Here is a 60,948-nt window from a genome sequence, read left to right on the forward strand (position 1 = left end):
CTACGCACCAGCCCAGGACCACTATGGAGACTGCATACAAGGTTTGATCTTTTTCGTTACCGACTCGTAGCGCAGCGGGAAGTAGAGTCGATGACGATCGGCGGTGCAGATCCCCGCAGCTAGGATTTACAACCTCCCAACCGCGAGGATGTATACCCTCATCTGCTCCTCAGACAGCCCTCCGAGAGGCGGTCGAACAGCCCCCCGGACGGTGTCGCGGACAGCCCTTCGGGAGGACCTTCGAAACTCAAACGGTCACTCGGACAGCCCTTCGGGAGGACCTTCAAAACTCGGACGGTCACACGGACAGCCCTTCGGGAGGCACTCACGAACTAAGACCGAAACTACGATCTCTCTACAGAGTTGCACACATACGGTGTCATCTATCCGGCAGGGCTTCGCCGTCCAGAACTAGTTCCCACCGGAACCCAGACAGCCTTTCGGCTCTACGAAACTATTTCGCTGGGAGGGAGAGAGAAGCCAGATCATGCATGCCACTTGTATGTGAGAAGGGATGATCCTTTAGGCAGCCCCCTCCACCCCTATTTATAGGCCAAGCCCAAGGGTGGCTTCTCCAAGAAGCCAAGGGGGGAAATACCAAAAAGGCCCTCAAGGTGGCTTCTCCAAGAAGCCAAGCAAAAAGCACTTTCACTATTCATGACGACATTTTTCAGCGTCCGTTCGAACTGAAAATATTTATGTGGGCTCAGAACATTTCCAGTACCCACTAAAATAATTTTCAACGCGTTCCGAAACAATTTCGGTTTAGTGATTTTCAACTGCGAAAAGCAAACAAGAATGCGTTTTCACTATTCATGAAGACAATTTTTCGCGTCCACTAAATCCAAAAATATTTCTGTGGGTCTTAGAATAATTCCAGTACCCACTAAAATGATTTTGGATTCGTTCTGAAACCATTTCAGATTAGTGAATTTCATCTGTGAAAAACAGCCAAAGCGGTACCGGCAGCTCCGAAACATTTTCGGTTTTTATTTCTAAAAATTTCAAAAAGTTTCCAGAATGATTCTGGCACCCTCCAAGAATTATCAGGCATGTGCCGAAACCATTTTGACTTAATGGCATACCCCGAAACAACTTTTTCGGTTTCACCGAAACTCATCCGGTGACCTCTCTCTACGGTACGATTCCGCTGTCCGAAACCTTTTCGGTGATTTTCTCTCAGACTCCCTGTCTAGTATTCAGCAGATAGATGACCCTTAAGCGTGTGACCCTATAGGTTCGGTGAAGTATAGACATGACCTGGAACCCCTTCCGATCAATGATCAACATCGGAGCCGTGGACACCCATATTGATCCCTATACCCACACGAATGAATATTCGAGTGAACCTCCAGTTGAGGTGAGCTATTCCTGTTGCTTCACGATATATCACAAACACCTGAGGTGAGATTTATTGCATCCCCGTGGGCCAACACTTTGTCCACTATGCAAGTTACCTCGTTACCGGTTTTATTTCTTTTCTCGTTTCGTGTTCCGGCATCCCCGTGATCAAATCACAAAGTGTCTGGCCAGACGATGATGGACACCGTAACACCGAGTGGGCCCAAGTATATCTCTCCATCGTCGGAGGAGCAAATCCCAATCTCGAGCTATCAAGTTACTTAACATACTTTCCCATGAACCCGTAAGCCGCCGTAATAGCCATCCAGTTACGGATGACGTTTAACAAACCCCAAAGTTCATGAAGCAAGCATGAAGAAACTCGATACTCTCATGGTCTAAGGAATTATGCAAACATTAACTATCTCTGTGTTATAAACCATTAACTTGTGACGAATGTATCTCATAGCATAACATCAATTCGGGTCGATTCAACACAAATGTCCTTCCTGACATTGTGCCCTCAAAATTGCTTGGCATAGACATGCCCATGATTGGGAAAACATAATCATCATGCAACACTTGAGCTAGTCTTAGAGGCACGACTAGGAATACATTTCACCGTTTATTATTCCACACGTGCATATGGGTTCTCCCCAAAGCCTTTATGGATATACGGGCTCGGGAACCACAGCAGTTATAGTATGGAACATAAACATAATTATGAACAGGGAGATAATCAATAACATTTATTATTGCCTCTAGGGCATATCTCCTACAGTCTGAGTGTGTGAAAAAATACTAAACTAATCCAAGGGCTGAAAATTGATCATCTGTTTCAGATTGAAGTTTTCTTTCTTGGGGCTTCGGTGTGCGGTACAAAACTGAATTTTGGAAATCTACAGAATGAACAAGCTAAGGGCTGCAAATGCCCGCAAGGCTTCAAGGGTGACGGCATAATGGCTCAGTGTTATTTAAGGGTTGGTTTGTGAGGAATTATCATGGTCTCATCATTTAGGGTTTGTCGACACCGAGGCATCCTAAAAGCTAAGCTTTTATCATTTAGGGTGTGTCGACGCCGAGGCACCCTAAAAGCCTAAGCTTTCATCATTTAGGTTTTTATCGACACCGAGGCACCCTAAAAGCCAAGGTTTTATCATTTAGGGTTTGTCGACGCTGAGGCACCCTAAATGCTAAGTTAAGTTTTCATCATTTAGGGTTTATCGATGCCGAGGCACCCTAGGTTGACTGATATATATGGGTATCTTCTAATAATATACCCTATCAAGTATGGCACAATAGTTAAAAAAAATAGCCAACAGTGACATGCAAGTGCTGACAGAAAAGGGAAGGAGAATTCTAAGTTGGGACTAATCACTTGGCTCTATTGCCACCTATGGCAGTTGCATATTAGTTGTGCAAAAAAATTTAAGAGCAGGCAGTAATGAATAATATTTAATGTGATACCTCAAAAAGCTAATCTAGTATCTCCATTTAACAATTTTCAACTAGAAAGTGCACAAAGTGCAACAAACAGATTATTTCAACCCCACAGCCAATAATGATAACATTCTTTTCCTGAACTATAAATGACTCATGGTTTCGTCTGTCCACACATGAATTCAGCATATGTGTTTAATGCAGCAAGAATAAAGGGACACCACATGTCAAAAATCTCGCATCCAAAATTTCACAATTGAGCCTAACGTGACAGTGCATATATAACCAGGCTTATGGTGCATTCTACTTTCTACCTGTCCAAACTGTATTTGTCAGACTTAACTAAGTTAACTGTTATCTGCACACCCTAATCTTTTTATCTGATTAACACAAAATAGACATCTCAACACTTCATTTGCAAATATAACACCATGAGACACTTCAACTAGGTACTTCTCGAAGGACAAACACCAAGAGACAGTAAACATATCAGCCGTTGATAGAAGATTCAGAACTAGTCCTTAGCTTGAGTTTCTGAACTAGTACTGGTAAACCTAGAATAATGGCTCAAATGCTGAACTGTTTGAGCTTATGAACTAGTACTGGCAAACCAAGAATAATGGCTCAAATGCTAAACCTAGAATAGATTATACCATTAGTAATAACTATGCATTGCTCATGTTGTAAAAAGGCACAGAAAGAGAGCAACTCACATTAGTAATAACTATGACTTGATATCACACTTCTATATGTATAACACAAGAGGCAGTTGATCCTACTTAATTAAGTACTAAGATACCCCGGCCCATGCATTAGTCGCAAGTACCCCATATGTCCTATTTTTAGCAAAGTCATGCTAAAATTCACGAAAAATTTCAGTATGACCTTTGCTGAAATAGGACATATGGAGTACCCGAATTTGCCGGAACGGAAGTTAATCGACATTCCGACAAACTCAAGGGCCTCTCGGGGTACCTGCAAAATCATCACGACACGACGGTCGGAGACAAAACCCAGCAAACAAGCAAAGTTACTGACGTGTTTACACTAGTAGTGGGAAAATCTCATGGTAAGACCGGACTGGCAGTACAACGTGAAGGCCGACACATTTTCAACTCACCGTGCAGTACAATATAAATGCAATAGTCATGAAATTTGAAACTATTCAAACCAGAACCTTGTGGTAGGGAACCAGCTTGCAATCATACAAGAAATGTAGTAGCAAAGAGGACCATTTGGACATGTCCTTTTCAAACCCTCACAAAGATCAAATACACCTCAAAAGTTATTGACAAATAAAACTCAAAAACCACAGAAATTGTTTTCTATAAAAGATGATCATCATCTTTACAAGTCTTTCTCAATGTGATCAATTGATGGATCAACACGTAAAACATGTCCAATAAGAGCATATAATTCAACAACTCCACTGAAAATGAGAGCTGGAAGATGCAGGGAGCACAAACAGCTCAGAAAAATCAACCTCATAAATGCCATAAAAGTAGTCTTGCAAACAATTCATATAAGAAAGCATTTCTCTTTTTTTAGGGAAGAAAGCATTTCTCTTTAATAATGAAATAAACCATTAGATATGTTCAGAAATAAATGTTCCCCAGAAACACTGATTTGATATATAACTGAGCAACACAGATCAACACTGAAAATCAATTGAGGCTGCTACAGCCTACAGGTGACCCAATATTCATATGTCCTTGAGAAACATGAAGATCATGCTAAAGCAAAGTGTCCAAGCCAACAACTCCAACTAGTAAAAGTTCACAAACACCTTTATCAACAATTGAGTTAGGTGGGTGATATTGTTCTTGCAACTTGTTAGCACTGTTCAAGCAAGCATCAAAAAGAACATGTCTACAACTATCAGACCATCACAAGTATCAACAGAACATGTCTACAACTATGTAACAAATCATGTCTAGTTGATCTGATGTAACAAATCTGACCATCACAAAAATCAAAAGAACATCTCTACACCATCATTCAGGCCATCACAAGCATAACAGAGCAATGGTGTTTTCTTCAGTTACCTTTGATCTGGCTGCTCGGAATCCACTGACCTTTAGATCCGCTGACCAATCCACTAACCTGCTGTTCATCAAAAGGAAAAATAAATGAGCATACGTGGTGAGTAGAAGGGATTGGGGATTTAGGGTTTCTGTATGGGGTTAGGGATTGGGATAGGGAAGATGGCTATGGGGGGCTACAGGAAGAAGCGGCCAGGCGGAGGCTCTAGCCCCGTATCATCCGGCGATGGAGGGGAGGGGGGCCGCGCTGATGGCAAAAGCGGGCGGCCATGGGCGGCGGACGGCGGGACAAGCGGGGAGGTGGGCCGGCAGGGTGATGCGAGGCAGCAGGACTAGGCCGCATGCGGATGCGGGGGAGGAGTGGATCTGTCGGCCGGAGAGAATGGAGAAGAAGGACAAGGACGAGGGTGACGACCTGACCTGGGTTGGAGGAGGCCGGGCGGAGGATGGTAGGGCGCGTCGCGTCCGCGCTCGCTGGTCGTCGCTCGTCGGAGGGAGGAGAGAACGGGCGTGGTGGGGCCGCGAGGAACCAGGTGGACGCGGGCCTCCTCCTCCTAGTGCTCTGGCGGCGACTCCGGCGGCGGAGCGGGCGCGGGGGTCGTCGGGTGCGGGGGGTCGTCGGCGGCGGTGGAGAGCGGGCGCGGGGGGTCTGCTCGGCGGCGGTGGAGAGCGAGAGCAGGCGAGGGGTATCTGGCGAGGGAGGGGATCGATCTGGCGAGGGAGGGTTAGCGAGGGGGGAAGGTTAGCAATGGCGCACCTCCTAGTGGTGCGCCATAAGTACTTTGATAGCAATGGCGCACCTTCCCCAGGTGCGCCATTACTAACCCTTTTTTTGGATTTTTAGTTGAATCCAATATTTTTTTAGAAAATGACGATCAAATTTGAAAACATTTATGAATGTGAAAAAATATCAACAAATTTGTTATTTGAAAATATTTATGAATATGAAAAAATATCATCAAATTTGTTATTTGAAAATACCATCAAATTTGTTATTTGAAAATATTTGAAAAAATATCATAAAAATTTGTATACCAATGGCGCACCTCCTAGGGGTGCGCCATAAGTACTTTGATAGCAATAGCGCACCTACCCCTGGTGCGCCATTACTAACCTTTTTTGGATTTTTAGTTGCATCTAATATATTTTTTTAAATGACGAACAAATTTGAAAACTTTTATGAATGTGAAAAAATATCATCAAATTTGTTATTTGAAAATATTTATGAATATGAACAAATATCATCAATTTTTTTTTGGATTTTTAGTTGCATTCATTTGTGAATTGGTAAAACATTTATGAATATGAAAAAATATCATCAAATTTGAAAAAATATTCATGAATTCAAAAAGTGCCCATGAAATTTAAAAATATTCATGAGTTCAAAAAATAACTAACTTTTTTTTGGATTTTTAGTTGCATCTAATATTTTTTTTAGAAAATGACGATCAAATTTGAAAACATTTATGAATGTGCAAAAATATCATCAAATTTGTTATTTGAAAATATTTATGAATATGAAAATATATCATCAAATTTGTTATTTGAAAATATCATCAATTTTTTTGGATTTTTAGTTGCATTCATTTGTGAATTGGTAAAACATTTATGAATATGAAAAATATCATCAAATTTGAAAAATATTCATGAATTCAAAAAGTGCCCATGGAATTTAAAAATATTCATGAGTTCAAAAAAATTAACAAATTCAATACTTTTTGTGAGTTAGAAATTCAATATGAGAATACACATAAATAAATAGTCATGAGGACTAGAACAGAAGAAATATCATTTTAATATGTTGAAATACAATCGAGAAATGGAGACTACAATTTAAATACAATCGATCTTAGCTAGCTATATTTTCACAATCTTCTTGCCCTTCTTTTTCGCAAATGGAGTTCTTCTGTTGAACGGACGTCCTTTAGGTAGGGTGGTCCTGCTTCTTCTTGTGGTGTATGGCACTTCATCGTCGTCATGTTCCATCTTCGGGTCGCCGTACTTGTCGAAGTCTTGCTCATTGGCGACTCCATCCATTCCGATGATCTTCCTTTTGCCTCTCCTCACGACAACACGACTGGGCTTTGACGGGTCGGTAATGAAGAAGCATTGGTCCACTTGGGAAGCCAGTACCCATCGCTCATTTTTGGCGGTGACGTTTGCGCCCGCGGACTTGGATTTGGCTTCGGGTATAATCATGGTGGTGAAATACCGGTCTTTTTTTAGGACGCTCTTGGCTCATCTGACACGGAACATCGGGACCTTCTCTCCAGCGTAGCTCAGCTCCCAGATCTCCTCGATCCTTCCGTAGTATCTATCCTTGTCGTTACCGGTGTAGGATTCCATCGTTACCCCGGAGTTCTGATAACCATCGCTCTTCATGTCCTTGTCCTCGGCGTAGAATGTGTAGCCGTTGATATCATACGACTCATAGGTCATCAGGTTGTGCTCGGCGCCCTATGACAAGGCGAATATGAATTTTTCTTCCGCGGAAGAATCCTCATGTAAAGGGTACGACAGAAGCTTCTCCTTGAACCAACGCGTGAAACATGAGTTGTGCTCTTTGATTATATCTCCGTCCGTCCTCTGTTGGCCTCGGTCATTGTACGTCTTCTCAATAAAGGTTTTGTGCTCTACCACCCAAGGATAGACCACGTCTATGTGTTGTAGCGCGACTAGGTTTGCTCTTTCAAAGTCGGCGAGTCGACCCTCGAAGTCGACATGCATTTCGCGGTGACCCCATCCAGCGAGCCTGCCGAGGTGCCTGTTGACGGGCAGACCAACGGGGTTCTCGATGCCTAGATAATTCGTGCAGTAGGAGATGCACTCTTCGATCAGAAAGCCCCTGGCTATGCTTCCCTCTAGACGTGACATGTTGCGAACGTATCCTTTGATGACACCATTCATCCTTTCGAACGGCATCATGCTGTGCAGGTACGTCGGCCCAAGTTGGATGATATCCTCCACAATATGGACCAGCAGATGCACCATAACATCGAAGAATGCGGGCGGGAAGTACATCTCAAGCTCGCATAGTATCACCACGATCTCTTCCTGTAGCCTTCTGAGTTGCCTCACGCCAACCGACTTCCGAGAGATGACGTAAAAAAAGTTGCATAGGCCAAATAGCGTTTCACGGACGTGCGCGTCCATGATCCCACTGATTGCAACTGGAAGTATCTGCGTCATCAGCACGTGACAGTCGTGAGACTTCATCCCGCTGAACTTCTGCTTCACTGAGTCTAGGTATCTTCTTATCTTCCCCGCGTAACCGTAAGGAGGTTTTACTCCTACGAGGCAGGTGAAAAATTGCTCGATCTCCTCCTGACTTAAAGTGAAGCACGCGGGAGGGTAGTCATTTCCGGTCTTCTTGGCCTTTTTGCCTTTGCGACGACTTTCCGTGTCCTGCTTCGCCTCATCATCATCATCATCATTAGCATGAAGCTCCTCCCTGATGCCCATTGATTTCAAGTCTGCCCTTGCTTTCGGCCCATCTTTGGTCCTCTCTGGCATGTTGAGCAGGGTACCAAGCAGACTCTCGCACACGTTCTTCGTGATATGCATGACATCAAGGCTGTGAGGCACACGGAGGATCTTCCAGTATGGCAAGTCCCAGAAAACAGACCTCGTTTTCCATACCTTCAGCAGCGGCTCTGGCGCCTTTCGCTTATTTCCCGGCTCTAGCGCCTTTTGCTTCTTTCCCGGCAGTGGGCAATCTTTCCAATTTTTCAAAAGCCCATCTATTTCCTCGCCGCTCCTCGTACGCAGGCGTCTTCGAGGTTCAGTTTCACCATCGAACAGATCCTTGCGTTTTCTCCATGAGTCATCGTCGCGAAGACACCTGCGATGTCCCATGAACACGGTTTTCGAAGACCCGGGATCTCTATCTAGCTGGCGATACGTTGTGTCAACCATACACCTGACGCATCCAGAAAATCCGTGGACCACCTGCCCCGCGACATATCCGTAACCTAGATAGTCGTGCACCGTCGTGAGCAGTGCGGCTCTCATAGGGAAATATTCTTTCTCTGCGGCATCCCACGTATTGGCTGGCGTTTTCCACAGCGTGTCTAGCTCCTCTTTCAGCAGCCCCAGATACAGATTGATGTCGTTCCCTGGTTGTTTTGGCCCTTCAATTAGCATACTCATGTGAATGCACTTCCTCTTCATGCACAACCAGGGGGAAGGTTGTACATCCACACAAACACAGGCCAGGTGCTATGTGTGCTTCTCTGGCTGCCAAACGGATTGACTCCATCGGTGCTCGCGCCCAGCATGATGTTCCTTGGATCGTCCCCAAATTCTGGGTGTCCGAAGTTCAACGCTTGCCACTGGCTCGCATCCTTAGGGTGACTCAGCATCTTGTCTTTTTTATTTATCTCCGGATCATTTCCGTCATCTTCTCGCTTCTTCTTCTCCCTATCCGCGTGATGATACGTCTCCAACGTATCTATAATTTATGAGGTATTCATGCTATTATATTATCCATCTTAGATGTTTAGTGGGCTTTACTAAGCACTTTTATATGATTTTTGGGACTAACCTATTAACCGAGAGCGCAGTGCCAGTTTCTGTTTATCTCCTTGTTTCAGTGTTTCGCAGAAAGGAATATCAAACGGAGTCCAAACGGAATGAAACCTTCGGGAAAGTTATTTTTGGAACGGAAGCAATCCGGGAGACTTGGAGTGCACGTCAGGGGATCAACGAGGAAGGCACGAGGCAGGGGGCGCGCCCTCCACCCTCATGGGCCCCTCGTGGCTCCCCTGACGTATTTCTTCCTCCTATATATACCAATATACCCTAAAACCATCGGGGAATAGAATAGATCGGGAATTCCGCCGCCGCAAGCCTCTGTAGCCACCAAAAACCAATCGGGACCCTGTTCCGGCACCCTGCCGGAGGGGGGATCCCTCACCGGTGGCCATCTTCATCATCCCGGCGCTCTCCATGACGAGGAGGGAGTAGTTCACCCTCGGGGCTGAGGGTATGTACCAGTAGCTATGTGTTTGATCTCTCTCTCGTGTTCTTGATTTGGCACGATCTTGATGTATCGCGAGCTTTGCTATTATAGTTGGATCTTATGATGTTTCTCCCCCTCTACTCTCTTGTAATGGATTGAGTTTTCCCTTTGAAGTTATCTTATCGGATTGAGTCTTTAAGGATTTGATAACACTTGATGTATGTCTTGCCGTGCGTATCTGTGGTGACAATGGGATATCACGTTATTCCCTTGATGTATGTTTTGGTGATCAACTTGCGGGTTCCGCCCATGAACCTATGCATAGGGGTTGGCACACGTTTTCGTCTTGACTCTTCGGTAGAAACTTTGGGGCACTCTTTGAGGTTCTATGTGTTGGTTGAATAGATGGATCTGAGATTGTGTGATGCATATCGTATAATCATACCCACGGATACTTGAGGTGGCATTGGAGTATCTAGGTGACATTAGGGTTTTGGTTGATGTGTGTCTTAAGGTGTTATTTTACTACGAACTCTAGGGCTGTTTGTGACACTTATAGGAATAGCCCAATGGATTGATCGGAAAGAATAACTTTGAGGTGGTTTCGTACCCTACCATAATCTCTTCATTTGTTCTCCGCTATTAGTGACTTTGGAGTGACTCTTTGTTGCATGTTGAGGGATAGTTAAATGATCCAATTATGTTATTATTGTTGAGAGAACTTGCACTAGTGAAAGTATGAACCCTAGGCCTTGTTTCCTAGCATTGCAATACCGTTTACGCTCACTTTTATCATTAGTTACCTTGCTGTTTTTATATTTTCAGATTACAAATACTCATATCTACCATCCATATTGCACTTGTATCACCATCTCTTCACCGAACTAGTGCACCTATACAATTTACCATTGTATTGGGTGTGTTGGGGACACAAGAGACTCTTTGTTATTTGGTTGCAGGGTTGCTTGAGAGAGACCATCTTCATCCTACGCCTCCCACGGATTGATAAACCTTAGGTCATCCACTTAAGGGAAATTTGCTACTGTCCTACAAACCTCTGCACTTGGAGGCCCAACAACGTCTACAAGAAGAAGGTTGTGTAGTAGACATCACGTGCCAACGTAGGAGCTTTGCTAGCTTAGGGTCCGTGAAATATCGCTGCAGACGAGGAGTGATCGGAAAGTACCACACCACTTTTCGAGGAGCTTTCTTCCTCTTCTTGTATCGAGTGATGCCGCACACTGGACATATGGTAAACTCCGCGTGCTCGTCCCGATAAATGATGCAATTGTTCATGCACACATGGTATTTCACGTGCGGTAAATCCAGAGGACACACGTTTTTATTCACCTCCTCAAAACTGGTCGGGCACTTGTTCCCCTTGGGAAGACGTTCGTGCCAGAATTACATGTTCTCATCGAAGCATGCGTCGGTCATTCTGTGTTTTACCTTCATCTCCAGAGCCATGAGCATTACTTTCAAGCGGGTATCCTCGGGCCTGCATCCTTCATACAATGGAGTAACCGCGTCTATCTCCAGTTGATCCAGCTTGGCTTTCTCTCGGGCGGCAGCTCTTGCGTTATCCGTCTGCTTGAAAAGCAGCTCTTGAATATGAGGGTCCTGCACCCAGCCCATCGATTGTCCATCGTCGTCTGCTCCGGCATCTTCATCTTCATGATCATGCCCTTCGTATGCTCCAGCATCTTCCTCATCATCATGTCCGGCATCTTCTACATGATGACTGTGTACTGCATCTACTTCGTGATCATGTCCTGGATATTCTTCGTCTTCTCGCGCGCCCTCGCCGCGGTTGTCTTGCTGCCCTTCCTCATTTCTTGCCCGGCCCCCATGGACGACTTCATAATCATCTTCATCACCTTGCCACCGATAGCCATCCATGAAACCACGCAAGAGCAGGTGGTCCCACACCTGTACGGAATCCGGGTCCATAAGGCTCTTCAGCTTGCATCTTTGACATGGACATCTTATCTCCGTCTCGTTCTTTTGAAGCATCTCGGCCTTCGTGGAGCTCAAAAACCTATTCACGATGCCTTCGGTCATCGTGCGGACCATGGTCGCCTGCGGGGTAGAGCAAAACGATATTTTAGAACCAAAAAAATTGTTGGCATGACTTTGCCTAAAAATAGGACCAAAAAGAATGCATAGTGCCAAATTCTCGCCGAAACGGAAATGAATCAACATTCCGGCAAAATATTGACAACTATCGCATTTCAAATACCGGTACCTGCAAACACAAACATATGCAACACCACAAACATACGTAGATCTAGGCCATAAAAAGTGCATGTGCACGTTGTTGAAGGGAGAAAAAAGTAGATCTACAACATAAAGAAAGCTTTCCCCTTACTTACCTATCAAAAAAAGGTAATTTAACCACTTAATTTGGGTGAATCTATGGTGCAAATGAGGTGAGGAGGAGGAGGCAGCCGAGACAAGCTTGGAGGAGGAGGTGGAGAGAATGAAGTGGGGAAAGTGAGTGTGGTAGGTGGCTGTCCAAAATATCTAGCTGCTCTCAGGTTACCAATGGCACACCACCTAAAAATGCGCCATTAGTGACCCTGGTTACTAATGGCGCACCTGTTACGTGGTGCGCCATTACTAGTTTTGCAAAAAAATAAAAAAATAATTGTTAGTAGTGGCGCACCGTGGTTGTGGTGCGCCATTACTAGTTTGAACTAGTAATGGCGCACTATACACTGGTGCGCCATTACTAGTTTTGAAAAAAAAAGTAAAGAAAAAATTTGTTAGTAGTGGCGCACAGAGCGTGTGGTGCGCCATTACTAGTTAAAACTAGTAATGGCGCACTATGCCCTGGTGCGCCATTACTAGTTTTGAAGAAAAAAATTGTTAGTAGTGGCGCACCGTGGGAGTGGTGCGCCATTAGTGATATGGACACTAATGGCGCACCTACACATGGTGCGCCACTGCTATATAGCAGTGGCATATGTAGTGCGCCATTAATGTCCATATTAGCTATAGCCTTTTCCTGGTAGTGCAAGCATGACACTGCCACTTTTTTCTTGCATTCTTTTTTCTACCTTTTTTCTTTATCACACAATGCCCCAACACAACAGGGTAACATTTCTCATGCTATCTATCTGAAGGAGGGTGGATGAGCTTACTACATACATGGACCTCGTATATGTACATCTGGGCAAAGGAAATACAAACCACAAAGCACATTCCAGACAACCTAACAAGTGACAGTAGCCAGCACATGGTGGAACAATGAGCGTGTATAAAACTGGCATTGGAATAAACACCACCCAAGCTTACTTACAATCAACACATAACAACTGACAACATTCATAATCATACCACACCAAACACCACCACACACACAAACGCACAAATCATCACCATCACCATTTTTGCCAATAATTTCATAATGTAACAAACAACACACAGAAACAATGAGGCTCATGAGCTCATGCATGTTGATTAGTTGAATGCCCACTCTATGATTTATTTCTCATTTTCTCGAGAACTCTGGGCAAAGATGATCAAACCAAATCAGATCAAATTGGAGGCCACACCAAGGCGATGCATATGTAGAGAACACCCCAAACCAACCAAGCATGAAGCAGGGCAAGCAGCGGACACACGGTGGGAGAAGCCTTTGTTATGCAAGTCTACATAAGTTGACCGCACACTTTGCTTTATTCCTTAATTGCCTGAGAGCTTGAGCAAGGATGATGAAACCCAACCAAATCAAACTAGAAGTCACATCACCAATCAAGGTAATGCAGATGTAGAGAGAACACCAAAAACAAATCAAGCGAGAAACAGGGAGAGTAATGCACACAGTCACACAACAGGAAAGCTTTAGTTATGTAGGAGGTAGCACTGCATACTTGATGATTATGCATATTGTGTTGAAAGAATCTCAAGATCAATCCACTGAAGAGATGGATTACCTGCAACATATAAACCAACACTGGTGCAGACGAGTAACCAGCATACTATGTTGATCTTTTATGCCAAAAACAGAGTGGTAACAAAGTTCAACACAAAGAGCTTATTAGCACAATGTACATACTGAGGAACATATGCATAGATGAGATGGGACTAGATGTAAACCTCACCTTAGTACGGTGCCTCTAGGCAGATGGGCCTTGTAGTACAATGAGTGGCTTGGCTTGTAGAGGGACAGATGGTGGTTCTCCTCCAACCCGCTTCACTCCAGGTTGTCCCACCATTCCTTCTAGCAACCACCTTGGATGACTTGGTGTTGCGTCCGATGACAGGAAGATGCCTCAGGCACCAGCAGCCCGTGATCTTGATGGTATCGAGTCTAGGGGCATATATCATGTCCCCACAAATACACTACAACATGGGGAGCTAATACAGGTGGATGCGCCTTAGCTTTGGAAAATCTGTAATTTTATCCTGCTCTTGAATCTCGGGGCCCAAAGAGAATACCTCCCCGAGGTCACCAAAGTACACTATCGTGAGCGTCTGCTGTCCACACAGTGTGTCTCTCCCCCATATGGATAAGGGGAGCACATGTACGAGCAGGGGACAGTGGTCTAGGTGCAAGAAACGGAAGTTTTCAACTGGTTTGTCCCAAATGTAGCATTCAAATAGGATATGGGCAGAATGTGTCCATGCAATAAAAGATGTTCACGTCACGGCTCTCGAGAAGACTGCAGACTCTATGTAACTTGGGACACCTCTCCACCCGGCACCAAAATAGACTATTCCATCCTGATTACAAAACCTCTGCCAACCAAGTATAATTCTCCTACTTTCATAATCAGACTCATTTTAATGAGTCACTCATTCTCATTTTAAGGAGTGAAACATATGAGTTCTTAATATAGTCGGCCTCAACATTGGCATATCCATCGTGTATTTTCAAAAAGTATCCATGCATCTCAACATGTTAAAACAGTATGGCCTTAACATTTTGAAAAGCATGAACATGAAAATAAATCATCATATGTATTAAAACAACATTCATCACATATTAAAAAATTGTAGTGTTTTATAAAAAAAGTTCCATCCTGCATTAAAAGGATCATCATGTTTTCAGAAAGGTTCATCGCACATTTAAAGTTGTTTGTCACATTTTCCGAAAATGTTCTATCTATATTAAATTAATGTACGCTGTATATTAAAAGATTGTTCATCATATATTTAAGAAATGTTAGTCGTGTATTAAAAAAGTGTTCATCGTATATAAAAGTTCTTCATCATTGTTTAAAAAAAGTTTCATCAGGTACTAAAATGTGTGTATTACAAGGTTCTTGGTGATTTTAAAATAATAGTGTGTACTGATAAATGTTCGTCACATATTAAAAGCGGCCCGTCATGTTATAGAAAAGGTACATCATGTATTATAAAATGTTCATTTCTTATTAAAAGCTGTTCACCGAGTTTACTGCAAAGGCCCATTAGGCCATTATCTATTCATTAAATATCCATCGCCTATTGAAGAATTGTTCATTATATATTCAATAAATATTTGTCGGGTATTTCAAAATGTCCATTGCATAATTATTTATCATCTACTTTAAAAATGGTTACATAATAAAATAAGTGTCCATGCATTTAAGTATGTTCATGTAAATTATTAAATGTTATCACGTACTTTTATCAAATATTTATGTTTTTGAGAAGTGATCATTCATTTAAAAAAACGTTGGTGTATTTTTCAAATAGATAATCAGAAATAAACAAAAAGAAGAAGAAAAGAAAATGTAAAAGGGGTTCCCATTTTTTAATCCTTTCACGTGTATATTGAAGGGTTTTATAAGGAGGCGCATGCAAAATTCCACTAATAACATTCCATGTCTGAACCTCGATGCTGCATTGCCTGGGGACGTACATGGAACCAGCGAACAAGAATACTACAAGCAAAGACTCAGCAAAAGGCTTCTAGATTGGAGTGAGCTGTATTTATACTCAGGTAAGAAAGAAATTATGATAAAGTCTGTCGTGCAGGCAATACCCACATATGTCATGGGTGTTTACATATTACCAGCATCTGTTTGTGATGACTTACACTGGTAGAAAAAAGCCCTTTAGTCCCGGTTCGCAACAGCCTTTAGTCCCGGCTGTGCAACCGGGACTAAATATGCGCGACTAAAGACCCCCCCCTTAGTCGCGCCTCTTACGGACCGCGACTAAAGGCTTTAGTCCCGGTTCTTGTGGCTGACCGGGACTAAAGGCCCGTCCACGTGGGCGCCAGTGGTCCGTCGGGGCGGAGGACCTTTAGTCCCGGTTCTCGTGGCCAACCGGGACTAAAGGCATCCTCCGCAGGTTTAGGGTTTTAGCCCCCCTAAACCTGGTTTCTGTTTAGTTTGGAGTGTTTTATTTCTTTTATATTTTATTTTGTGTTTTATTTTAATTTTGATAAAGTTTCAGTACACATATTCTACGCTACTATATACATGCATATGAAATTTCAAACAAGAAGAATTCAAGAGGAATATATAATATATATTCAATCTCGGGTGACCATATACAACTTCGAACAAGTTTCCATACACAATTAGGATGGATGACCATATACAACTTCGAACAAGTTTCAATCTCGGGTATGCATATAAATTTCTTCGTCCTCGGTATAGTGTTCTCCTTTAGGATTGATGACTTCCCTCATGAAAAATCCAGCTAATTCTTCTTGAATTGGTCGGAAGCGAGCTTCTGGACTAAGCCTCCTCCGCAAGTTATCCGTCGCGTTCCGCACGCTATCCGATGCCTTCCGCTCAGAGGTGTGTCTCCGGATGTTCTCACAAACATAGTATCCACATAGATTGGTCCCCGGTGGCTGCTTATCCACATTAACTAACCTTCTGAAATCTAGCTCATGTTTGAATTCACCGACAATTTCTTCTGAGAACCGTCTCCAAACCCTACAGGGCAAAGAAAATTAAATGAACAAGGGAGTTATTAGTTACTTGATATTAGGAAATGAACGAAAGAGACCGATCGATATAGAGCTCAAATGATTGAAAATAATTACTTTTGCAGCATTTTTCTCATGTCGGCCCAACGCTTTGGATCCGAATCCATAGAGTCCATGATTAGAACTCTGGAGGTGTGAAGTTCAATATTTAGCAGAATCCAGTGGAACCTGCGGACACGTTACATGCACAGTCATGCATAACTCATCGATTAGACATACCATGCATGGAGTAAACAAAAGAGAATGGGCACAAGAGAGAAACACTCACCCAAAATGGTAAGGAAATAGAATATGACATTTGAGTTGATGCTTTCTAAGAAACTTGTACAAGTCTTTCTCCACGTCTTCGGGGTGATGTTGTAACACATGTCCATTAACGATATGTGGGTCAATGAACCCAACATCATGGATGTTTCTTATTTTGCATTCCCAAATCTTCAATCTGCATAATAGCGTACGCAACAATATAGTTAGGACAATATATATATATATATAGTGCAGGCAATGAAGAACGAGATGAGGTAGAAATAAATCACTTACAGAACGTCGCAACTCAGCATAGATTTGTCGAGGTCGCGCAGATTGAACAGCTGGAACAATTCACTCATATGAACTTGTACAGAGTACCGTTTGGTGTGATGCTCATCTGTAACATCCGCATAAACATATTCTTTGTCGTCCCATGTTATGAATTGCTTGTACCAACGTAGCAGATTTCGCATTTGTGGTGGTAGACTCTTTTCCCGCGCAGGCTCGACGAGAGGCCCATTTCGCACATATTGTAATGCTATCTCACATACTGGCGCATCCTCAAGGCCTAAGAAGGCACGAAGAGTCAAACCCATCTCGGACGCTTGTTTCATGGCACTCGCTACAGTCAATCCAAGTGCTGCCGCAGCTGCTATTATCTCGGGGTCCTCTTCCGGACCGGCTTTCACTATGAGCGGGGGGATCGATTGTTTCTTCTGCATCCCGAGCTGGTCAACTTGTTTCCCGCTTTTTTTACTTTCTTCTTTCTCCTCCTTCAATATTTTTGCTTGCCTACGAAGTTCATGTCCATAGTCGTCAGGCATATTCAGCTCGGCTTGGGACGGTGTCGTCAAAAAATCCTTAGCCCACTTCTTTTGCTTCTCAGTGAATACTTGCTTGGGCTCAGGCTCTTTTATCGCCTTCATATCCGCCTTCCATTTCTCATAATCAGCAGACGCGGCCAATTTGGTTTCAGCTTCACTAAGTTCCCCAGGCCTTGGGAGGAGAGGCTTCAGTGATGGCTCCGGTACCCTTGTGGTCTTAGGTACATAAGGGTCCGGGTTAATAGTCCAGGAGCGGGTTTCCTTGCTGTCCGCCTGCTTCTGCTTCTTCGCCGGAGGTGGATTGGGGGGCGTCGTACCCGCCGGAGGAGGATTGGGGGGCGTCGTACCCACCGGAGGTTGTGGATCGGGGGACGGCGTCGAATGGTGTGAAGGAGGTGTAGGTGAACCACCACGACCACCACCACCGCCACCACCACCACCACCACCATCGGAGGGGGTGGACTTGCTAGCCTTGGCGCCTCGCCTGGAAACACTATGTACTTCTTTTTCCATAGAATGAACTGGCGCTTGACATCTCCAAGTCTTCTCTCCCCTTCCGGTGTAGGTTTGTCAATCTCTAGGTCCTCAAACCCTTGGACTATGTCTTCCACCGTGACACAAGCATAGCCATATGCAATGGGATTGTTGTGGTGGAGTGCTCCAGGTGTACAGGGTAAAGCACTGCCTCTAGCTACCTTCGTGGAAACGTTCCCCACGGGATAATGCAGATCACATTCTTTCATCTCCTTTACATCATCCACGGGGTAGTGAGGCTCCGGTGCACGAATCTCGATCATCGGTGCACTAGCACCAGGCGGGGCATCCGTGGAAGCCACGCTGCTTCTCCGCTACTGGCTTCCGCGATCCGCTTCATGATCTTCATGCGGCCCTGCAGCCGATTTTTCTTTCACTAGTTCATGCACGGTCTGCTTCAACTCATGGAGTTCCGATGCAAACTTTGTCATAAGATCTGCATCCCGGTCCGTCTTTCTCTTACGGCTTCTGTAACAGTACGGGTCATTGTCCTGGGAAAACCCTACTTTCCACGGAACTTTGCCTTTGCCTCGTACACGTCCTCCGTGTTCATCATTCCCGAGGGCTGTTGTCAGTGCGTCTTTCTCTCTGTTGAACTTGATCAAGCCCTCTTGAGCTTGGGTCATTGCGTCAATAAGGGCTTGGGTGGGAGCAAACTGTCTCTGCCGGTGAACACACACCCCTGTCTCCGGGTCTAGTGATCCCCCATGCCCGTACCACCAGCTTTTGGCCCTTGGGTCCCATCCCTCTGTACCTAGAGGGATTCCTCGCACCCTCAGGTCCTCCTCCATCTTCTGCCACCTAGGCTCCGAAAGGCGGTATCCTCCTGGCCCCATAATATGATGGAACTTTTTCTTACTCGCATTATCCTTATTTTTTTCGATATTTCCTTGAAATGCTCCGATTGCTTTTGCCTCACAAATTCTGGCCAATCATCTTTCAGTTTCTCATGTTGTCCATTGAAATCCGGAGTCTTGCCCTTGTTGACATAGTCACGGGTTAAATTTTTCTTGAAGTTCCGGAATGCTTCGCCCATCTTCTGAAGAGCGAACTCTTTAACTAGCCTCCTCCTCTGGCGTCCACCCGGAACCTCGTTACCGAATTCATCGACTTTGTTGTATTCCGGAGGTAGAATGAAATGTTCCATAAGCTTTCTCCAGCAATCCTTTTTCGTTCTCTTGTCGACAAAACTGAAACCAAGACGTGCCTTCTTTGGCTCCTTCCATTCCTGGACGGTGATCGGGACGTTGTCTCTAACAACGACTCCGCATTGGTTGATAAACTTTGAGGTGTGCTGTAGGGGCTTGCCGGTTTCACTGACAAACTCAATGGCATATGTTTCTCCTGTTTTCATCGCCTTGGATTTGCCACGCTTTGTCGTACTCGATCCGGAGGGCTAAAAAAAAGAAAGAGAGTCGCGCGCGTTAATACATATGTATTCACATTTCAGTAAGTTTGTATCACGAGAGGCTCAATGTATATATATACCTCGCCGGAGGTGGTTGCTACTTGCAATTCGAGATCGTCGGTTGTTGACGGTTGACCTCCGTCGACAATGTCCGTTCCTTCACCTTCTTGATCATCGACAATCTCTGTTCCACCGTCAAGGTTCAGAAAAGAAGAGACTACATCCTCTTGTTGCTCATATTCTGAGCCCGGCACATAAGGAATCTCGTTGTTGATGATGCCCATTAAATAACGTTCAGCCTCCGGATCCCTAAGCGGCTCGGCTCTATCGTCCGCCATATGTCACTCCTGCATGTAGTAAAAATTCTTTAAGTATAAAGGAATTAAAAAATAAGATTAAGGGGACATAGAGGAGGAGGAATTAAAAAATAAGATTCTTTAAGTAAAAATTCTTTTTTTCTTCTTCTTCCTTTCTTCTTCCTCTTTCTTCTTTCTTTCTTCTTCTTCCTTTTTCTTTTTTCTTTCTTTCTTCTTCTTCCTTTCTTCTTCCTTTCTTCTTCTTTTTTTCTTCTTCCTTTTTCTTTCTTCTTTCTTTTGGTTTTCATTTGGTTTTCATTTTTTTCTTCTTCCTTTTTCTTTCTTCTTTTTTTCTTCTTCCTTTTTCTTTCTTCTTTCTTTCTTCTTTCTTTTTTTCTTCTTCCTTTTTTTCTTCTTCCTTTTTCTTCTTTCTTTCTTCTTTCTTTTTTTCTTCTTCCTTTTTTTTTCTTCCTCCTTTGTTTTTCTTCTTTCTTTTTTTCTTCTTCCTTTGTTTTTCTCCTTCCTTTGTTTTTCTTCTTCCTTTTTTTTCTTCCTCCTTTGTTTTTCTTCTTTCTTTTTTTCTTCTTCCTTTTTTTTCTTCTTTCTTTTTTTCTTCTTCCTTTGTTTTTCTTCTTCCTTTTTTTTCTTCCTCCTTTGTTTTTCTTCTTTCTTTTTTTTCTTCTTCCTTTTTTTTCTTCTTTCTTTTTTTCTTCTTCCTTTGTTTTTCTTCTGTTTTTTCTTCCTTTTTCCCTTTTTCCTTTTTTCTTCTGTTTTTTCTTCTGTTTTTTTCTTGTGTTTTCTTTTGTTTTCTTTTTTCTTTCTTCTTCCTTTTTCTTTAGTTTTCTTTTTTTTCTTCCTTTTTCCTTTTTTCTTCCTTTTTCTTGTTTTTCTTTTGTTTTTCTTTTGTTTTCTTCTTCCTTCTTTCTTCTTCTTCCTTTTTCCTTTTTCCTTCTTCTTCTTCTTCCTTTTTCTTCTTCCTTCTTCTTCTTCTACCGGCGCGCGGAGGACGGCAGGCAGGGGCAGCGGGCGGCGGGCGGCAGGGCGTCGGGCGGCGGGCGGCAGGGCGGCGGGCGGCGGGCAAGGGCAGGGCACGGGCGGCGGCGGCGCTCACTGGGGACGGCGGCGGCGGCGCGCAGGGCTTCAGCGTCGGCATCGGCGTCGGGGCAGGGCTTCGAAGTCGGCGTCGGCGTCGGGGCAGGGCTTCGGCGTCGATCGGCGTCGGGGCAGGTCTTCGGCGTCGAGAGAGGAAGAATGGGAAGTGGCGGAAACTGCTAAGTGCAGTATTTATAGACGCACCTTTAGTCCCGGTTGGGGAGGCGGACCGCGACTAAAGGGTACCTTTAGTCGCGGTCCGCCTCCCCAACCGGGACTAAAGGGTCTTGGCGCCGCTTTCGTTCCCTCGCAGAAAGACCCTTTAGTCGCGGTCCACCTCCCCAACCGGGACTAAAGGCATTGTGCTGGAACTGGCGCGGTGCGGTGGGATGTTTAGTCCCACCTCGCTAGCCGAGAGGCTTCGACAGTGGTTTATAAGCGCGGCTGCGCTCACCACTTCGAGCTCCTCTCAAATGCAGGCTTACGGGCCTATTCTGTCACTATGTGCTTGTGGGCCTACTGGGCCTTCTGCGGGCCTGAATCCTGGCCCATTAATGGGTTTCTAGTCGTATTCAAGCCGTGGTGGCCCAGTAGGAGGCATATTTTTTATTTTTTGCCTGTTTTTTGTTTTCTTTTTTGCTTTATTTATTTTGTTTTGTTTCTACTTACAACAAAAAACTTATTTATTTTATTTTATTTTGTTTCTAATTACTTATTTATTTTACTTTATGATAATTATTTTTGCTATTAAAGTTTCTAACAAAAAAAGTTCTTTATGAAAATTCTTTTAGCTTTCAATGATTTTGAACAGAAAATACTTCGATAATTTTAGTTGAATCAATTTTATTTATGTTATTAAAATTTATTTTATTTTGTTTGTACTTATATATTTTATTAAAGTTTATATTATTTTGTTTCTAATTCATTTTAAAATCTTAAAAATACAATTATATATCAAAAAAATCAGAAAATAAAACTAATTCATTTTAAATTCTTAAAAATACAAATAATATATCAAAAAAATCAGAAAAATAAAACTAATTCATTTTAAAATCTTAAAAATACAATTATATATCAAAAAATCAGAAAAATAAAACTAATTCATTTTAAAATCCCTTAAAGGTTTGACAAAAGGTTTGATACATCATTCAGTTCATCGACCAAATACAAAGTTTGGTACAATAAATTATTACACATCAATTCTTCCCTTGTGTCCCTGCTTGCTTACGATTGTGCCGTATCCATGGAGCATCCTCATCATTTAACTTAATGCTTGGGTCAGTGTTCACTTTGAAGGGCGGAATTTCACCAAACATATTATAATCTTCTGACATGTCTGTCTTGTCCTCCACTCCCACGATGTTTCTTTTCCCTGAAAGAACAATGTGGCGCTTTGGATCATCGCATGATGTACTGATCGTTTTCTTATCTTTCCGTTTCCTCGGTTTGCTACTCATGTCCTTCAAATAAAAAACCTGAGCGACATCTTTGGCAAGGACGAATGGTTCGTCAAGGTAACCAAGATTGTTGAAATCCACCATTGTCATTCCGTATTGCTCGTCCACCTTTACCCCACCTCCTGTTAGCTTGAACCATTTGCACCGGAACAAAGGGACCTTAAAGGAGGGTCCATAGTCAAGTTCCCATATCTCCTCTATGTAACCATAATATGTGACCTTTCGCCCATTCTCGGTTGCTGCATCAAAGCGGACACCACTGTTTTGGTTGGTGCTCTTTTTATCTTGGGCGATGGTGTAAAATGTATTCCCATTTATCTCGTACCCTTGGAAAATCGTTATAGTCGAAGATGGTTTCTTGGCCAACATGTACAGCTGATCTCCAACATCATTGCCATTCATTACATGTTTTCGCAACCAACTGCCGAAAGTCTCCATGTGTGCCTTTCTAATCCAGGATTCAGGCTTCCCCGGGTTGTCCGAGCGTAAAATATTCTTGTGTTGCTCGAAGTACGGAGCCACAAAGCTGGAATTTTGCAGAACTGTGTGGTGTGCTTCAGTCATAGAATGACCGTCCATACATATCGTGGATTTCCTTCCGATCTTGCCTTTTCCACTTAGTCTCCCCTCGTGCCGCGATTGAGGAATACCAATCGGCTTAAGGTCAGGAACATAGTCAATACAGAACTCAATTACCTCCTCATTTCCATAGCCCTTGACGATGCTTCCTTCTGGCCTAGCACGGTTACGAACATATTTCTTTAATACTCCCATGAACCTCTCAAAGGGGAACATATTGTGTAGAAATACAGGACCGAGAATAGAAATCTCTTCGACTAGGTGGAGCAGGAGGTGCGTCATAATATCGAAGAAGGATGGTGGGAACACCAACTCGAAACTGACAAGGCATTGGACCACATCGTTCTGTAACCGTGGTAGATCTTCTGGATTGATTACCTTCTGAGAGATTGCATTGAGGAATGCACATAGCTTCACAATGGCTACTCGAACATTTTCCGGTAGGAGCCCCCTCAAAGCAATCGGAAGCAATTGTGTCATAATCACGTGGCAGTCGTGAGACTTCTGGTTTTGGAACTTTTTCTCCGCCATGTTTATTATTCCCTTTATATTCGACGAGAAGCCAGACGGGACCTTCATACTGCTCAGGCATTCAAAAAAAATGACCTTCTCTTCTTTGGTAAGAGCGTAGCTGGCACGACCTTGAAACCATTCCGGATGCCGGTCATCTGGGTCTTTCAAAAGTTGCTGGTCCTGCCGTGCTTCCTTTGTATCATTTGTCTTCCCATACACGCCCAAGAAGCTTAGAAGGTTCACGCAAATATTCTTCGTAACATGCATCACGTCGATTGCAGAGCGGACATCTAGGACTTTCCAATATTCTAGCTCCCAAAATATAGATTTCTTCTTCCACATGGGTGCGTGCCCGTCAACTCCCCGCGGAACTGATTGTCCTCCAGGACCCTTTCCAAAGATGACTTTCAAATCCTTGACCATATCAAATATCTCAGCACCAGTACGTTCCGCAGGCTTCGGCCGGTGATCTGCCTTGCCGTTGAAATGCTTGCCTTTCTTTCTTACGTTATGATTTCGGGGAAGAAATCGACGATGACCCAGGTACACGTTCTTCTTACAATTAACCAAACGTACACTTTCAGTCTCATGTAAGCAGTGCGTGCATGCATTGTATCCCTTATTTGTCTGTCCCGAAAGGTTACTGAGAGCAGGCCAATCGTTGATGGTTACAAAAAGCAACGCTCGTAGGTCAAATTCCTCTCCTTTGTGCTCATCCCAGACACGTACACCAGGTCTGGCCCACAACTGTAAAAGTTCATCAACTAATGGCCTTAGGTACACATCGATGTCGTTCCCGGGTTGCTTTGGACCTTGGATGAGCACTGGCATCATAATGAACTTCCGCTTCATGCACAACCAAGGAGGAAGGTTGTAGATGCATAGAGTCACGGGCCAGGTGCTATGGCTGGAGCTCTGCTCGCCAAAAGGATTCATGCCATCAGTACTTAGACCAAATCTTATGTTCCTTGCGTCAGCTGCAAAATCTTTGAACACTCTGTCAATCTTTCTCCATTGCGTTCCATCAGCGGGGTGTCTCAACTCCCCGTCGGACTTACGGTCCTCTTTCTGCCATCGCAACGACTTGTCATGCTTTTTGTTCATGAACAGACGTTTCAACCGTGGTATTATAGGAGCATACCACATCACCTTGGCGGGAACCCTCTTCCTGGGTTTCTCGCCCTCAACATCGTCACCAGGGTCATCGCCTCTGATCTTATAATGCAATGCAGTGCATACAGGGCATTCATTCAAATTCTCGTATTCACCGCGGTAGAGGATGCAGTCGTTAATGCATGCATGTATCTTCAGAACCTCTAAACCTAGAGGGCAGACAACCTTCTTTGCTTCGTACGTACTGGCGGGCAACTCGTTATTCTTCGGAAACATATTCTTCAACATTTTCAGCAAATTTTCAAATGATGAGTCACCTACACCTTCCTGTGCCTTCCATTTTAGCAAATCCAGTGTGCAGCCCAGCTTTTTCAGACTATTATCGCATCCTGGATACAACGACTTTTTGTGATCCTCTAACATGCGATCCAAATTCTCCCTATCCTTGTCAATTTCGCAGCGTATCCGTGCATCAGCAATGGTCCGACCAAGATCATCAGCGGGCTCATCATGTGCCTCTTCTTCACCTTCACCTAACCCTTCCCCACCTTCAGCATCATCCTCCATGAAAGTATCACCGAAATGATCATGATAGTTGTCATCGATATCATCCCCTTCTTCATCTTCTTCCATTCTAACCCCTCTTTCTCCATGCTTGGTCCAACAATTATAGCTTGGCATGAAACCGTGCCGAAGCAGGTGCATGTGAATGTCTCTTGAGGAGGAGTAACCCTTCTGATTCTTACAGACAGCACATGGACAGATAATAAAACCTTGCTGCTTGTTCGCATTTGCCACTACGAGGAAATCTTTCAAACCCGTAGTGAACTCGCCGGAGACTCGGGGACCGTACATCCATTGCCGATTCATCTGCATTATTATTATATAAAGTATATAATTAACCATCATGCATTTGTTAAACTAACTAGCTAGAAATAATACAAATTAAACAATGAACTACACACATGCATATTTTATCAATGACACATGAAAGGTTCAAGTTGCAAACCGCGATCGCGGAGGAAAAATAAATGAGAAAGCTCAAGTGTGGCTCGGACACTTCATATCATGTTTGTTTCAGGCTCTCGGGCATTTCATCGAACACCTTGTGTGCATAGGAGGAACCAAAAGCAAACCCACCACCCCCTTCTGAAAATTGTGAAGTGAGCTGAGTGAAGTGAAGTGAGCTGAGTCCTATATATAGGGATGGGCCTTTAGTCCCGGTTGGCCTGGCCAACCGCGACTAAAGGCCTTCGGGGACCTTTAGTCCCGGTTGGCCAGGCCAACCGGGACTAAAGCCCCTCCCGTCCGCCAGCTGGATGGGCCTTTAGTCGCGGTTGGCCTGGCCAACCGCGACTAAAGGCCTTCGGGGACCTTTAGTCCCGGTTGTCCAGGCCAACCGGGACTAAAGCCCCCCCCCCCCCCCGTCCGCCAGCTGTCGACCGAGCGCGCTGGGCCCAGATAGTTGGTCGCGGGTCTCCTCCCGAACCGCGACTAAAGACCCCTTTTGTCGCGGTTCGATTGTTTTGGGGACTAATGGGGGCGTATGGAAGCCTCTTTTTCTACTAGTGTTAACACATATGATGAGACATTATTGGTGGGGTCTGGAGAGTGGGAAGAAAAAGATGGCTTGGCTCAGTTGGGAAAAGAAGTAGTTACCCAAAGCAATGGGTGACATGGGGTTTAGTGACATGAGAGCTTTTCGCCAGGCCCTGTTAGCTAAATAGGCCTGACGTATGTTGGATACCCTTGATAGCCTTTGTGCCCGACTACTGACAGCAAAGTATTACCCAAACGGGAATTTGTTGTACACTGTATTTCCAACTAGCTGCACACTATATGGAAAGTGATTGTGCATGGGCTTGATCTTCTAAAACAAGGAATTATATGGCGGGTCGGAGATGGCTCCTTAATTTGGCGGCATCCATGGATACCGTATGATCATAATCTCCGGCCTGCCACGCCGAAGCAGAATTGCAGATATAACTGGGTTGCGGATTTTTTCTGGATGAGCATGGAGCTTGGAACGTGCAGAGGCTGAGAGAGCACTTTGGGAGTTGGATTTTCATGAAACTATAAAAGTTTGAACTTCTCCTAGAAGGGGACATGATTTTATTGCATGGTTCCCAGGAAAGAATGGGATATTCTCAGTAAGCAGTGCGTATCGGTTAGCAACTATGGAACAAAAATGACGGTCGCGAGGGGTTCTTCGAACTCACACCCGACCGGAGAAAGATTGTGTTAGAGTTGTGTCGAATATTATTGTACAAAGTTAGGTTACAGTTGGACTTGGAGTCGTAATGTAGACAAGATACGGAGTCGTGTCCAAGTAGGACACTTGTATCCTAGGCTCTCATATATATCGGGGGTAGACACACAATGTAACCTATGCCAACATAATAGCACAGGCACGCGAGGGGAACGGCAGCGTGTGCCGGCGCCCGAGCGGCCGGGGTGCGGTATTGTAGCGGTGTCATGGGAAGGAATGCATGTAGTCAGGCCCCGGGGATGTAGCCATGATGATGAACCTCGTTAACAAATCTCGGTGTTGTGCTTGTGTGATTGCTTAGTCTTCGGTAGATCGACGAAGCACCTCGGATTTATTCCAACAGACCGGTATGACAGTGTATTTGGGAATCGCAAGTTCTTCTAAAGATGCGTATTTTGGATTTGAAGGTGGCCTCTGGTGCGTTGACAACAAACATGTGCAAAAAGTTCAGACATATATTTCAAAAAGAGAGACATGACCGTTAAGTAGAGAGAGAGAGAGAGCGCGCGCGCGCGCGCGCAATGAAAACTGGTCACATGCGATCATGTGTGCCTCCTTTGGGATGCATGCATCAGGTCTGGTTGCTACCTGATCGGGAGTCTCTAGTTTGATACGGGTTCAGACTGGCTGCTGAATGTACTGGCCAACTCTCGAGAGGATATGCGGGATCGCGTCATCATGTTGATTTGGAGGATATGGTCATTGCAGTCAACGTTAGCACATGGGAAGGATGTTCCATCTCCTACTGCCCCGGCAGATTATCTCCAAAGTTATTTGAGGTCACTTGATTTATCTATAGGAGGTACAGTAGAGAAGATATCATTAAGGGGAAGATGCCGATGAAGGAGGACACTAGTAGAAAAAGGGTCATCTGTCCCGGTTGGTAAGGGCCTTTTGTCCCGGTTGTTGAACCGGGACTAAAGGGTCGTTACTAATGCCCTAGCCCTTTAGTCCCGGTTCTTACACGAACCGGGACAGATGCGCCTCCACGTGGCCGGTGCGGCGAGCCCAGGCAGGAGGGCCTTTGGTCCCGGTTGGTGGCACTAACCGGGACCAATAGGCATCCACGCGTCAGCATTTCAGGGGCTGGGGTTTTTGTTTTTTTTTTTTGAAATGGGGGGGGTGTTTGGGGGTTTGGGGGGTTAATTTAGGTGTTTCATATATTGTGTTAGCTAACTAATTAATAGAGAGAAGTGTCCTCTCTTATCTCTGTGCTTGGTCGACGCTACGTACTATATACGTATAGAGAGGACTAGACACGCTATCTAGTAAGCAAATGAAGGAAACAGAAGATCGTCATGAACATATGCATACAGAGAGAAGTGATATCGACCACCTCTCCTTCTCCGAGAGATTGGTCGAACAACAAGTTCTCGTATATCTATCCGACACTACCGGCTACATATATACAATAATTATCTCTTACAATATAATCTCCTAATTATATATGAACACAGGGTCCACATAGTATTCTTCGTTTTCAGCGATCACGTGGTCAAAGAAGAATGCCGCCAATTCCTCTTGAATTGCTCGCATACGATCTGGTGGTAGGAGTTCATCCCGCATCCGAAAGATCTAATTTGAAGAAGGGGGTCAATACATATATATATGAATAAATGAAACTCAACACAAATGATGGTAATAAAATAAAATTGTGAATATTATTGCTTACGCACTTCATATTGTTCGTCAGAGTAGCCCCGCTCACAGGTCGTGTGGCGGATGGACTCGCAAACATAGTATCCACAGAAATCATTCCCTTGTTCCTGCCGCAACCACTTTACAAGAAATAGAGGTCAATCAAACTGATAAGCAAGCATGCTAAATGGTATTGATGAAACTAGCGCTTGAATCACTAGGAGATACGCGGAACATGTTATAGTACTTACTTTCGGGTGTCTAAATTGCAGCTTCTTCGGCAGTCCCGGAGCTTTTTTGGTGAATTTTCTCCAAACCCTGCCAGACAAAGAAAACAATTACTTGATATTAGGAAATGAACAAAGTTGCTGATATGGTGGATAATGATCGATTTAACTTACTTCTCGAGCATTTGAGTCATGTCCGCATAGTCCTGGGGATCTTTTCGTCTCGAGTCTAAGACGGTTACTAGTCCCTGCTCAAGCTTAATCTCTAGAAGAATATAGTGGAAGCTGCGCACACATGCATAAGTCATCAATTACATTACTATAACCTGGACTAATAAGGGAAACCGAATATGCACAAGACAGTAACACTCACTTGAAGTTGTAAGGAAAGAGTATTATATCTTTGTTTTCATTTATTACCAACGATCATAGCAAGTTGTTCGGTATTTTCGGCATGATATTTAACCTCAGTTGCATCTATGAGATTTGTGTTAATGAACCCAATATCACTGTTGTCATTCCGTACTGTGGGTCTACCTGTACCCCGCCTCCTGACAGATTGACCCATTTGCACTTAAACAAAGGGACCTTAAAATCATGTCCGTAGTCAAGTTCCCATATGTCCACTATGTAACCATAATATGTGTCATTTCCCCTCTCGGTTGCTGCATCAAAGCGGACACTGCTGTTTTGGTTGGTGCTCTTTTGATCTTGGGCGATCGTGTAAAATGTATTCCCATTTATCTCGTATCCTTTGTAAGTCAATACAGTCAAAGATGGTCCCCTGGACAACGAGTACAGCTCATCACAAATAGTGTTGTCACCTCTGAGACGTGTTTCCAACCAACTGCTGAAAGTCCTGATGTCTTCACATGTAATCCAGTCGTCGCACTGCTCCGGGTGTTTGGAGCGCAGACTGTTCTTGTGTTCATCGACATACGGGGTCACCAAGGTAGAGTTCTGTAGAACTGTGTAGTGTGCTTGAGACCAAGAATATCCGTCCCTCCATATTATTGAGTCCCCTCCAAGCGTGCCTTTTCCAGTCAGTCCCCCCTCATACCACGATTTAGGGAGACCTATCTTCTTAAGGCCAGGAATGAAGTCAACACAAAACCCAATGACATCCTCTGTTTGATGGCCCATGGAAATGCTTCCTTCTGGCCTAGCGCGGTTACGGACATATTTCTTTAGGACTCCCATGAACCTCTCAAAGGGGAACATATTGTATAGAAATACGGGCCCCAGAATGACAATCTCGTCGACTAGATGAACTAGGACGTGCGTCATGATATTGAAGAAGGATGGTGGGAACACCAGCTCAAAACTGACAAGACATTGCACCAAATCACTCCTTAGCCTTGGTATGATTTCTGGATCGATCACCTTCTGAGAGATTGCATTGAGGAATGCACATAGCTTCACAATGGCTAATCAGACGTTTTCCGGTAGAAGCCCCCTCAATGCAACCGGAAGCAGTTGCGTCATAATCACGTGGCAGTCATGAGACTTTAGGTTCTGGAACTTTTTCTTTGGCATATTTATTATTCGCTTTATATTCGACGAGAAGCCAGTCGGGACCTTCATACTGAGCAGGCATTCAAAGAAGATTTCTTTCTCTTCTTTCGTAAGAGCGTAGCTGGCAGGACCTTTATACTGCTTCGGAGGCATGCCATCTTTTTCGTGCAAACGTTGCAGGTCCTCCCGTGCCTCAGGTGTATCTTTTGTCTTCCCATACATGCCCAAGAAGCCTAGCAGGTTCACGCAAAGGTTCTTCGTCACATGCATCACGTCGATTGAAGAGCGGACCTCTAGGTCTTTCCAGTAGGGTAGGTCCCAAAATATAGATTTTTTCTTCCACATGGGTGCGTGTCCCTCAGCGTCATTCGGAACAGCTAGTCCGTCGGGACCCTTTCCAAAGATTACGTGTAAATCATTGACCATAGCAAGTACGTGATCACCGGTACGCATGGCGGGCTTCTTCCGGTGATCTGCCTCGCCTTTGAAATGCTTGCCTTTCTTTCGACATTGATGGTTGGTCGGAAGAAATCAACGATGGTCCAGATACACATTCTTCCTGTATTTGTCCAGGTATATGCTTTCAGTGTCATCTAAACAGTGTGTGCATGCGTGGTATCCCTTGTTTGTCTATCCTGAAAGGTTACTGAGAGCGGGCTAATCGTTGATGGTTACAAACAGCAACGCGTGCAGGTTAAATTCCTCATGTTTGTGCTCATCCCACGTACGTACACCGTTTCCATTCCACAGCTATAAAAGTTCTTCAACTAATGGCCTTAGGTACACATCAATGTCGTTGCCGGGTTGCTTAGGGCCTTGGATGAGAACTGGCATCATAATGAACTTCCGCTTCATGCACATCCAAGGAGGAAGGTTATACATACATAGAGTCACGGGCCAGGTGCTGTGATTGCTGCTCTGCTCCCCGAAAGGATTAATGCCATCCGCGACCAAACCATACGTTCCTTGGGTCACCTGCAAACTCAGCCCAGTACTTTCTCTTGATTTTTCTCCACTGCGACCCGTCAGCGAGTGCTCTCAACTTCCCGTCTTTCTTATGGTCCTCACTGTGCCATCGCATCAACTTGGCATGCTCTTCGTTTCTGAACAGACGTTTCAACCGTGGTATTATAGGAGCATACCACATCACCTTCGCAGGAACCCTCTTCCTGGGGGGCTCGCCGTCAACATCACCAGGGTCATCTCGTCTGATCTTATACCGCAATGCACCGCATACCGGGCATGCGTTCAGATCCTTGTACGCACCGCGGTAGAGGATGCAGTCATTAGGGCTTGCATGTATCTTCTGCACCTCCAATCCTAGAGGGCATACGACCTTCTTTGCTGCGTATGTACTGTCGGGCAATTCATTATCCTTTGGAAGCTTCTTCTTCAATATTTTCAGTAGCTTCTCAAATCCTTTGTCAGGCACAGCATTCTTTGCCTTCCACTTCAGCAATTCCACTACGGTACCGAGCTTTGTGTTGCCATCTTCGCAATTGAGGTACAACCCTTTTTGTGATCCTCTAACATGAGATCGAACTTCAGCTTCTCCTTTTGACTTTCGCATTGCGTCCTTGCATCGACAATGACCCGGCGGAGATCATCATCATCGGGCACATCGCCTGGTTCCTCTTGATCTTCAGCAGCTTCCCCCGTTGCAGCATCATTGGGCACATCGTCTGGTTCCTCTTGATCTTCAGCAGCTTCCCCCGTTGCAGCATCACCGTATTCAGGGGGCACATAGTTGTCACCGTCCTCTTCTTCTTCGCCGTCTTCCATCATAACCCCTATTTCTCCGTGCCTCGTCCAAACATTATAGTGTGGCATGAAATCCTTGTAAAGCAGGTGGGTGTGAAGGATTTTCCGGTCAGAGTAAGACTTCGTATTCCCACATTTAGGGCATGGACAACACATAAAACCATTCTGCTTGTTTGCCTCAGCCACTTCGAGAAAATCATGCACGCCCTTAATGTACTCGGAGGTGTGTCTGTCACTGTACGCCCATTGCCGGTTCATCTGCGTGCATTATATATAATTAAGTGTGTCAAAAATCATTACAGAACATCATGAATAGATAATTAAGTGACCAAATTATTAGAAGTTCATCATCACATTAAAACCAAAGTACATACATAGTTCTCATCTAACAACATATAGCTCTCCAGAGCATCTAATTAATTAAACCATACATCTAAAGTAAGAATTTTTTTCTTTCAGAAAGAAGATAAGAACAAGAGGCTCACCACGGTGGTGCCGGCAACGAGATCGGCGCGGGCGATCGACGGCGGTGAAGACGGGAATGGGACGTGACGGGCCGCTAAACCTAGACAAATCTCGAGGAAAATGGAGCTTTGAGGTCGAGCTTCGAGAGGAGAAAGCTTAACTAGTGTGGCTTGGGCATTTCATCGAACACCTCATGTGCATAGGAGGTGAGCTAGAGCACCACAAAGCCCTCCCCTCGCCGGCCAGAGAAAAACAGAGCACTGGAGTGCCCTGCTCGCGGGCGAGGGGTATATATAGGCACCCCATTGGTCCCGGTTCGTGGCATGAACCGGGACTAAAGGGCAGCATGTGGTCCCGGTTCAAGTCACCAACCGGGACCAATGGTGGTGGGCCAGGAGCGAGGCCCATTGGTCCCGGTTCGTCCCACCAACCGGGACCAAAGGGGCCAGACGAACCGGGACCAATGCCCCCACGAGGCCCGGCAGGCCCCTGGCCTCACGAACCGGGACCAGTGCCCCCATGGGTCCCGGTTCTGGACTGAACCGGGACTAATGGGCTGACCCGGCCTGAACCAAAGCCCTCTTTTCTACTAGTGGGAAGGTCTAGTCATATATGAGAGTGTGGTAACCTTGGCTTTCCCATGGCCACCACCACCGGCGATTAGGGCCACCTTATCCGTGGATGGGGCATTCTCCACGGCGGATGGAACAATGGAGGCCGGCATGGTTCTGAGGAGGCATGATGGAAGCATCATTTTTGCTGCATACCTTTTCACTTGAAGCAGAAATGCATGCAATCATGTAAGGTATGGCATTGGCGGTCCAACGCTGCAATGATCCTATTATAGTCCAACCGGACTCTTCAGACTCTTGGGAGGCATTGACGGCGATGACCGGGGACAATTTAACCCGGTCGACATATGGGCATTTGGTGACTGATATGAAGCATCTTACGGTAGGTCAAAAGTTTATTCCCACGAAAATTAAGCGTGGGCAAAATATGGTAGCAGGTGGGTTGGCTTTATATAGTCGCATTGAGAGTCACTACCGGAATTGCACCCTATGCCGACGGCCGCCCTGATTGGCCATCGGGACAGGCCTATGCCGACGGCCCCCGTCGGCATAGGGCCGTCGGCAACATATCCGTCGGCGTAGCCCGGGAGGCCGTCGGCATAGGCCCTATCCCGACGGTGTCCATACATCTATGCCGACGGCCCTGGCCGTCGGCAACGTTACCGCCTAACGGCGGCCGCCGTCAAGTGCTGACCAACAGCTGCTCGCCACATGGCGCATCTATGCCGACGGCTAGGCCGTCGGCTTAGTTTGAAACTATGCCGACGGCTAGACTGTCGGCAGAGATGCGCCACGTGGCGAGCAGGCGTTACTCCTGGAAGCAGGGCTATGCCGACAGCCTAGCCGTCGGCTTAGTTTGAAACTACGCCGACAGCTAGGCCGTCGGCATAGCCCTGCCACGTGTCAGTATTTGGGCACTCCTGGGGCGGGGCTATGCCGACGGCCTAGCTGTCGGCCTAGTTTGAAACTACGCTGACGGCTAGGCTGTCGGCATAGCTGCCACGTGTCAGCAACTGGGCACTCGCGCCAGCTCTATGCCGACGGCCTAGCCGTCAGCATAGTTTGCATTTGATTTTTTTTCTTTTTTCTGTTTCTTTTCAGATCAATTCAATTCAAATATGCAACAGATATATATGATGGAAATGCACATATATAACACATAGGTATCATCCGGCACCGTCACAACAATATATGCATAAGCATCATCACAAAGGACCATCAAAAGTAACCGAAAGGATCATCATCACCACACACAAGTCATCTAAAGGATCATCATCACCACATACAAGTCACCTAAAGAAACATAAGCATAAGCACACAAGTAACGAAAGGCTTAAGCGCCAGGACGTCGAGCACCGCGGAGGTCGTCACCGCCAAGACCGCCGAAGCCCAGGTCGTCACTGCTAGCGGCAGCGCTACCGCCAAGACCGCCTCCACCTCCGCCTCCGCCTCCGTGGATCGGAGTGGTCGGGCTCCGTGACTCGGGAGTGCTGCGAAGACCACAGCCAACGGTTGATCCACCGGTTCCCTGGATGTTGAAAAGACATATTAACGGGATATATGACTGTGTTGAAAGGCATGATATGCTTTGTGTGAATAAATTGGGGATGAACTAACCGGCGAGGGGCCAGCGTTCTGTGCCACAAACTCCTCAAAGGTCAGCAGCCTTGGTTGTGCTGGAGGACCTTGTACTGGTTGCAATTGAGGACACCTGACGGCCGCCATTTCCTGAAAAGCGTGCTGCATCTGGCGATCCCTATGCTCATGGTATGCTAAAGGCTCTCGTGCCACGCCATGGTCTCCTGGCGTGTGTACTCCAGGTAGGCCTACTGTATGACATGATGGAACTCATAAAACTACTAAATGCGGAAAATAAAGTGAGCAATGAAGATAAGAGAGAAAATACTTACAGATTGTCACTCCTGAAAGAGGGACTGTGACTGTGCACTGGTCATTGGCGTGCTCGTGTGCTGGCTCAGGCTCGGGTCGATCCGACGGAGCTGTGTGTAGGAGATAGTACGAGTGATCACAGCATCGAGAACCGCCTCCCGACCGTGCTCCTTGGGCCCCATGCCCACCACCACCCTATCGTCCAGATCCGCCGCAATGGGGTCAGGTGTGTCAGGATGTAACCTCAGATACCCATCGGAGTAGGCCTTCTTCCTCTGTGCGGTCTTCTCGTCGCAGTACTTGGGCTCGCCAGGCTTGGAGTCCTTCCGCGTATGGGCGATCTCCCACGCCTCCATGTGTGAGAGCGGCCGCTTCAGTTTCTCCTCCTGCACCACCAAACAGAGGTTAGTCATACATAAGAAAGTGACGGTAAATAGAAGAAGAAGAATGTTTAATGGGGTTAGTCATACATTAAGTGTCTTGTGGAGAAAGTGGTTTCGGTTTCCCTGAGCATGTACTCCCTCCTTCCCTCGATTAGCCTTGTTTCTATTTCTCGTAGCCGCCCAGGCTCCAGCCTCATCACACCAAAGATCCACCAATGCCGCCCAGGACTCGTATTTTCCATAACACCAATGAAAGCATGATGGCATGTCAACACGGAACGGTGAAATGTACCACAATCATCGGAATGAAAAATCTTTTATACTTATCGCCAAGTAGTCAGGCCTCTCCAAGGTAATGCCCATCCTCCGCGCTTCTTCCTTGGTCATCTTCACACCAAAAGCGTCGTGATAGTATGTCGAGATGGCCACATAGCGCACCTCGTACCACATCTGGCGGGCCTTCTTCTTACATTGGCGCAGCACGATCTGGTCGGCTCTGGCCCTGTGCTCCGGAAGAACTCGATAGAATTTCTACAATCATGCATGAAACAAGAATGGAAGAAGCCATGAGTTAAATCATTCATGAAACTAGAATGGACTTGTGCTTCTGAAGAGAACTCACCCAGAAAGTAGTGATCACGACATTGGCATGGGTCCCATGGTCCGCGTGGAGGGCCGCTTCCTAGTGGTCCCAGCTCGTGGCCAAAACCCGATGGTCCGGGTGCCTCACTGGATCCGGGCAATACAACCCTGGCCAGTGTAACTTCAGCAAGACGGTGACGAGGCCGTTGGGAATACGGACCCCTTTAGAATATATCCAGTTGCTGCAAAAGAATGAACAATTAGCATGTGACAAGCAAAATAAATAACAACCGAAATGAACATGTGACAAGCAAAATAATGAAATTATTATAAAGTGCCACTTACTCTTTCCCCGTGGGCTCAATGAGCCACTTCTGCTCCTCAGTAGCAAGAATCTGCTTTGGTAGCTTTGCGTTAACACGCAGCCACCCCTTGTTGCCAACCCCCTCCCCGCCACCACCATCATCCCCGCCACCACCCTCCTCCTCGCCTGCCTCCCCCTCCCCAACCTCCTCCTCCTCGCCTGCCTCCTCCTCCTCCTCCTCCTCCTCCTCCTCGCCAAAGGGTACCTCACTAGAGGAGGGCCTCGAAGACAACACCCCTAAGTCGGTGAGGGTGCGCTCTTTCTGGCCGCGACCCCCTGTAGTGGCTCTCCCCCCACCACCTCGCCCTCTAGGGGCTCTCCCCCCGCCCCCTCCTCCTCTAGGGGCACCTCTCCCTCGACCTCCCTGTGAGGAGTCATTGTCAAGTAGCCGGGGGAAGGATTACATGCTCGACCACTCCGACTAGGCAGGCCGACGACCTTGCGTAGGAAACCCACGCCGTCGGCCTTCCCCTTGCCCATGTTCCACGAACCTGCATTGAAAAAAGAATAAGCAATTAGTAAATTACTGAAATGAAGGAAAAGGCATAATAATAAGGAATAATAAACACATTAATAAAAATGCATATGCAAAAAAAATACTTGAAACGTACATCTGCTAGAACCCATACGAATCATCACTGTTGTAATCTCTTTCTCGATCGGTCTCATCATCACTATCAATCATATCATCTTCGTTGTCTGACGGAGGTGGAGGCTCTTCCTCGTCGTCGGCGTCTTCGTTTAACTTTTCTAGCATAAGTATGTCATTTTCATTGACAATGGTCTCACCATCATTCTGTGCATCGTCGTCCTTTGGATCCACATCATCATCACCCTTCCGTAGTAGTCTACTGAATTTTGACCGGGGGTGTACACTCCGGTATTTATAGTTTTGGGATCGGGCCGGCTGTTCTGGTGCTCCTCTGTATGGAAGCGATACCCATTCATATCATACTTTTTACATGTCATGACGGCAGGGTGAAAACCCATGGAAACCCATCTCAATTCGTCATCCATAGATATGTTCAGATCTTTTCCCTACAAGTATAATTGAAATTGCTGCGTGCATTAGTTTGGTTAACTAATAAATGTTGAATTAGGTATTTAATTGGGGAGTGTGGAAAATTACTTTCTCCATGAAGCAAGCAATAAAAATTTTACGTCCAGGGTTTCCATGACGGAGAAGAGTAAGTGCCTCCGCCTCAGTAGGAGGATTCATTCCGGTCCATTCCTCTTGAACGAAATCACTACAAAAAGAAAAGCGGTACGTTAGACGAGGGCCGTCGGCAACGCAAGTTTTGCTGTTAGTGAGTACTACTATATGGCTAGGTAGAGGTTCACCGTGTGTGAAGGAACTTGTGCCTCTTCGATTGTAATCCTATTCACGTAGAATAAAACTCTATTATTCTCGCAAAAAAATTCCAGAGAACAAAACGAAAGTTGAAACGTGCAAACACGAAAGAAAAAGAAAAAGGAGGGTATCCGAGATGGCCATTATGTCCGGGCTTTGAAAATTGGGCTGGCCCGCACGCACGACAGATGAGTTGCGATTCTCTTGACGCGACCGAGCCAGTTGCCTGCCTGCGGAGGGTTTTCATATGGATTTCCGATCGAGACGTCGCCTCAGGCGCTCGCCGCCGCGTGGTCCGGGCGGAGATGACCTCATCAGCGCACTCCCCGACGACATGCTCCTCCAGATCCTCTTGTGCCTGCGGTGCACCCGCGCCGCCGCGCGCACCGGCGTCCTCTCGCGCCGGTGGCGCGGCCTCTGGGCCCGCCTCCCCGGTCTCACCTTCCGCGACGTCCCGGCCGCCGTGGTCAAAGCGGCGCTCGGCTGCGTCCCTCGCCGTACATCCATGTCCCTTCTCGACGTCCGTCTCACGAGGAGTGTGTCCTAGGCGTCGTGCAAGCTCGACGACGCCCACACCAAGATGCTGCTGATGCGCGCCGCCGAGCGGCTCTCATCCGAGGAGCTGGTCTTCATCCTTCCGCGGGAAATCGTGTTCAAGCCAGGCCCTCCCGTCAGCATCGTCATGCCTTGCTTTCGCCGAGCCACCTCCATTGAGTTGGACACGCCCGCGGTTGCGCCTGCTCAGGGTCACCTTCCGTGAGGTCGAGGCCGTATCGCTCCAAGCCGCGCTTGCCACACTCGAGTCCGCTGTGGCGCTCGGCCTCACGGTGTCCCTTCTTGGCCTCGAATGCGACCAAATTAATAATTGGAGGCGCAGTGTTAGTGGCGTTAGCGTTGCCTCCCTTCTCTGCGCCGCAGCGAGGCTCTCTCCGCAGGAACTCATCTTCACTAACAACTCCTTCAAACACATTTTTGCGAACCTGCCCTCATTCCACTGTGCCACGTCGGCAGAGATGGAGTTGCGCACCTTCCGTTTCACACAACTACCGGCCAGAGAATTCTCAGCTCTCGAGAGGTTGTGCCTCAGGGGATGCACCATCATAAACCTTGTCACAATTCTCGCCCTCTGTCCGCGCCTGCGCGTGCTCAAGGTGATGGCAGATAGGTCCGCGCGTGATGTTAAAATCAACTCGGAGTCACTGCAGGAGCTTGATCTTAGTGTCTACGGAGTAGTCAAATGTCAAGGCCTCCAAATCATGACGCCGCTACTTAAGCAACTGAAGCTCAAAGTTTGTTCCAACCCAGACCTTAGGGTGTCCATCTCAACAACCCCAATGGTGGAGAAGGTCTCATGGTTGCTTACATATAACACTGAGTCGTCGCTTATTTTTGGTTTTTGGTCGCTTCAGAGCATGAGATTAGAGACGATAGGGAGCTATAAATACAATGATGGGGTGAGCAGCAACCAAGAGGAAGATGCATGTTTGCGCCCCCCAGGCTGCAATGTCCTTTCTTTGTACATATCTGCTTATCTCTATGTATGTCTCTTGTCGACCAACTCTTTAAAAGATTTCCTTGCTAAACTAATTCTGAAGGCTCCATGCTATACATCAAGCTAAATAATTATGTTGTTTTGTAGAATCGTTTGGGTGCAGCAATGGACTTTGCGCCGGAGATGGAGAAACTTCCAGTTGCCAACTTTACTGTGTTGGAGCTACATCTCAACGCAATGGGACATGTTTTAGGAGGACTTCTCCGGCATCTCCTTATGATGCATCAAATCCAGACTGCTACACAAAGGCTTAAGGTTTTCCTATGGGACTGGTCCAGGGTAATTCTCCATGCTGCTTATATATGTTACTCATAAGTAACTTCTTCAAAATACAATGTAATGTTTTACATGTTTCAGGCAAATTGTCTTGAAAACTGTCCTTGTGACGAGCCCAAGAACTGGAGGAGCCAAAGTATCTCCTTGACTCGTCTCGAAGAAGTGGAAATCAACAACTTCAGAGGAAGGGGCCGTGAGATGGATCTCGTGACAGTGGCATTGAGATGGGCACCAAGGCTTAAAACAATGACCATCAAGCTAGCTGATGAGACAGGCATCGAACGTTGCGCCACAAATATCTACAACATTTGTTTGGCGTATCCTTCTGTTAATTGCTCTGTTTATTGCCACTCCGGTCGGCTAGTTTAGCGTGCGTGCAGACAATTGCCGTGCTCCTAGATGCAAGGAGGTCGTGAGTCGTGACGGAGTGGTTATGGGCATGATTAGAATCATGTGGGCTTTGTTTGCTTTCAAGATTGAGACAGACTTAAGTGCAACAATAATCTTTTCCATGAGGCGATCCAAGCTGTATACTACGGACTCGTCTCATGTTTAATATTTCGAACGTGTAATATTCCAATGAATGTTTTCTGTATGGGAGGTGCTACTACTTGTGATTACCTCTATATATACTCGGTCTTTCCCCATGCTTAATGCTTTGGACATCTTTGTTTCGAAATTTATATAGTTTTTTTGGTGCCTTTCATATTTTGTAAATCTGGAGCGTGGTCGTGATGTACTGTCGAAGTGTTGACACACCAAGTACCAGTTCCGCTCTTACTTTGTTTGCTAATTAAATACGGAGTAGAAGGAAGATTGGCCGCTATGATCTTCATGTTTCTTTTACCGTTGAGGAATTTGTTTCAAGGTCATGCATCCAAGTACACGAGGAGTATAGACAAGTGGGCAACCGTACCACCACAAAACAAATGCACAACCTTGAACCGTTTTGTTGGGAAACGGTTTTAAGCTTGGCTAGTTGAGCATGCATAGTATAGTCCTAGAAGGGTTGGGCGCACTTTGCTGCGCCGTTAGTGTTGTTGAGATTCTTTAAAAAAAATACTCATTTAAAAAAATAAGGTGTATTACTTTTTTGAAAAGTCCAACCACTTTGAGTTTGATCAAATTTATGAAAAAATATATCAAAATTTGTAATATCAAATTGGTGTTATTAGATTCATCATGAAATGAATTTTCATAATTTTTTGGCCTAATATTATGGATGTCGATATTTTTGGCTCTAGACTTGGTCAAAGTTATAGAAATTTGACTTTCCAAAGAACTAATACCCCTTGTATTTTGGAACCGATGAAAAGTTTAGTTCGACGGATGAGGGAGACGAAGGAGTGTGTTTTATGTTTGTTGATAATGCGGTTATTTAATGGGTTTTTCATAGTATGATTTTGTGTTTTGCGCTAATCAAATCATACTTTTGTTGGTAAACTTCTGCATCGGTGGCTACATGTACTATATTGGTGCTATAGTATCATCACATGGTGGGGCTTCTTTTTTCTAGGTGGTAAGAGGGTGCACAGGGTTGATATGTTTTTCTAGCCGGTTGGTGTTGATTGATTTCAAAAATCGTTGGCCCGATCAAAATCGTAAACCAAATTCAAAATTGAATATCTCAATCAAATAAAAGAGCTTCAAAATTAGAGAATATGGTGAATTAAAATAATAAATGGGATAGCTCCTTGAGAAATTGTTGACCCGGTCAAAATCGAGTGAGCCAATCCTAATTGGACACATCAATTGATTGTGAGGCCTTTTACCCTTAGCGAGCTTAGTGATATAGTAGATGTAAAAAGGATACACACACACGCGCGATACAAATTACATTAAGTAATGAAACTACAAAAGTTTACTACAATTGATGTGTAGAAGAGGGAACTAATGGTTATTGGTACGGTTTTTTTTTTTGAATTTTGTTATTGGTACGTGTAAAATACCCCAGCTCGCATGATGAATTGGTTAGATTCGCCGATTTCTAGCCGCTGGATTAATTCCATTTCGGGCTTAAGATTTACCATCAGTTCTTCAACAATCTTCAGATTCCAGTAAAAAAACAATCTTTAGATTAGCTCTCGGCCAGTCGCCTTTGTTCCTGACTTCGTATATGCACTGAAATACAAGAAGGGGAGATACATAAAGCTAGCAGAAGAGCAGACAGGCAGATCGAGCGCAGGTGTGAGGCGAGACAGTCGGCATAATATAGATAGTCTTTAGCTCAGCAGAAACCAAATAGGTTATTCAGAAGTCACTAGAAGATGGGTGGATTGGAGAGCAAAAAATATAGATCACTCAATCGATTGCTCAAGTTTCAAAAGAAGAAATCGGTCTTATGCTTGTAGCTGGGATAGCTATAGGAATTAAAGATGGAGACAAAATATTGCAAGGCAACAGGATCATGATGCTAATTGAGCAATGTTTAGAGTCTTTCGAGCCAGCCGAATCGAGGAAACTTTCGAATGGAGCATCCGGATGCGAGTTTGCACAAAGACGCAGTGAAAAAAACACCAAGAAATGAAATTGTATGCAATTAATTATAGTGAGGGGCAGTCTGTATTAGGGTTGGTGCCCCAACACAATATTAACAAGTGGCACACCATCTATCTCTGAAAGATGGTGAATGAGCTTTACTCCATATATGCCAGCCTAACAGGTAAAATAGCACATCAGGTCCAACCGTCCAAGTACACAATGGCACGATGCACATACATAAAACTGGCATGGGAACAGACACCATCCCAGCTAATTACTTACAATCAGCACATAACAAGTGACAATATTCATAATACCACAACAAACGACACCACACACACATATACTCACCACCATCACCGTTTATGTTTACAAATTACAATCACCCCATACCCGACAATTCGTACCGTAATAAGCAACCACACATGCAGAATGAGCACACAGCAGCGCGAGCACTCATGAGCCCATGTGTGCTGCATAAGCTGAATGCCCACTTTATTTTATTTCTCATTTGCTCGAGAGCTCTGAGCAAAGATGGTCAAACCAAACCAAATTAAATCAAACTGGAAGCCACAGCAAGGCAACACAGATGTAGAGAGAAGACCACAAACCAAACAAGCGGGGAGCAGGGCAAGCAACACACAGTCACACGGCAGGAAAGCTTCAGCTATGTAGGAGGTAGCACTGCATGCTCGACGATGATGCATATTGCGTTGAAAGAAGCTCAATATCAACCCACGAAGAGATCATTACCTGCAGCATAGAAACCAACAATGGTATGAATGATCAACCACACATACTACTTACTATACTAGGCTGGACCTTTGTGTAGAAAAAAGAGAGTACTAATGAGATTCAGCACAAGAGCTTACTAGCACAGTGTATGTATCTACTAAGGAACATACGTACAAATGGAACTAGATATGTAAAGCCCACCTGAGTACGGTGCCTCTAGGCAGCTGGGCCTTCTTGTAGTACAACGAGTGACTCGGCTCGTAGAGGGAAGGATGATGGTTCTCCTCCAACCCGTCCCACTCCAGGTTGTCCCACCATTCCTTCTCGCAGTCCACCTTGGGCGGTTTGGTGTTGTCTCCAACGGCAGGCAGGCGCCTAAGGCTCCAGCAGCCCCTGATCTTCATGGTCTCGAGTTTAGGCGCAAATATCCTGCGTCCACAGATGCGCTGCAGCACGGGGAGCTCATGCAGGTGTATTCGCCTCAGCTTGGGAAATTCGTTAATTTTATCCTGCTCTTGAAGCTCAGCGCTCAAAGGGAATACCTCCGTGAGATCACCACAATACACTATCTCAAGGGTTTCCAAACCACGCAACCCTGTCCAATAGCCCAGGCATAAGGGGAGTACATGTACGAGCATGGGACAGTGGTCCAGGTGCAAGAAGTTCAGGGTGAAAGAGTGTGGTTCAACTGGCATGTCCCAGATGTAGCGTGCAGAGAGGAGTTGGGATGCCCAGAATGTCTCCAGAAAACCAAAGATGTATTTGCTGTACCGGGGAACAGTAAATACTGTGTCTAACTTGGGGCACCTTTCCACCCGGCACCATCCTAGCCTATCCCAACCTTCTTCAGGCACGGAGATACTGGTGACGGAGGCGTTATCATACATGTGCATAGATGTAGCCCGACAACGTATACAGGAAGGAAATAATAATGCGTTAGTACTAGCACCTGGAGCATCCTCCAAAAGTTTGTTGTCCTCCATGATCACCTTTATCATAACTGTATATTCAAGTGAACGAATGTAAATCTTGGGGCAGTCCCACACCATCAAATCTGCAACTGGGCCATTCTTCAGTACATCTTTGTACTTGGAGTCCATTATGGTACTTTTATGCGTTTGTACTTGCACTAGTTCGTAGCAGCTTGTTCCTTGGATATTTGCTGCGGCATATATATCAATATGTAATGATGACTCCGCTAAAAAACCACTGCCTAAGGGACAAAGAGACCTAAGGAGCCTAGTGTCCGTAACAGAAATCTGCCATCCACCCTTAAACATTTCTTCTTTCTGCTGGTGGAGGGATGGATCAGCTTATGGATGTGCAAGTGGTGCCTCCCCACTATAAGCTGGTGTTGATGGTGAGGTTGTGTCAATGTGCACCACTCTCGGCCAGTTTTCTCGCCAACCAACTATCATACTCCTTGGCCACAATATTGCACGGAGCTTCTCAGAGTCTAGCAGGACGATCCGCTTGGGGACGTATCTGACTCCTCCAAGGTTGAGGATTTTCACTCTTGTGCCTGAGAGTTCCAGCTCCTCGAGACCCCTCAATAATCCTTTCAACACCACGTTTGCCAATTCTTTGCATCCCCTAAAAGAGATATTTTTCAACCCATCACATCCATCAATAATGACGCTCTTAAGGCTACCGTTGCTTGCTGGCCCAGATAAGCATGTCATGCCTTGTGTGATGTCATTTCCCGAAAAATCAAGAAGCTCCATCCTTTCCATCTCTGACAACATGTTGTTGTTGAAGAAGCAGGTGGACTTTGTTACCCGGAGCTTGCGAATGTTACAGAGCCGTCCTCGCAAATGGCTCATATCCCAGTTTTCAGCACCCATCACGTTTAGCTCCCTGAGCTGGGTCATGAGATCCATCATGCTTGCTGACAAGATCTGATCACAATCTGTGTACCGCAGGTCAAGCACCCACAAGTTTTGAAAGCATGAGCACGATCTAGCGGTGTTGTTGTTGTCCAACTCATCCTTCAATTTGTCTTCATCTGTGTGGTGATGATTTATGGTAATTCTTGTTAGATCATCTTGGCAGTGCTCAAGCCACAGGAACCTCAAGCTATGGCAACAGAGGAATGGAGGCGATGAGAAATTGAAGGTGCACCATGAGAGCTTGAGCACGCGGAGCCCGTGCGAGTGTTGAAACATGTTTTCGAGAATAACACTGAAGCGGCTCTGTACAAATCCACAAGTTGCTGTTGAAATACAGTATGGCATGCGCTCAGCTGACTTTGTCAGGTGAGAGGATAGCATTACTGTTGATTCATCATTACTAAGTCGATTGTCATTGTTCAACAACCGTACCTCATGCTGTACAACATCACCAACTTCCCATGCCTTGTCAATGTCTGTCACTGGGATGATCCCATCGCATACCCAATAATTACTGGTGTGTATAGCCCAGTCGTAGTCGACGATGTGAGAGCCGATGCAGCACTGTTTCAGCATATACAAGACACACTCAGCAGCAATCGCTGAATCTATGAAGATACAGCTATGCTTATAGCAGGAAAGTTGTGCTGCCTCATGGTGAACTAGATAAGACCAAAGCTCTTGCGGATCTCGCCCATATCTTGAAGCTGAAAGAAGAACATGTGTTGTTGTGCTCTTCACGTTGTCTGTCATCTTGGGGTCAAGCCGAAACCTCCCTCGGAAAGTCCACAGCATCTTGCTATTGGCATATCCATATAGAGAAAGGCCAAAATTGAATATATCAATCTCCTCATTGCCTCCATTATGCAGAATCACCAAGAATCTCCGATTCTGTGTGGTTTGATAGATCTCTCTGACAACTTGTGCTATCTCAGTTCGGGAGCCCTCATCTAACCCATTTATATCATCCAGCTCATCTTGCTTGTCAAACATCTCCATCACCCAATTGGGAAGGTTCAGCTGCTCTGCTATTTTCCTCTGCATCGCTCTTCTGCCTTCCCACTTTGAGCAGTCAATGTGGATGATTTTCTCAAACACCAGCCCTGCAGGCCTTGTCCACGGCTCATTTGATACTCCGAGGCGTTTGGCTACGGCTTGCAGGACAGCAGATGCCCCAAGACCATCCCAGCCATCAAAGTAGATGGCATTCTCTCTGCTGCTTGTAGTGTCTTTCCCAAGTTCAACGAGAATCCTGTCGACGGCCACATCAATGGTGTCCGCCTTGAGAACCTGCATGTGTGTACATGGAGGTGAGGTGAGAATCAGTCCAAACTTCAAACTTGGAACTCAGTACTAAAAAAAACACGCTATAAGCTGACCCATGTATTGGGCTATTGGCAATATTCTGATACATGACTAACTGTTTTTTAAACTCCATTAACTGAACATGCATAGTCTACAAAATAAACACATGCATGATCCAAATTAACTAACGACCGTGCTGGCAGGCATAGACCAAACTTTACCCCAAAATCTACCGTAATTATCCATTGCAAACTGCGCTTGAATGGATAGACAATATATATAACACACAGAATGGAATGAAAGGCGATTTGTAAGTGCAAAAGTACCTCTGTACGCATGATGAATTGATCAGGTCTGTCGGTCTCTAGCCTCTAGATGAAGTCATTTTCGGGCTCAAGATCGACCACTCAGCTCTTCAGCAATCTCCATACTCATTTGGACCAGTAGTCGATCAGCTCCTGACTTCCTATCTACATTGAGATACAAGTAGAAACGATAAACCGAGCTAGCTTACACAAATCTAAAGAATTCAACAAGTTCGTCTTAAAAAACAGCAAGCAGATTTAGTACAGGTGTAAGATGAGCTAGTTACATATATACCTTGGTTAAGTGAAGAATTGGCACTACGTAGAGAATCTGTAGGTCGATAGAAGCCAAGTAGATCGTTCAGGTGCCACTACAAGCTGGCTAGATTGGAGAGCAAAAACAAGAGAAAAAAACAGCTGTGCAACGTGGTGCGGGGGAGTAACCTTGTGAGGTGCTTCTTTCTTGTGCTTACACACAAATGCCTTAGACAGACTAGAAGCAAGCGGGCTCTATTCCTTGCCTTTTCCTTTTCCTTTTCCATATTCTCAATCCATGCTAGGACTACCTTTTGCTTTAGCTAAAGATAGAAATCAGTTCTTTGCTTGCAGCTGGCTAGCTGCAGGATTTAAAGATATAAAGATAAAAGGTTGCAACGATGTCTGCTCACTGTCCAATCTTCCTGCTGATTGAAAAACTTTTGTGTCCCTCAAGCCATTCGGGTTGAAGAAACTCTCAAGTAGGGCAACCACATTTGAATTTCAACTTGCATTGCCGTTACAGTAAGGTAGGATGCTAATGGGGCAAATTGAACCCCTACTACTACGTTGCGGAATGTGGTTGCCACATCTGTTTGCAGCTCTAGAGAAATGTGCAACACAGATTCATATAAGAGCTGTGTTAAGTGTACTACAAGGCGTCTATAATGAATCTAGTGTGAGGTTGACATGGTATGCTTAGTTCTCCTACACAGATTCAAAGGAAGGGGGCAAATCGATTTCAGGTTTCTAGCAGTAGCGTCTATCACCGCACCAAGAAACTAACTGACGACGGATAACTGAAATGCAGAGCCGATGGAGACACAGAAGCTGCAGCAGTGAGCAGGCAGAAGCAGGTACGCCGATTCGCAGCACAGGGTAGGAGGGATCCGATCGGCCGGCGGTGCTGCCGCTGCCGAGGGTTGGTTGTAGGGAAGCAGGACTCAGCGCCATCGGAGGAGACGCGAAGGGACAGCGGAGCGCGTCGCTGCCGACGAGACGCCGAGGGCCGACCCCACGCCGGCAGCTCTGGACGGCGAGGCCGCCGGCGATATCTATCTTCAGGGGGAGAGGAACACGGCTCAACCACCACCCTTCCGCGCACATACCGTCGACGCCTGGCCCAGTAACAAGACGCAGAAACTGTTCTCCTAGAAACCCCCCCATCGGGCCCATTTGCAATCGCTACTCCCTCCGTTCGGAATTACATGTCGTAGAAATGAATGTATCTATCCCCTTTTCTTCCGATATTCACGGGGAGGTTTCAACGGACTTCACGGGCTGAAGAACGTGGCCTAATCTAATTGGCCCCTCATGATTTTAAGTGGTGGGGCCCGTCCTTACTTAACTAAATCACAACCATTAATCTTTGATTAGCCCGTAAAGCCCTCGTAAAGTCCCCGTGTGTGTAGCATTACTCCTTTTCTTCTTTGGGCATCAGCCGACGAATAGTACAAAAACCTCAAGCGCCTCCAGGGCTGTCTGATTAACAAAAAAAAATAGCCATCAGATCTTCCTCACGTGCATGTCATGAATTGCAACAAGCTGGTTGTTGCGTTGTTCGCTCTGCAACCGAGGCTTCGTTGCAAAACCACCCGAAGCATTGTTTTCTTTGTTTTTTGAGCTTAAAGCGTTATTTCCTTAAGTGTCATCTCTGCAACAAGGTCATGTTATAGAAATTTATTTGCAACAGAGGTTGTGTTGCAAAATTATTAGTTTTCATCTTTCACCTTTTTACAGCATAGATAATGTTGCGGGAGGACTTGTGCAACATGGATGGTGTCACAGAATTATTGTTTTCGTCTCAAGATCTCTGCAACAGGAGCCTTTGTGCTCGGCCTTCTGCGACAAGATCCTTGTTACAAGACCTTTTTGAATCAATTTTTTTCTCCGGTCTCTGCAACAGGGAGTGCCTTTTAACAAAGAGGCTTGTTGTGTCTAAACACGAGGCCACCGGCAACAAGGACCTCCGGCCGGGCTCGCTCCATGTCGGAGGTGGGGGGATGCGAGCCCGTGTGAACCAAGGATGGCTGCGTCGTGGTCCCGGCCACGTCTAGGCTCGCCGGGCATGGCTCTTCCCTGCCAGCACGTTGACGGCTTCGACGGCGACCGCTCGGGCAGGTTGTGGGGGTGGAAGCCCCAACTGCATCTGTAACGACGATCATGCTGCGCCGTGCTTTGGGAGAAGGTGGGCGACGGGCGTACGGGAGAGGGAAAATGTCGAAAATGAGATAAGGCTCGTGAGATGTGTGGATGAGAGGCGGATGTGGCCGCCAGCGGTGTGCTCACTCCGCACTGCACGATCAAGAGGATCTAACGACGCAGGAGGCGATCGGCACAAGAACATAATCATTTCCCTAAGAAAAAAACTAAGCATAATTCTCTGAGAACCTTCACAACTCCGAGAACGCTTAATAGGCTCCCAGCCAAATTTTCATCATCTTTCAGATCAGAACAAACAGAACACATGGATATAAGTGGCGCTAGTGATAATGTTAACCTATAACCAAACCAGTGTGCACACCACACAAACAAAACCATCACTATCATCATCACCATTCATGTTGCAAATTAGAAATTACAATCAGTTGATTATTCAAACCACAACAAAACTCCACATACACAATAATCACCATCATCATTCAAGCTTACATATTACAGCACCCACACAAAGAAGGAGCTCATGCTGCATCAGCCGAATGCCCACTCTGATTTATTCTCATTTGCTCGGAAGCAACCAGATGAATAGTGCTTCGATGGATCGAGCAAGGATGGCCAAATCAAATCAAACCAAACCAAATCAAATGAAATGAAACTGCAAAGGGGCGTCACCGCACCAAGGCAATGCCAATGTAGAGAACACCACAAACCAATCAAGCAGGAAGCAGGGCAAGCAACATACACATGGCAGGAAAGCTTCAGTTATGTAAGTCTGCATGACGACGTACATGCATTCAGGTTGGACGAGCCCGAAGATCAATTCACATGAGGGGTGAATTACCTGCAGCATAGTAAACCAACATTTGTAGGGATGATTAGACAGATGTACTTTCGTCGGATACAGTAGTAAGTTGGTTTTTGTTCCAGAAAAGAGAAGCTAGTGATTTGCCAGCACAAAATTAAGTTTATTTGCAGAGTAAGGAGAGATGGAGTTATATGCTTAGCTCACCTTAGTATGGTGCCTCTGGGCAGCTCGACCTTGTAGTACAGCGAGTGGCTTGGCTCGTAGAGGGACGGGTGATGGTACTTATTCAACCCGTCCCACTCAAGGTTATCCCACCAGTCCTTCTCGCAGTCCACCTTGGGTGGCTTGGTGTGCTCGTAGACGGACGGCAGACGCCTAAGGCTCCAACAGCCTCGGATCTTGACGGTCTCGAGTATAGGCGCCCACATCCTGCACCCATAGATGTGCTGCAGCTTGGGGACCTCATGCAGGTGGATGCTCCTCAGATAGGGAAATTCTATAACTGTATCCTGTTTTTGGGGCCCAGGGGCCAAAGGGAAGACCTCCCTTAGATCATCACAGTACACTATCTCGAGGGTCTGCAAATAACTACAGAAGAACCTCCCTGAATTTCTGCTGGCCAAGGTGAACACGTGTAAGAGCCTGGGACAGCAGTCCAGGTGCAAGAACTCCAGGCTACAAAAGGTCAGAATTGGCGTAGTAAATGTCTCTGCCGTCAGAAGCTGGGACAACCATAATGTCTCCAGACGCCTAAAGCTGGACGCACCATTGCCCTGCCCAATATTGAAGACCGTGTGTAGCTTGGGGCACCTCTCGACTCGGCACCATCTTAGACTCTGCCATCCTGATCCGTCGAGAGGTGGAGGGATATTGGTGATGGACAAGTTATCATAGACATGCACAGATGTACTCTGCTTGCATATAAAACCAGGCAATAATAAAGCACTAGTGCTAGCACTTGGGGCATCCTCCAAAAGTTTGTTGCCCTGTCCATGAATGATCTTTATCATACATGTCTTTGGTTCATCCCAAAGAAATATCTTAGGGCAGTCCCACATCACCATCACTCCAACTGGGCCACCATCCTTCAAGACATATCCATACATGGAGTCCACCATAGTCCTTGTGTGCGGTTGGACTTGCAGTAGTTTGTGGCTGCTTGTTCCTTGGATGTTGCAACCACCAACAGTAGCTGCAGGACAGATATCAATATGTACGGATGTGGCCCTTAAAAATTCTCTTACAGGAGAAAGCGACCTCAGGAGCCTTGTATCCATAAGAGAAATCCGCCATCCACCGTTAAACTTTTCTTCTTTCTGCTGTTGGAGGGCTTGATCGCTAAGGGGATGTGCATGTGATGCTTCACCTCCGTCAGCTGATGCTGATATTGAGGTGGTGTCAAGATGCAGCAAACCAGACCACCCTTTCCCTTGAAATGTCTTAGGCCACAATATTGCACGGAGCTTCTCGCAGCCTAGCAGGATGATCTGCTTGGGGAGTGAGGTGGCTACCACTTCCCTGAAGTTGAGTGTTTTCACTCCTGTGCCCGAGAGGTCCAGCTCTTCAGGACTCCCCAACGATCCTTTCAAGAATATGTTCTTCAATTCTTTGCAGTCCCTAAAAGAGATGATTTTTAACCCACCACAGGCACCAATAATGACAGAATCAAGGTTAATGTTGCTTGCTGAGCCAGATAAGCTTCTCATGTAACCACTGACCATATTCCCTGAAAAATCAAGAAGCTCCATGCTTTCCATATCTGAGAACACATTGGTGTCGGACCAGCAGGTGGACTTTGTTAACCGGAGCTTGCGAATGTTACGCAACCGTCCTTGTAAATGGCTAAAGTCCCAGTTTTTGGCTCCCATCACGTTTAGCTCCCTGAGCTGGGTCATGAGATCCATCATCCGTGCAGACAAGATCCAATCACAATCTGTGTAGCGCAGGTCAAGCACCCATAAGCTTTGGAAGCATGACCACAACCTTGGGGTGTCCTCCTCTTCCAATTGCGCCTCATCTCTCTTTCCTAGGTTTTGACAGTGGTCAAGCCATAAAAATCTAAGGCTGTGGCAGCAGAGAAATGGAGGTGATGAAAAGCTGAAGCTACATCTTGAGAGTTTCATCACGCCAAGCTTGTCAAAATGCTGGAACATTCTGCTAGGAACGACTCCATCAGGGACCAGCACAAATCCATGAGCTGGTGATGCCCAGTGTGGTACGCACTCAGCATACCATAGAAAGCGAGAGGGAAATTCATTGTCGCGGTAGTCCATATTCCATCGGATATCACCTTGCAGTCTCTCACCAACTTGCCATGCTTCAGCAATGTCTGTGGCTTTCTGTATGATTCCATCACATATCCAATAGTTGCATGCATGGGTAGCCAAATCATACTCGCTGTCGACATAATGGCGGCTGGTGCAATGTATTGTCAACATATACAAGAAGCACTGAACAAGTATTTCAGGATCAACACCACTCTTATATGCAACTAGTGTAGCCTCTTTGCGCAGTAGATAGTACCAGAGATCTTGTGGGTTTTTCTCATAGCATGAAGCTGAGAGAAGAACATTTGTTATATCCTTCTTCATGGCCTTGTCTTTCATATTGGGGTCCATCCGAAACCTCCCTTGGAAGGTCCATATCACCTTGTTGGTCAAATATTCATATACAGGAAGACCAAGGCTAGATATGTCAATCTCCTCGTTGCTTCCATTGTGAAGAACCAGCAAAAACCTGCTGCCCTGTATGCTCCTCTGGATCTCTATTGCGACCTCTGCTATCCCAGCCCGAGATTGCTGATCAGTAATACCATTGAAATCATCCTCCTCGTCTTGCTTGTCAAACATCTGCATCACCTGATTGGGAAGCTTCAGCTGCTCTGCGATTTCCCTCTGAACTGCTCTTGTGCTCTCCCATTTAGAGCAGTCGATGTGGATGACTTGCTCAAACTGCAGTCCCCATTGCCATTTCTTTTCATTTGATGCGAGCTGTTGGGCTACGGCTTGCACGACCGCAGATGCCCCCAGCCCGTCCCAGCCATCAAAGTATATGACATTTTCTTTTCCTCTAGTATACTTGAGTTCATCGAGAATTCCTTCAACAGCCTCATCAATGGTGTTTGCCTTGATAACCTGCATGCATATGTGAAGCGGTGAGGACGGTGGCCACCAGTGCAAAGTAGCTACATACATAGTAGCAGTAGTAGTATATATATGAAACAATATGTGATGGGCAAGGTTACGCAAGCGTGATGCAATTAATGAACAGAACTCCTGAGATATAGAACACTTTACAAAAAAAGATTACCACAATCGATGCACCCACGAGGATACAATAACCCAAATATTTTGTAAACTAGCTCGAACGGGATAAGAAAGATAACATGCACAAGTGAACGAAAAGTGATTGGTACATGTAAACATACTTCTGTACGCATGATGAATTGGCAAGATACTGCAATCTCTACCCTCTAGATTAATTCCATTTCCAGGTCATCATTGATCAGTCAGCTCACTAGAAGTCTCCAGCTGAATTCCTCGAGCTTTAGTCGATTTATTCCTGTATACAAATGCAATGATATGCAAGCAAGATTAATAAAATAAAGCTCAATGACCTAAAGGAGAGCATGCAAAAAATATAATTCTCGTGCTTCCACAAAATTTCAAAAAAATCACACGTGTATGTCATAGAGTACTGTGTGCAGCTGTTAAGTTTCATACAAATTTTTATATTTTTATGTGCAAAAAATAACAAAATTAGAGCACATAAATGTGCTTTTTAGCCTCTCATGATTGCTATTTTTAGTTTGGACTGCATGTGAGATTTCACCAAAACTTTGCAAATACATAGGTTACTGTAATATCTACATGTGATTGTTGATGGAATTTTCTGAATCTTCGAAACTCACTTCTATTCTTTCAAAGTAAAGAGAGCACATTTGCTCAAGGGTAGAAAATCTATGTCCTGATAAAACTAGCATACATAGATACGAAGAAGCAGACAGGCTGATTGAATACAGGTGTAAGCTGAGCTTTACATACCTTGGTTATATTGAATAACTGGTACTATGCAGACTTGCAGAGAGTATGTAGCTAGGTAGAGACAGGGGCAACTAGAAGCTGGCTAGACTGGAGAGCGAAATCTGGACACACAACATGCTTCAACGGGGTCCTTGTGGTTACACACAAATGCCTTGGCTAGACAGAATAAAAGCAAGCAGTACTATTCCTTACCTTTTGCTTTGCCTTTTGTCTTTCCTTGAGGACTATCTTTTGCTTTCACTAAAGACAGAAATCAATTCTATGCTTGTTGCTAGCTTAGCTGCAAGATTTAAAGATAAAGATTTCAAGGCCTGACCGGCCATTGTTTGATCTCGCTGCTAGCTAATCAAACAACTTTTGTGTAACTTGCATTGAAAAGAATGTGGTGCAAGTTAGATTCAAGGGTGCGGCTAATATCACTAATCCTATTTTACTATTTAGCTTCATCTGCTACACAGATTCCTATACAAGTACTACTCACAAGGATTGCAGTTTTCTATTCGAATGTAATGTGAGAGGCTGAAATGCTTACTTAACTTTGCTACATAATAAATCAGAAAATGCTTCCTACACTGCTACAAACTTGTAAGAAAGTTACCTGCATATAATATTGACACTATCAAGAACTGTCAAGGCACACTCCGAAATGTACTAAATATCGACACACAATTTTTGCGCCCTTCACTGCATCTGTCAGATATGGTCAGAAATATCACATTGTCAAGCTAAAACATAAGTAGCCTGTTGTACAGAAATATTGTAAAGCAAAAAAGCTACATGCTGCGAAGAAATAGTTGGGCTGCTTCATGCTTATCAGTGTGCACAAATACCTTAGAACGCAGAATAAAACAAGAGGCAGTATCCTTACCTTTTGCTTTCGTTTTTCTCTCACATTGGGATGATTACCTTACGCTTTGCTAAAGACGGAAATCAATCCTTTGCTTGTGTCCAGCTACCAGCAGGGTTGAAAGATAAAGATAAATGATTGCAAGACTGTCCCTTTACTATTGGATCCTCCTGCTAATTGAGCAACTTTTGTGTCTTTCAGGCCACCTGCCTGTCAAGTAGAGCATCCAGCTTTGGGTGTTACATTGCATTGCAATTCAGTGAAGTAGGATTCTATTGGGGGCAAAATGTACTCCTGCCAGTTATGTTGCGGAATGTGGCTCATATCTCTAGTGTACTATGTATAGCTTGGAGAGATGTGCTGCGCGGATTCCTATATGTGCCCTATAATCACAAAATTTTCTGCTCTCTTTCCCTTTGGAGGTGATGTGAGGCTGACTTGCTTAACTTTACGATAAAATCAGAAAATGCTTCACACACCGCTAGAAACATCATATGGAAAGTACATGCAACTAAAAATGGTGACCCCTCAGACTCAAGCACTCGAACCTGCTATGGAATCTTCATGTGCACCATTTATCCTTGCTCAAAATCATCCAACCAAATTTACTACATATAGTAATACCCACTTTATCCTGCAAGAGAGAAATTAGTATAGTACATCAGTAAAGTGGAGCAAAAGTACAAAAACAGCAGGACCTGAATTTCTTTTAAGGTTGCATTATATAGTTAAGCAGCTTATGGTGTAAATAATTGCTTTCTTAGAGGCTGGGGCGGGGCAAAGTAAGAAAACCGACCTGATGCGGAAAGTGTGTAAGACTAAACTATGCACAATGGAAACACACCTTTGCTAACTTTTTTTTATCTAGAATGGAATAGTTAAGATAAGCAAAAAAATTAGATTATGATCTTGACAAATATAAGCACATGTGCATTATCTTGACAAATATCTAGAATTGTCAAGCCACTCTGAACTGCACTGAATATCGAAACACAATCTTTGCACCTTTCATTACATTCAGTCATATACGGTCACAAATATTACATGGCCAAGCAAGAACATTTAAGTTTGTCAAACATGGTTAAGCAAGTGCTACAAAATCTAGCAATTTACTATATGTACTCAGAAATATTACATGGTTAGGAGTATGAGCTGTATCAGGCCTCCACTAAAACCATGAAACAAAATTCCACAATCAGGTCTAGCAAGGAACATTTTGGTCACCTACATAAAGCTGTACTGTTGTGTGCTTACTCTCACTGTCAGTTCTTAATTTGAATAGGGCAAAAACGAATCAGTACTGCGGCCAAAATGTTACCAATACAACCTCACTCCGGCGGCATGCAGAATCGAAATTCCTACTTACCGGAGTGCCAGTGTGGAGGCAAGTGGTCCGGTGGCGCAGCCCAAGCATAGCTCTGAAAGCCATAATCAGTTATCGGAAACAACACTCATCGAGCCCAAGTAGAATTACACGTGCAATGAAAGAATGTTAAAAATAACCTCCTCGGAAGCAACAGCATCCGAACCTATCCACAATTCTCTATGCACTGCTCCATTCACAAGTTGAAGAAATAACAAACCTTCAGGAGCACTTGTCTTGAGTAAATAATTTACTTAACACCAATACTTGATATGAATACTGCCACCGAAATCATCATCTTCCGGATCAGAACAGAAATAAAACATGGATAAAAGTCCCTCTGGGTCTCAGAAAGCCTGTATCATGACTTCAGAAGATGATGATCTCGGTGGCAGATAAGTGAACCTAGCAATGGATTTATGATCAAACTGAAACTGTTGCACACTATATTTTGTTTACAAAAAATTACAGCCAGTCCATAACTGATTGTTGACTACCAGAATAAATTATACTGTATTCTAGATGCACATTATACTCCCTCCGTTCCTAAATATAAGTCTTTTTAGACATTTCAAATGGACTACAACATACGGATGCATGTAGACATATTTTAGAGTGTAGATTCACTCATTTTGCTCCGTATGTAGTCACTTGTTGGAACCTCTAGAAAGACTTATATTATGGAACGGAGGGAGTATTATATATGTAGGAACTGAATAAATATGTTGCTGTGATCTCATTGTCGAGAGTTTCACTTAGCTTCACTGCACAATGCAGCTAAGCTAGCTAGCTGTGTCTGTGTTCTACAAACAAGCTCTGCATGCCCATGCTTCACTTGCCACCTTGTGGTCTAGTGGCATGCAAGATTTACAATTTGGTACACTACCACCAAACTAGATACTAAGCAATTTCTGCTAGTACAGCCAAACTGCTTGTACCCAACAAAGACCATCTACGTCAACGGGATGTGCCTCTTCAACAACAACACCAGCGCCCGGGTCACCACCACCAGCCTCATCATCCATGAGATGGACTCCTACAACCAAGCCAACTTGGCTTCACTGTAAAGAAAAATGGAAACATCACTTTCTTTATTTTATAGCATATAGTATATGTGCAGTATCCCTTCTGAATTTTTGCTTCACTTTCCTATCTTTTATTTTTCTTTTCCATCTTAGTTATCTCTATTCATTCACCCGCAAAAAAAAATAGTTATCTCTATTCATTGCCAAGGCCTTTCAGTAAGTTGTAATAGCTAGTGGAAGATGTCAGGTTACAAAGCTAGAGTTGTACATCACACCAGTCCAATTTCGACAGAGAATTTTTACTTCCAAATTTTCAGTTGGTCAATACTGTCTCAGGCTAACAACAATTGCAGGAGGACAGTACCGATGTGACCATAAAATGCACAAGAAATACATATGATTCTTCACACACTGTATAACACTTTGCGCTGTTATATATATCAGGTATCTAAAATACACTCACCTGGCCATGCTGGGGTTCTTGGGCATGCAGCCAGTGACTTCTGCAATTCCTGATATTCAAATTGCAGTATAACTGTTCTTCAGGGGCATTTCTCCAGTAAGTTCTTCCCAGTACTTGCTGCAGCTTGTTCTCCAGTAGCTAATGGTGACAAAACTGCAATGACCTTGTCCAAGCAGAACTGCTAGAAATATACCCTTTACATGACTCACATTGCCATCAAGTACCCATATGGCAACCAGGCACTAAACTTCAACAAGGGATTGGTTCAGGCATCACATTGGCATTGTTTTAGGCTGCCTGTGGAAACACTTCGGTTGCGTAACAAAAGTCTTGGAGATTTGGAAGCCAAGCTAATAACAGAGACTCAGTGGATGGTGATAAATCGCTTTGTTCCCTTTGCTGCTTGGTGCAAAGCCATAAGTGGGATCTTCTTTCAACAAACTTGAGGCCCATCTCCAAGCCATAACTGAAAAAATACCCTGCACATTTTGCAACTAGTAACCACTTGAAGTGTGCAACATCAAATATTATGTAAAATGTAAAGAAAAAACACTGGAGATGGAGCTTTATCTGGCAAGAGGTTAAGCTCAGACTAGCATCATTCTAGTTATGCTAAAATGAAATGAAAAGATTAACACTCAGACTATTAAGGCAGAAGAGTGGTGGTTTCTTCTGTCAATGTGCCGAATTTGGTAATTAGCGCACAGAATGACAAAACCTGGCATACCCTTCCACTTTGGTACACAAGAGTCAATAAGGATATACAAGTCATGCACAATTATACCAAACTGCATACTGCTGTTAGCAAATGCAGATTCTCCCTTTGTCTGTCAGATCCATACCAACCAACAATTAGGAACAAAATGTTAATCAAAACAATCTTCCAGAACTACAGTTTCATGATGACATAAACACACCTCTTTCGTACTGTGTCACACAAACCCAGTTGATGGCCAGGGACTATTATCCATGATTAGCTTCGTTCAGCTTTCCTCCTTTTCTTCCAGTAGCACTTCTGACTTTAGTTAAACTTGAAACATGTGCAACGTTGGCCAAACAGACAGTGGAATTACCAGAAGTCCCCACATGAGCAAATGCCATTGCTAAACTTGTGAAATCTGACAGCATCCCTCACAAGAATATCACGACCGGTTATCTTCGAGATGAACTTGGTAGCATTGTGGCAATCCACACAAACACGCAGATTCTTGACAACCCGGATCGGCATTTCCTCTGGAACAAAAATTAAGCCAAAGGCAATTGCAAGCTTCTCGCTATGATTGCTGAGCATGTGAACCTTCTCAGCATCTGCCACATCATGCAGCACAGAACTGACATCAGGCTTGTATCCTTCTTCCAGCATCTTAGAGTTGAGCCACTGGAGCTTTTCATAAATTGTTCCGGAGAAGGGGTGAGACTGATCGTCGGCTGAAAATATGTGAACTTTATTTTTATACTTGATCCAGCTGCAGCCTGGTTCCTTCTTCACTTGCCTATCCCTCATTCCGCGCCTAAGCTGGGCAACCTCGCTCCATTCACCTTTAGAAGCATGCATGCTGCACAGCAAGACATAGCTCGCTGGGTTTTGAGGGTCAGTTTTCAAGAGATTCTCAGCAGCCCATTTCCCAATATCCATGTCGCCACGCAACCGGCATGCACTAAGCAATGTGGCCCATCCAATTGCATCAGGACACCGTGGCATCTGCCTTATGAACTCCTCAGCTTCTTTTAACCTCCCTGATCTGCTATAAAGGTCAATCATACAAGTATAGTGATCGTCCAAGGGCACAATACCATGGTCCTTCTGCATGGAATGAAAGTAGCTGCGGCCTTTCTCCACAAGCCCTGAACGGCTACAAGCAGAAAGGACACCAATAAATGTTACCCCGTCAGGCTTCACACCCTTCAATAACATCTTCTCAAACAAATCCATAGTTTCTTTTGCTTTCCCAAACTGCGCATAACCTGAGACAAGGGCAGTCCAGGAGACTTGATCATGAAACGGCATCTCATCAAACAGGCGGTGTGCGTCCTCGATACTGCCACACTTTCCGTACAAGGTAACGAGTGCATTAGACACTGTAATGTACGGCCTCAACCCTGAGACAAGCGCCATACAGTGGAACTGTGCTCCCTCTTCCAGGCTTGCTAGATTAGCACAAGAACTTATAACACTGCCAAGAGTGAAATCATCAGGCTTAATCCCATCCCTCTGCATCTCCGAGAACACCCTCACAGCCTCCTCGCCGCACCCATTCTGTCCATAGCCAACGATCATTGCAGTCCATGAGATGATGTTTTTGCATGTCATCCTTCTGAAAACGGCTTCTGCCGATCTGATGCTCCTGCACTTTGAGTACATGTCAACAAGCGCACTTCCAACAAAAATATTGTCATCATACAGAGTTCTGATTGTGTAGGCATGGATTTGCTTCCCCTCTTCTGAGGCAGCAAGGGCGCCACAGGCTGTAAGGATGCTTCCGAAAGTGTACTGATCAATGCCGACACCCTCAGCACTCATCCGCCTGAAAACATCCAGCGCCTCCGACTGCAACCCATTCTGCGTCAGCCCTGTAACCATCGTAGTCCAGGTGATGGAGTCCCTGTCGACCATCGCCTCAAACACCCCCCTGGCCTCCTCAACCATCTTGCACCGGAGGAGACCCGTGATCATCGTATTATACATCACCACATTCTTGCCCTCCATCTCATCAAAGACCCGCTTGGCGTCCCCGATGAGCCCCATCTTGGCATACATATCAACCAACGGGCTCCCGGTGAAGGCGTAGGCCCCGAACCCGAGCCGCAGTATCTGGCAGTGCACCTGCCGGCCGAGCGAGCGGTCGCCGAGCGCCGACGCGGCCATGACCATGCCGGACATGGTGATGCGGCTGGGCCTGACCCTGGCGCCGTCCACCACCGCCTCCTCCCGGAGCAGCACTTGGTACGCCCGGGCCGCCCGCGCGGGGGCGCCGGCGCCCGAGAAGCCCGCGATGAGCGCGTTGTAGGACACCGCGTCGCGCTCGGGCATAGACGCGAAGAGCCGCTCCATGTCGGGGAGGAGGCGCGCGCGGGCCAGCGCCGAGAGCAGCGCGTTGCGGGTGAAGAGGTTGGGGTCGGGCATTGCGTCGAACAGGCGGCGCGCGAGGGGGAGGCGGCCGGACCTGGCGTAGGCGGCGAGGAGGTGGTTGAGCAGGTAGGTGGGCGGCAGCTGCGGGAGCGTCCGGAGGACGAGGCAGTGGACGGCGCCGGAGACGCGGGCCCCATCGCGGCCGGCGGCGGCGGCGGTGGAGGAGAGGAGCTCGGCGTAGTGGTTGCAGATCGGGCGGCTCATAGCGGGAGGGAAACCGGCTCACCCGCGAAGCGCTTCGCGGTCCATATCGCGCCAGTTATGGGCCTAGCACTCAGGCCTATCTCTCGTGGACGCGTGGTCATGGGCCTCCGGTAAAAAAAATCTACTCTCTCAGTCCCAAAATATAAGAGAAATGCTCTTATATATTATGGGACCGAGGGGGTAATAAATTGTGCACCTTCCGCGGTTTTTGCCACAATAAATACAGCTTGTTTTTAAAAAAATACAACTCTGAGATGGTCCAAAATTTGAATGGTCGGTTAAAAAATGGATGTGCTTTGTTCTCCAGAATG

The 60,948-nt window shown here is 45.4% G+C and overlaps 3 protein-coding genes and 1 non-coding gene across 6 annotated transcripts; 1 reads left to right on the top strand and 3 right to left on the bottom strand.

Annotated features, from left to right (window-relative positions):
* Positions 1–38,133: 38,133 nt before the first annotated feature.
* LOC123494410 (uncharacterized) lies at positions 38,134–39,566 on the top strand. Its single transcript, XM_045230246.1, has 2 exons — positions 38,134–38,319; positions 38,462–39,566. The coding sequence occupies exons 1-2, from the start codon at positions 38,134–38,136 to the stop codon at positions 39,416–39,418; spliced, it is 1,143 nt and encodes a 380-aa protein (XP_045086181.1). The 3' UTR covers positions 39,419–39,566.
* Positions 39,567–42,342: 2,776 nt separating this feature from the next.
* On the bottom strand, positions 42,343–46,899 carry LOC109762877 (uncharacterized). The gene is made up of 4 exons (XR_005759039.3): positions 46,638–46,899; positions 46,364–46,507; positions 43,045–46,022; positions 42,343–42,861 (listed from the first exon to the last, which is right to left on the bottom strand). It is a non-coding gene; the product is annotated as an uncharacterized protein (transcript).
* A 2,253-nt stretch (positions 46,900–49,152) lies between these two features.
* On the bottom strand, positions 49,153–57,577 carry LOC109762841 (uncharacterized). 3 transcript variants are annotated; one of them, XM_040391610.3, is made up of 5 exons: positions 57,304–57,577; positions 55,819–56,876; positions 52,990–55,086; positions 49,767–52,696; positions 49,153–49,598 (listed from the first exon to the last, which is right to left on the bottom strand). In XM_040391610.3, exons 3-5 carry the CDS (start codon positions 52,999–53,001, stop codon positions 49,595–49,597), a joined length of 2,946 nt encoding a protein of 981 aa, XP_040247544.1. In that variant the 5' UTR covers positions 53,002–55,086; positions 55,819–56,876; positions 57,304–57,577; the 3' UTR covers positions 49,153–49,594. The 3 variants fall into 3 exon arrangements, with proteins under 3 accessions (XP_040247544.1, XP_045085457.1, XP_045085456.1); XM_045229522.2 differs by having other exon boundaries at positions 52,990–53,885; positions 54,204–56,876; XM_045229521.2 differs by having other exon boundaries at positions 52,990–53,123; positions 53,606–56,876.
* Positions 56,970–60,654, bottom strand: LOC109762842 (putative pentatricopeptide repeat-containing protein At1g68930). Its single transcript, XM_073500809.1, has one exon. It carries the CDS (start codon positions 60,635–60,637, stop codon positions 58,373–58,375), a length of 2,265 nt encoding a protein of 754 aa, XP_073356910.1. The 5' UTR covers positions 60,638–60,654; the 3' UTR covers positions 56,970–58,372.
* Positions 60,655–60,948: the final 294 nt, after the last annotated feature.

This window comes from Aegilops tauschii, chromosome 6, assembly GCF_002575655.3.
Source record: "Aegilops tauschii subsp. strangulata cultivar AL8/78 chromosome 6, Aet v6.0, whole genome shotgun sequence".
Taxonomy (NCBI): Eukaryota; Viridiplantae; Streptophyta; class Magnoliopsida; order Poales; family Poaceae; genus Aegilops; species Aegilops tauschii.

Bases quoted from the DNA above. Each gene is read 5' to 3' on its own strand.
- LOC123494410 (XM_045230246.1), top strand. From the start codon at position 38,134: ATGCTCCTCCAGATCCTCTTGTGCCTGCGGTGCACCCGCGCCGCCGCG. The intron at 38,320-38,461 runs GTCCGTCTCACG...TGTTCAAGCCAG, and splicing joins CATCCATGTCCCTTCTCGAC to GCCCTCCCGTCAGCATCGTC.
- LOC109762842 (XM_073500809.1), bottom strand. From the start codon at position 60,637: ATGAGCCGCCCGATCTGCAACCACTACGCCGAGCTCCTCTCCTCCACC.